General features: G+C 47.3%; 1 protein-coding gene across 2 annotated transcripts; it reads left to right on the top strand.

The window, feature by feature from the left end:
* Positions 1 to 7,306: 7,306 nt before the first annotated feature.
* SMOX (spermine oxidase) lies at positions 7,307 to 58,829 on the top strand. Of its 2 annotated transcripts, none has more exons than XM_027712646.2 (7): positions 7,307 to 7,424; positions 34,391 to 34,625; positions 38,734 to 38,960; positions 46,750 to 46,923; positions 49,806 to 50,505; positions 56,916 to 57,076; positions 58,359 to 58,829. In XM_027712646.2, the coding sequence occupies exons 2-7, from the start codon at positions 34,418 to 34,420 to the stop codon at positions 58,494 to 58,496; spliced, it is 1,608 nt and encodes a 535-aa protein (XP_027568447.1). In that variant the 5' UTR covers positions 7,307 to 7,424; positions 34,391 to 34,417; the 3' UTR covers positions 58,497 to 58,829. The 2 variants fall into 2 exon arrangements, with proteins under 2 accessions (XP_027568447.1, XP_027568446.1); XM_027712645.2 differs by lacking the exon at positions 7,307 to 7,424 and adding an exon at positions 32,701 to 32,834.
* The last annotated feature ends 2,119 nt before the right edge of the window (positions 58,830 to 60,948 follow it).

Below are 60,948 nucleotides of genomic sequence, written 5' to 3' on the forward strand. Positions count from 1 at the left end.
CAGCGGAGCTTCTCAGGATTATTCCCTGGCTTTTGTAGGTATCACCCCTCGGCCTTTAAGGGGAAACATCCAAACTAGCAACACATTGCCCGGAAGAGAGATATATTGTTTTTAGCACCGCTGTCACCTGGTCAGTGCTAGAGATCCAAAAGACTCGTAGGACTAGTTTGCATTTTCCCACTGTTCTCGCTGCCGTTCCTTGCGTTTTCCTCTGTTGCCTGCTGGGAGACAAGGCAGGAGCCGAGCTGCTGTCATCAGCAAAGCCTCCTCCCAGATTTCCTCATTCAGCCCTGTTCCTTTGTACCTGCCAAATATTCGTTTCCTGGATTCTTTGTGTTTGGAATAATTCAAGTGGTTGGGGTTTCATGTGAACTCTGATGAATTGGTGACAAACTGGGGGGAAAGGTTCATAACTGCTTTCCTAGGAAGGCAGGTCAGGTGAGATAGGTCTGGATCTCCTGGGAATAACTTGTGAAGGATGTGCTGGAGGTGTACAAAATAGTGATAAACTGCCAAGAATTCAGCTGTTCACTGCTTCGCCCAATACAGGAACATGAGGGCATCGAGGGCTGGAGCACCTCTCCTGTGATGAAAGGTTGAGAGAGCTGGGGTTGTTCAGCCTGGAGAAGACTCCAAGGAGAACTTAGAGCTCCTTCCAGTGCCTAAAGGGCTCCAAGAGAGCTGGAAAGGGACTTTGGACAAGAGGGAATGGCTTCCCACTGCCAGAGGGCAGAGTTAGATGGGATATTAGTAAGAAATTCTTGGCTGTGAGGGTGGTCAGGTCCTGGCACAGGTTGCCCAGAGAAGCTGTGGCTGCCCCTGGATCCCTGGAAGTGTCCAAGGCCAGGTTGGACAAGGCCTGGAGCAAGCTGGGCTAGTGGAAGGTGTCCCTGCTCATGGCAGGGGGTTGGAATGAGATGATCTTTAAGGTCCCTTCCAACCCAAACCATTCTGTGATTGTTCTGTTCCTTTCCAGCCCAATTTTTCAGTTTCTCTCTCTCTCTTTTTTTTGTTTTCCCTTTTTCCAAGGCATCTTCTTTGGAAGGTGGCTGCGGTACTGCCATCCTTCCTGGTGTTCCCTGGAGATGACTTTCTCCAGGATTTTTGAGCGACACACCAAGGCACAAGGGAAGAGGGAGTGTAGGAAAAGCCTGAAAAGCTGACACCAGGATCTTTGCACCAATAGCCCTGCTCACCTGACGATGCTGAGGCCAAAGGTCCGAGAAGGAGTTGTCTCCTGTGCACTTTCTCTTTCCAGTACAGCCAGACAACAGCCTTGGCTGTACCAGCTCAGGTTGTTCCCACCATATATCCCAGAGAGTCCTGCAGCACTTGCACAGCCCATGGAAGATACAGCAGTTATCCAAGCTCCTTGCTGAATGATCCCAATGCTGTTTACAGGGAGGCACTGGGAGATATCCTGGCTGTGGGACAGCATAGCCCCTGGTCAGCACACAGGCGTGTGTGTGAGATAGTGCTGCATTGATCCTGCTTTCCACCTGGTCTCCAGGGAAAGTATTTCCAATTTTCCTAGTCCAAATGAAGCCAAAAGGGTACTTTAGATACGAGAACTCACAGAAATGTAATCATGGGGGAGTTGTAAATTTAGCAGAGAGGAAGTTGTGGTAAGAATAAGTATTTGGGACTTTGCAGATACGAGCCATAAATACAAGCAGCAAATTTCAGGCATTCGGGGTGTATGTTTGCTACAACGATTTATTGAGGATTGTTATGGATCTTTCATACAAAGGTATTTTTTTTCCCAATTTTGTTGATTGGATACTTTTCTCAGCAGCTATATCCTTTCCAGGAATCCATGTAGGAAAGCCTTAAAGCCTGTAGCTCCCAGGATATCAGAAGAAATTACCATTTGAGCTTTATCATTCTGGAAATCACCTTCCTAGAAGGGAATATGTAAGAACAAACCTGAAAGGGGTAATTTCTCCTCCTCACCTGGGCTGGTTTTATTTCTAATCACAAAGGTGGGCTGGATCGTTGTTCTGTGTCTAGACTGTTTATCATCACAGGGAAATATTTATGATAGAGCTCCCTGTCCCTTGGACAGCTTGTCAAATGATGACTGAATAGCAAATGTCATTATTACTCATTCCCACGAACTGCAGCAGCTACACTGGGATGACTGGAAGGTCACAAAGGCTTTTTTAGCAAAGGGCAGGCTCTCTGAAGTGACTTTTGAAACTGCCTGTAGCCCGAATATACTTTCAAAGGGAAGCTCCTGGGCTTTCAGGTTCCCTTTGTAGTCTTGGTAAAACCTTTCATTGAGTTATTGTCAGGGGATTGTGAGGAAAAGGGGAAATACACTCACAAGAAGCAATACTGTTTGATCTTTGCCCTTCCCTGTTGTGTTTGTGATCCACAGTCTTGCTTCAGATAGAATTTCTAGAGGGATTTTGTATTTATGTCAGAATGTTTCTCCTGCGCCGGACGTGGTTTTGGTTTTTCTCCTGGGAATGTATGTTTTTGTTTGACTGTTCAAGTGTTCCTGAAGTGGGTGAATGAATCATGGAAATTCTGTATTATGGATGGATGGAAAGATAATAAAGCATTATATCTGGGCCCTCCACGGTCAGTTTACTTTGCCTGCTTTGCGGGTAACAGGGATTAGTCTTTCTCTAGTAAACAAACAGTGTAGAGGATGGAAAACTCAGCTGGGCTGTCTGGAGTTGTTGTAGTTATTTAACACAGGTATTTTCAGACGGTTCTTGGTGTCCTGCTTGGGGAAACGCAAGTGGCTTTGTCACTGTGTGTCACCCAGCCCAGAGCAGGAGCCCAAATCAGCACCCAGCTACCCTTACGATAAAGAATCCTGGCTTAGAAAATCAGAAAGCCCTGTTCTAAGCTACCTATTTTCTGTTTGCCTTTGAGAGTTATATTTTAACTTGACGAGGGTCCTGCTAGATTTTAGTGTGGGGTGGATCCCTCCAAGATTTGAGCACGTGCCAGAGGCCTTTTCACTGCAGACATGCTCTCAATGCACACGATGAATCTTGGCAAGAGTGGGCAACCTGTAAAGCACAACACAACCCCTGGCTTATATCAGGTGTCTTTGCACTGAGAGATTCCTGGCTTCAGGTTGATAACAGCATTTTTACCAATAGTTTTAAATCTGAGGATGAAAAACGCTGAGTGAGAATGGTAAGAGGCAAAGGCTTTTTACTCCAAAAGCCAGGAATACCATGTTTTGGAGCATGGAGGGGTACTGCATGCTGCCTGTTTTTTCTTTTCCAGGCAGATAGATCTTTATTTTCCTAAAAAACAGCTTATACCAGGCTTGTTCCTCATCTTGCCTGACAGTTCTAGGAACGGGGCATTATGTTGATCAATAGGAATCTAGAGAACAATCTCTTAATGGCTCTAAATCATTATTTTGCTTGTCAGGGAAAGAAAATAATCAATCCATCCAATAAACTTCCTTGGCCAGGCTTCAAACAGGCCCAAAAACAGAGGTACAGCTTCATAGAGTGTCCAGGTACCCTTCACTCCAATTGTGCCCACTTTGTGCTCTCCTGATTTGTTTGCTGGACTCCCTTCCCCACCTGAATGTGTGCGTTGAAGGACGTGAGACCTGAGCTATTTCTGTCCGTTCCTGAGAGATCTCTCCATGGTGCAAAAAACCCTCTCAGAAAGAGATCTTCCAGGCAATAATACACTTTTCTTTCTGCATTTTGATTATGTCTTGAGATTGCAGGTCTTGGCTATCGTTTCAGGTGTGTTGCACAAGGAGGTCTTTCTCTTCCCTAGTTTTTAGATTACTCTCTCTGGATGTTTATCATTCACTTTATATTTCACTCATAAACCTGTCCTTCATGTGTTCTTCCCAGGAAAGATGCTTTATTTTCCACGTGGTCTATTCACAGAAGACAAGTAAGAGTAAGTAAAATCAGCACAAAAAATGCTGATTTTAGGATTTCATCAAATTTCTTTGGAACTACTGTCTGAACATGACACCAACCTCAGCCATATCTGTCATTTCCTCTTCCTTAATGCATCAAACACTGTATTAAACACAGGCTTGCAATTCATTTTAGCTTTATTTTCCCCCAGGTTATTGCATTTCTGTGTACCCTCAAAATGCCTCATGAGCATGCCTGGGGCTTTGGGCTGGCTGGGCTCTGTTGCCAAATTTAAACTGGAGAAAGAGGGTAGAGCCCAGGGGACCCCAGCTACTCAGAGCTTTCTAGATATAGTTCAAATCCTTCAAATTGCAGCCAAGAGAGCTCAGAGCTGGTGCAGCCCTGCAGCACGGTTGTTTATTTGCTATGGAGGAAATAGAAGTGCCATTCAGTAGGAATTGGCTCACCAGCTTTCCCAGCTGCTGGATGACTAGCATCGCTCATGGGTCAGCTTCTATGTGGGAACAGGGAGCACCAGTCTGTTCTTTGGGGCTCCTCTTTGTCTACAAACAAACACGGCCTGGATTAGAGGCAGCCCTGGGGGCAGGTATTGCTCTGTGAGATGCTGAGGAAATCCTGGCTTCCCCACTGTTCCCTCCAGACAGGTATCTCCAAGCTGGACCATCAAACTGATCCCATTTCCTCATCATCTCGGACTCTGTCCGGTCTGGTGGGAAAGGCTGCTCTTTCCAGCCCAGGTAACCAACCTTGTTGCCAATTCCTCTCTTTGCAGATATAGCTGGTTAAAAGAGGGATATGATTCATTTCCCTGAAGTCCTTTAATTTGCAAAGCTCTGCTCCCATCTGTAGGCTCAGTGGACACCCAGTGCTGAGGCTGTGGGGCGTGTGTGAGAGGGCAGAGCAGTCTCAGAAACCACCTTTCAAACACAGGGTGTGGCCATGAGATGTTATAGAATCACAGAAGGGAGTTGGAAGGGACCTCCACGAGGATCATTAAGTCCAACTCCTGAGCCTGCACAGGACACCCCAAGAATCCCACCGTTTGCCTGAAAGCATTGTCCAAATGCTCCTTGAACTCTGGCAGGTTTAGGGCCATGACCACTGCCTTGGTGAGCCTGTTCCAGTGCCTGGCCCCCTCTGGGGGAAGAACCTTTTCCTAATATTCAACCTAAACCTCCCCTGAGGTTCCAGCCATTACCTTGGGTCCTGTCACTGGTCACACAGAGCTGAGATCAGTGCTGCCCCTCCCCTGCCCCTCGTGAGGAAGCTGCATACCCTGATGAGGTCTGACCTTAGTCTCCTCCACGCTGAACAAGCCAAATTATCTCAACCCCTCCTCGTGTGGCTTCCCCTCTAAACACTTTGCCATCTTCATGCCACTCCTTTGGATGCTCTCTAATAGCAGTGTATCCCTCTTATATTGTCTCTTGTCCTACACTGGCCGTCAAACACCACAGTGGCTTTGAGGGGCTTTGCAGGTATCGGTTCCAGCAGCGACAGCAGCAGTGAAGGGCAGTCAGGGAAGCGCAAGGCCTGGAAGAAAATGGCCTTCAAGCAACATATGTATGAAATGGAAAAGTTTGCACAGTTATTTAACATCTGAGGGAAGCTGGGAAACCCAAACCCATGTTATTCTTGCTGTTTTCTTCAGGTGTTTCGGCTGGCTCAGCAACCTCAGCCCAGCTGCGCAGGTGCAAAACCTCGGGCAGGCAGCTGGCCGTGTTTTATAAAGCCTTAAAATGCTTGAAGGCAGTTTGCAGACATGACTGATTTCTATCCAAGGTGCACTCTTTCCTCCAGACTTTCTCTCCAGGCATCCAAGAGCAATTTCAGCCGACGTTTGATGGGAAGGCTGCAGGATGTCTGTGTGTTCCAGCTCTGTGATGGATCCTCATCCCGTGTGTTACACATTGCTTGATTCTGGTCACAATTTTATTTTTTTTTTTTTAAAGAAGATATAACTTAATAAAACATGCTGTTTACAGGGCTGCTGCTTGGAGAGGAGACTTTTGCCCTGTAGCTGCACCAAAGGCATCAGACTCAGAATGAGCAGAGCTGTCTTCCCTCTGCTTTTAGGGTTCTAAATGCTGTCTCCCAGCTAGTGACAATGGAATAGGATTATTTTGGCTTTCCCCTCCCTTTGGGAGAGATCTCCATGGCAGAGGCTCTGTGCCTCTATTTAAGGGTATATATATCATATTTAGAACCACAGAATGGTTTGGGTTGTAAGGGATCTTAATTCCAACTCCCTGCCATGGGCAGGGTCACCTTCCACTAGACCAGGTTGCTCAGAGCCCTGTTCAACCTGGTCTTGAATACTTCCAGGGATGGTGCATCCAATATGTACCACATATTATATATATAATATATATTATACATATAGTGTATATATATTTACACTTGATGTGTTATTATATATATATTTAGTATATGTACATATGTGTACATATATACACATTATGTATACATTATGCATTATATGTATATATGTATTATAGTATCTATATAGTATATAGCGAGAGTTTGTATATGCATATATATATACACACTATATATATGAATTATAGTATCTCTATATTTACTAAATGTATTTTATATCTATATATACTATATAGACACTATATATATTGTATCAGCTGAGTGGTCTGCCTGAGGGCCACTGTGGGGTAGTGCTGGGACCCCCACTGCTGTACCCTACACCTGAAGGAGGAGGTAGGGGGTTTATTAACCCTGAGTCTCTGCAATGGGCTTTGGCTGAGACGTTCCTTGTTCTGAGGCTGCTGGCCCTGCAAGAGGGACATAACCCTCTTCGGGCTGAAAAAAGCTTAAAGCAACGCCTATTTTTGATTTTCTATAGCATTTTTCTTCTCTATATCACACTGCCTCGAGCAACTGCGTAAACACTGATAGGACTGAGTGGCAGAAGGGGAAAACGGACGCCGGGAGATAAGAAAACCTGACGGCGTTCGGAGAGGGTTGTGCTGGGCTGTGGTCTTCTGGTCCCCCGTGGGCTGGGCTGTAGTTTGTGAGATGGGCTCCGATGAGATTAATTTCATTGTCTGGACAGGAGTAGGGAAAAAACCTGCACATGAATTAAGCGCTTTTCCACGCCGGGTCCGTTCTGTGGTTTGCAGAACGCCTCGGAGCGGGGACACCACAGCAGCCTCGAAGCGCGGCGGCGACCGCAAAAGGAGAAAAAGACCCTTCGTGTTCAGGAAGAAAACCGGGTTTAACGCGCTCGTTTCATCGAATAGGTGTCCTTAACCTTGAAGTTTCGCGTTCCAGCCGCCCGGGCTGCCGGGCGGGGAGGAGGAAGCGGCCGAGGAGGAGGGGGAAGCGGCGGCGGAGGAGGCGGGGGCCGCTCGAGGCGGAGCCGGGGCGGGCCGCAGGGGAGGCGGCTGGAAAACAGGCCGGCGCTGGTTCTGGCCCCGCAGTGCCCGCAGCCGCCGCTCAGCAGCGCCGGGAGCCGCTAAGCCGCGGGAGGGCAGCGAGGCGAGAGCCGGGCGGGCGCCCAGACCCCGACAGTCCCCTCCGGCACCGCACAGAGAGGTACGAGCCGGGCGGGGGGCGGCGGCGGCGGCGGCCCCTGGTCCCCTCGGAGGGTCCCCTCGGAGGGTCCCCTCGGAGGGTCCCCTCGGCCCCCTCAGCGGCACCTGCGACGGGAGGGCCGGTGCCGCCTCGGCGGGGGCAGCTCGGCTCTGGCCCCGCGCGGGGCGCCCGGGGGGCCCGGGGAGAGAGCGGGGGGCTTTGTCTGAGGGGGCGGACCCGGGACCCGTCCCCGACACCCACCTGCCCACACCACTCCAGGGGCCGTTCCCTGCGCCCCATCCCACACACCCACCTGCCCCAACCGCTCCAAGGTCCGTTCCCCGTGCCCTGTCCCACACACCTGCCCGAGGTGCGTGGTTCCCTGTATCCCATCCCACACACCACCCTGACGGTCCAGCCCGGTGCCCCGTCCCACACTGAACCCTGAGGGAATATTCCTTGCACCCCATCCCACACAGCACCCCGAGGGGTCATTCCCTGTGCCCCATCCCACACACCGTCCTGAGGGGTCACTCCCTGTGCTTCATCCCACACACCATCCTGAGGGGTCATTCCCTGTGCCCCATCCCACACACCATCCTGAGGGGTCACTCCCTGTGCCTCATCCCACACACCATCCTGAGGGGTCACTCCCTGTGCCCCATCCCGCACACACCAAAACACCCCAGGAACGTGCCAACCCTCATTCCTCAGCCCCTCGACACCACAGCTCAGGTGCAGAGCAGGAGGCTGCAGGTGCGGTGTCATCCCTGCCCCTGTTTTTGGGGAGGGTGGGAGAATGGATCGCTGTTTCGACTCAGGGCAGAAAAGCCCATGGTTGTGTCGGGATTTTGGGGTGCTTTGCATCTCTTTTCCCCCCTCTGTGTTGATGTCAGCGTATCTCCGGCACGCGATGCGCGCCTCCGCATTCCCCGCCTTGGCATTCCAGGCGATGACACGAAGAGGAAAGGTTAAGTGGGGAAGTCACCGTGGTCGGGATGTAAATGACGAGCTGTGAAGGCTCGCTCGGTGTTTCTTGTTTACACAAAGCTGTTACAATACCGGGGGCTTGGCAGTTCGCACCGGTCTGGCGTTTTCAGTCAAATCCATTGACTTCTTCGGAATTGCTCCTCTTTGAGGTCACTGTGATAGATGAGGGGTTAGCCCTGAACTCGCGGCGGTGAAATGCACAAAGCCAATTGTCAGTTACCGAACCTGCCCTCAAAACAAAGCATTTCAGCAATTTACATCCTCACCCCGAGACGAGGAACTGCTCCGCTGGATCCTTGCTCTGATCACCCCAAAAAGTGCTGTGTGTGGTGTATGGACGCTCTGCCTCAAACCCGGTGCCGGGGCCAGCTGTATGTGCTGATATATCAGATGTAAACACAAGCTTTATGTAAAAGCGAAACCGTATGTATCAGCTAACATGCATCCACTGCACGATCCTGCACAAACAGAGTCGAGCCCAGAGCTCTGTCCTTAGCTCACCCTGTTGATCCACTTTTCCCGTAGCCTGTACGACGCAGCCCTATTCCCAGAGTTACCAGACAGGTTTAGTGGAGAACAAGAATTCAGCCCAGGAGCATTTCTGTGTTGTGCAAGAACGCTGTTATGTTCTCAGTCCTTTACAGATGTTGTTTTATTGACTTAGTGATAACATTTTGCTCTCCTAGGTCCTTTTCCCTTTCCAGACTGTTAGCCCAGCACTTACTAATCTTTTATGGCACTGCTGTGGAACAGATGTACCGTGTTTTGTAGGGAGTAGCAAGCTCCGTGGTTTCAGCTGGCTGTGCCTCTAAAAAAAGCCAGTGCTGCCTTTCCCCCGTGCCGCTGTTGTGGAGTGGGTAGCTGGACTAGGAAGCAGTTTTGGATGACTACTGAGCTGGCAAAGATCCAAAGGTCTTGTGTCTGACTCAGTGCCTGGATCCAAATCATTGTGTAGTTGCTCAAATGTTTACCTGGGCATCTTTGGGTTTGGAGGAGCATCCAGCTGCTATTTTGGCTGAGCTATGTGTGGGAATAGGCGCAGAGTTCTGGGGCTTTAAGTCCTGAAAATGCTGGCTGATGTTGTTAGCTGTGGTTGTTTTTCCTTCTTCATCCTTTGGCTCCATGGAGCAGCTGCTCTGGAGCTGTACAGCTTTGTGCCACGCTTCCCTGGAATGCTGGGGTGTGCGGCTGGAACCCCACAAACACACTGCACGTGTCCTGGGATCCATGAGGGATCCCCTGTCCTCATCTCTGCTGCTGCTGAAAGGACTCCTGGATGTCCCTCTCTGGTTTGCGCTGAAAGGGCTTTCTCCTGTTGTGTCTCTCCCACCAAAATGTGCTGTCATGAGTCAGCTGTGGTGTCTCTGAAACATGGGATGTAGGGATCGCACTTGACTCGGTGGGGCTGAAGGAGTTGAGGTGGAGTTTGGAAAGCTCAGTCAAATTGTTAACATTCCTCACAAACAGGGGACTCAGCAGCTTACGGGCTCCCCACAGCATCCTTTGGTCTAAGAGGTGTGATGGTGATTTTACTGACCTCCACCTTTGGCAAGTAGTGCAGTTTGGGTTTTTCACCATCTTCCATCCCTCAAATGCTGTTGGATTCCTGCCTGTGTCTGCCTCAGAAGGCTGGAGGAGTATTCCTGCATCCTGCTGCCTGCCTCCAAAGTGTATCTGCCTGTCTCTCAGTGCCACTTATATCACTTTGTATTTTCTGCTCCTGTCATCCCACGGAAAAGTAATCCCTTCTAATCAAATCTGAGGTTCTCCAGCTAAATTCCTGCTGGCCCAAATGAGTTCCCAAGGAGAATGGGGATGCTGACTTCTGAAGCATGTGGATTTACTTTGTGTGATTGGGTTATACAAAAAAGAGAGAGAAATTATTTTCTCTGTTCCTTTTACAAATGTTAAAGCACAGCCTGCTGTGTTTCACAAGTCTCACCGCTGTCTCCTTCTCTCTCAGTAATTGTAATTAACAGACCAGAAAATGGAAAAATGTAGAAATACCTTCTCCCAGTGGCCACAAACATTAGTCCTCTCCAGAAGTTAATGAAGTCAAGTCTATGGAAATTAAATAACTGATTTTTTAAGCTCTGTTGGTGAGCTAAAACATTATGTCAGAGGGATAAATAATAAATTAAAGGGGTATAAAGATTGCCTCTTGGAACTGATGTGGGTGAAGAATGGGTTTGAACTCTCCCTTCTCAAGAGGGAGTCTAAACCTTTGGCTTAAGGATGTGGCTTATGGATCTGTCCTGCTCTGCTTGGGTGCAAAAAATAATCTGTAGCACAGCAGTAACATGGGAGGGGGATGGTAACCCACCGTGGGAATAGGGAATAGAAGCACTGCCATAAAAGAAACCCAAATGCAACCAATTCATCCCATTACAGACTCCTGAGAAGCAAATGATTTAACAAATGGCATCTCGAAACCACCTTTGTGGTCTTTCCAGGCCACGTTATCGTCCTTGTTGTCTTGCTGTTGAGGGCACATGAAAATTTCCAGCCACCTTGCTGCTGTGTCCCGTTCCCATCGGCTCTGTGGATCTGTTGGCTTTGCTGTGCTCCCCGTGGAGGGCCTGTGGGTGTGTGCACTGGAGTTTATAGGAGTCGCCATGGAAATTAGTCTCAAATCTCTGCTTTTTATATATATATATATTATAATCTAATATTTCAGTGGTTTCTTTGTATTTTAAGAAAAGATTCCAGAAATACCACGGGTGGGAATATGAACTGCTCAGAAAGTAAAACTTGGTGGCTACTCCAGTTACCACCATGTGCATGGGTGGCACCTGAAGAGCACAGGGATGTGGAGCAACTCTTCCACGGGGGTGTGGCTCCATTCTGGAGAGTGGGTTTTCAAGAACCTTATTTCGAGGTCCTGTTTTTGTGTCTGTGTACAATTATAAACATAATTTTGGGGAGTCTGTGAGGTTCAGCTCCTCCCTGTACCTTGTGAAAGGACGTTGCAACCTGTAATAAAGCCTGTTGAGGTTAAACTCGACCACGTACAACTGACTTTTATTAAAGAGGAGACCGTCAGTCGGTGTTGCAGTGGGATTGCTGTACAGGATGTGTGCTCCTTAGGGAGTTCATGGCACTGTCCTTCTCTTCATCTGACCACATGTGGTGCCCATTGCATCACCAAAATACACAGTGTGTTCTTTATTTATTGCATGGGAAAAAAAGGCTTTGGATACTAGAGCCAGAACCCTGAGGGACCCCGGGCTAGGGGTTGGACTGTAGGTGAGTGTCTGAGAGAACTGGGGGTGTTCAGACTGGAGAAGAAAAGCCTCTGGGGACACCTTCCAGCATCTCCCAGGGCCTTAAGGGACTCCAAGAGAGCTGGAGAGGGATTTGGACCAGGGCTTGGAGTGGCAGGACAAGGGTAAATGGCTTCACACTGACAGAGGGAATGTTTAGATTGGGTATTGGGAAGAAGTTCTTTACTCAGAGGGTAGGGAGGCCCTGGCACAGGTTATCCAGAGACGCTGTGGCTGCCCCATCCCTGAAACTGTTCAAAATCAGGTTGGGTGAGGCTTGGAGCAACCTGATTTAGTGGAAGGTGTCCCTGCCCGTGGCAAAGGGTTTGAACAAGATGATCTTTAAGGTCCTTCCAACCCAAACCATCCTGTGATTGAACCAGCAGCTCTGAGCTGTGGATAACACACCACACAGGGTTTTTATAACAACATGTTTGCCATCTGAACCTGACAGCACTGTGACAGGGACGTTTGCTTTGGAGGATGTGCTCTGTATACTGGTGACCTTTTCCGGGGGAAGTCTTTAAATGCAGTAGGTTTTAAAGCAATGGTGGTGTTTGGTGAATTTTAATCATATCCTTGGTTTTAAGTGCAATTTTAGTGTTTTTTTTTTTTCTTTTTGTGGCGGCTGGAGTTTTTGTTTTGAGACATTTTGGGGCCAGGGCCATGACGTTGCAAGGCTGAGATGTGAGGGAAGGTGAGAGGTGCAGCAGGGAGAGATTTGGCACCGGGAAAGGCCTGGGTTGCTCTGAAGGTAGTGAGATGAGCTCATCAGCAGGAATGTAATGCAAGAAGGGTCAAAAAGCTCGTCCTTGCTGTTCATGCTGGAGTTTGATCCCTGAGCTGTCCCTGGGTAGGTCTCTGCTACCAGCCCATCCTTTAAGGATCGGTTAAACAAGGCAACTATTGTTACTGCTCTGGGATAACTCAAAATGATGGTGGCTGGAGTTTGCTGGGCCTGAGGGAAACACATTTTGCAGCCCAGGGGCAGCGATTTACACAGGGCTTTGGTTGTTGCATATTCCCTCTTCAGAGGGGTTTTCCACATCATGCTCTGAGACCGTGTTTATCCCACTTCCAAGAGGGAGAACTGGAGGCCACGGAGCAGATCAGTGGCAGAATGGAGGTTGCAGTGAGTGAGGAGAGTCTCAGCTGTGGGGAGCCCAGAGAGCTGCAATGACGTAAACACAGAGAATTTCAGCTCGTGGGGAATTTTTTGCTTTGGTCACATGCATTTCTTTTATGCAATAGGTCTTTAAAGGGCTGCAAAGTCTTTATAATGGTTTGAAAAGTTCATTTAATTCCACTTTTTCTTCATGTGTATATGTGTGCGTGTGTGTGTGTACCTGCTGAGTTCAAAGGCAGGAACTACCGTTTCAGAAGTAGGAAAATATTTGTTTTCCTGGCTGACGAAGTAGAGAACTAAGTGGATGTAGATAATTTTTGAAGAATGGATACTTAGTTATTCATTTCTTCATTCATTATTCTGCATAATGCCAGATTTTTCTTAAGTGTGTCCTCTAGATTGAGCTGAGTGGCCTGGAACAGCGTAGGTTTTGCTGGCATGCTTGGCATGACTGAAATATTGGACAGGATATAATGATGTTTGCACACTTTGAGGAGGAGAGAAAAAAAAAGGCATGTTGGTTTGGATCATTTCTTTTGTGAAGTCCCTGCTCAAGCTCCCTTGTAGCTGATATATCCAGAAAATGCCTTGTGCTAAATGAAACAGGTAGTCCTGGCCTATCCTTAAGCTGGAAATTGCATAGGAAAGGAAGAGTTTTGTTCTTTTTCTAAGAGTCAGTTCAGTTTAGTTCATTTTTCGGGACAGGTGGGGAATGGATCTTCTCCCAAGGCCCTCATACAGGTGTAATATGCAAGAGTTTCTGACATTCCTCTTGGATGGGCACTTAGTCTGAAGCTGAATTAAAAATTTTCCTCTCCCATGGGCATGCATGTTCCAGGATGTAGGTGTAACCTCCTGCTTTGATCTCCAATCTTCTTCTAACAGGATTTTCTTTTTTGGAATCTGACAGCGCTGTGATCCCAGAGGACTCTGCGGGGAGGACGTGTCTGGTAATCCTTTGGTTGAGCTCCTGAAGCTCACAGACCCTTTGGGACAGTCTGGGAAGGTGGAGGGAGCATTGTTGTGCAAGTCCCTGGTTCCAGGAGTGGAACTGCACAGAGATGTTTTCTCTGAGCTGTCCTGTCTCCGACTGCTCGTTTCCTCTCTTGCATAACTGTTTTCCAGCCCTGGCAGGGCACAGACTCTCGGGTGACTTACACAATTTTAAAACGCTACTTCTAGTAAAAGAGTTCACCCCATTCTTGTGCGTGTCCTGGTATGACTGTGGGTGACAGGTCTTGGTCAGGGAACCCACACACCTGGCAGTGGATTATTATTTATTTTTACGGGATTATTTTTCGGTTGGATCCAATCCTTGACCTGTCCCGTGACTGCTGCTGTCAGCACCACACAGACAGGGCTGTCCTTAAGGACAGTGCAAACTTGGATCTAAGGTTTCTGGAATTGCATAACTGTGCCCTCAGATGTGCTGGGGTGTGCTGACAAACACACACATGTGTGGGTATATCTGGGATGTGCTCCCAAACACACACACGTGTGGGGTTATATCTGGGATGTGCTCCCAAACACACATGTGTGGGGTTATATCTGGGATGTGCTCCCAAACACACACACATGTGTGGGTATATCTGGGATGTGCTCCCAAACACACACACATGTGTGGGTATATCTGGGATGTGCTCCCAAACACACACACGTGTGGGGTTATATCTGGGATGTGCTCCCAAACACACACACGTGTGGGGTTATATCTGGGATGTGCTCCCAAACACACACACGTGTGGGGTTATATCTGGGATGTGCTCCCAAACACACACACATGTGGGGTTATATCTGGGATGTGCTCCCAAACACACACACGTGTGGGGTTATATCTGGGATGTGCTCCCAAGCACACACATATGGGTATTTTTCCCTGGGACCACTTCTGTCATCTTCCTTATTGTGTTCTTCCATGGGCTGATGTGACTGAGAGCTTGGAGATTGACTTTGAATTTGCAAGAATATACCAGGAGGAGTTGGGGGGAGACTGGGGAGGCACGTGAGGAAGCAAAAATTCCCTAAAACCCCTTTGATAGGTCAAGCTTTAACGCTGAGGTAAAGGTTGGTACTTTGGAGGTTGCAGTTTACGCTCTGCTGTTTGGATGTTCTGATCCCACAGAACAGTTTGTGCTCTTCATTAAATGCTTGCAGGAGCACAGAGTCCTCCAAGCAGACTGAATTCAATGTCCCTTTCTTGTTGTGGGGAGCTCACACCATCTCTCCAGTGTTCCAGTGGCATCTGGTGTCTCTGTTTGGGCTTTGAGGAGGACTTGGCAAAGGGCTGAATGTGACTGTGGGCTTTAGGGTGAAGTGCTGGGTCATTTATCTTTTTGTGTCCGGATTCCCTTGGGGTGGGATCCAGGGCTGAAGATCTTACACATGAAAATAGTCCAGGGAGAAACAGAAGAAAGGTAAAAAAACAAACAAACAAACAAACAAAAAGAGCCGCTCTGACTGCAGAGTGAGATGGGAAGGAGGCAAATGGGAGGAAAAGTGTGGATTGTGCTCCTGTTAATAACTATCTCCATGCTGTGGGGTGGGAGAGGGGCTTTCTCATTGGGAAGGCTGTGCTGGGAAGCTCCTGTTCCCGTGCCTGTTCTGTGAGTCCAGCTCTGTGTTGTCTCTATTACTCCTCCAGGAACGGAGGAAGCAGGTACCATGTGGGAATGGGCAGCTGCTGCACATGGGATCTTATAGAGTTTCTCCAGTGTATGATACAAATATCAGGGAAGCTCCTGTGCTCTGGGGCTGCTATTGACATGTTCTGCTGTCATGTTTCTGTTACAAGCAAAGAGCAGCAGGGCCGGAAGGGACCTTAAGTTGTCTAATCTGACCTTCTGCCCCAAGACTGGGTCAGATCTATCTAAACTTTCCCAGCAGATGTTTGTCCAACGCAGTTGTTAAAAGCCTCCAGTGATGGACTTTCCCCGTCCTCCTGGGGTGATCCTTGAAAGTCCTGCATTGTTCTTGCCATTACCAAGATTTTCCTAGTTTCTGACTGATTTCTTGTGCTGCAGTTGGGGATTGCTGCCCTCTTGCCCTTTTGTTACTGTACAGAGTGAGCTGTTCCATCCTCTGGAGCAGCCTTTGGGAATCTCTGGATCATGTCTTTCTTGAGCTTCAGGGCCCAAAACTTGCCTGGACCTGCCTGTAGTGAGCCAGCAAACACCATTTTGTGACTCTCATGTGGACCTTGGGGTATGATGGATGCATTTTATTTTTGGACAGAGCACACATAAAGTGTTTTGTCACAAAAGGTTTCCTTATGGCTTCTTCTTTCTACCCACTGTAGAAACAGGGCACATGCTCTTCTTGCTCAAGTGCTTTTCCACAGGCATGTGTTATGGATTTCTGGCTGTTCCAGAGTAGTTCCTCCCTGTTGTAAAGTGAAGGTCCTTGCCAGCTGCTCGGACCAAGGCTTTGCCCACGATTAGCTCGATTGCAGCTCAGGCATTGTGCTTTCCTGCTCTGACCTCCCAGCTGGAGCTCAGGAGTGACCTTCTCTTCTCCCTCCCTGCAGTGGTTACTCTCCCTGCATCTGATCTTGTATCTCCTGTATCTTTGTTTCCATGAAGGACTCGGTTATTCGTGCATTTCTAAAGCTGGTAAAGCGTGGATGTGAAGATTATTCTGAGAGCACTCAGACATAAAACGTGACAGAAAACGCAGCAGATAAGCACTAGAAACATTATTTACTAAGGTAAACTGCTTCACTTTGTTGGGGGGGGGAAGAAGGAAAAACTTGTCTGTGTATATTGTTCCAGGCATTTTCTCTGGATCTATTAACACCTCTTATACCTTTCAGTGGGAGAGAGTAGGAAGTTTGTGTGAAAGGTGTGTCTGCACACCTTTGTCCTGAGACAACTGAGGAAGCTCTCACCAAAAAGGAGGCTGGTCTGGACAGGTCTGAAACATCTCTTGGCATCAGCTCCTGTTTATTGCGGTGGGAAGAGCAGGTAGGGAGGAGCAGTCTGGATTTTATTGTTTGAACTATCACTATGTATCTTCTTTGAATTCCTCACAGTTTTCTCCAGAGCTTCTGTACAACTTGCATAACGTGAGTCCCCAGTTTCTCTTGTTCTGTTTCCAGTGGCAGTGAAAGCTCTTAGTGTTTAATTCCTTACTCTTTTTTTCTCCCTCAGTTACAGATACTGGCAGCTTTAGTCATATGGAAGGTATTTTATTGACAGCTTTTGAGTCTAAAGTACTTGTTAGCACTGAACAGGTGTAGAGTGATGTAGACTACTGGGCAAATTCCCTTGGTCAGTGTTCCTTGATAAAGATTTCTTAGAACTGAAGATTAACTGAGGTGGAATAGGACATCTGGAGCTCCCTTGTCTGACCTCCTGCTCCAGACAGGGCCAGGATCAAAGGTAGGTTTTTTGTGAACGTTTCTGATCAAGTTTTGGGCCTTTTCCAGTCAAGTGTGGCAGGTTGATGCCATGCTTACTGCTCTTGTGGTGAGGAATATTGTCCTCTTGTCTGATCAGAATTTCCCCCACTGCCAGTCATGCCCGTTGTTTTGTTGCCTTTTGTTTCTACCATTTGAGTCTGGCTCCATCTGTAGCCCCCCCAGTTAGATAGTGGAAGGTGTAAGTTGGATCCCCCACTAATTTCCATTTCTTCTCCAAGTTTAACAAACCCTGTTCCCTCATTCTCTTCTCTTCCATCATGTTTTCCAGTCTGCTGGCTCCTGCCTTTTGAGCTCAGTGATCCAACCAAATTTTAACCAGAGAGTCACAGAATCACAGAGTGGTTTGAGTTGGAAGGGACCTTAAAAGACCATCCAGTTGCAACCCCCTGCCATGGGCAGGGACACCTTCCACTAGCCCAGGTTGCTCCAAGCCCCTGCCAGTCTGTCCTTGGACACTTCCAGGGACGAGGCAGCCACAACTTCTCTGGGCAACCTGTGCCAGGGCCTCACCACCCTCATAGAGAGGAATTTCTTCCCAATATCCAATCTGACCCTGCCCTCTGGCAGTTTAAAGCTGTGTGTTCCACCCATCCAATCCATATCTCCCCATTCGTGAGAACAAGTTAAGTGTCTCTAGGATGGTCACACTTTAAAAGATCTGCTAATGAGGGAGTTGCTTCAAAACAGTGAAAAATTTGTCTTCAAACTGACCTATGTGGAGCTTTTCAGTGGGGTGAGGGAGCTGGGAGAAGTGGGGTGAGAAGTAAAAGCACATGGGATTCTAAAAAGTAGTTTTTGGCCTCTTCTTCTGTGTTGATGAGCCCCTGGTCTTTTGTTCTTTCCATACACATTCATGGCCATTACCTTGGTTTTAAACAAAGATTAAAGCCAGAGGGTTAAACTCAGGAGAGTGAAACTCTGAATTTTCCTGCTGGATTTGGATGGAGGAGACTCCCCTCAGGCCGTGTCCTGCTTGCTTGCCTGAGCTAGTCTGTTCTTAGGAACATGTCTGGCTTAAATGGACCCAGCTAATCTCATACCTGGTGTTTTTTAATTTTGTTGTTCTCCACAGGATTCTCTCAGGTCTGCTTTCACAAAAAGCACAGCAGCTGCACACAGTGAGCACCCGAGGGCAAGACTTTTCAAGGCATAACTGAGTCTTTCTGTGGATCATACCCTGAGCTTTGCCTTTATTCAGCTGTGGGACACTGTTGAACCTCCCAATTTTACCTTGACCCTCTCAGAGTCTTTTCTGGAGTCTTGCTGAATAGGAAGTTGCTCCCCATTTTTGCATTTGTGCCTGTGACTTCTCTTGCTCAAGTATTTCCTCTTGTCATAACTAGACCAGCGCATCAAGATAATTTAGAAATTGAAATCTGTACACCACGGTGCTTGCAAACCCTCCCAGCTGAATCATCTGCTGGGTTTGTGGCCATACATTCCAGTCTGTCATCCAGACTGGTAATGAAAATATTGCACAGCCCTTGTGCCTGGCTGGACCCGCTTCCCAGTGCTCTCCCAGTTAGATAACAAACCCTTGATAATTACGCTCCGAGAACGGTGTTGTCATGCAGCCGTTTTATGGTGATTGCATCTGATTCACGTTTCCTTACCTGGACCTTACGGGGATATCATGTGTCAGAGCTAACAAAGAAGCATTTCTGAATGTCCTTATCACTTCTGGACGTTTTTCTCTGTTGCTCCATAGGTTTCTGAAGCTGGAAGGGACCATAGAGGTGATGGGATCTGCCCCTGTCCATACTGAAAGTTTAGGTGAGCAAGTCACAGCAGATTTATCAGGAGTTTCGTAACAGGATGGTTGCGATGTGACAGCTCCAGGAGATCAAGAGGAAACAAACGTGATGTGCTCATGGGTCCCAAACAAAATTAAACAATTACCTGAATCCAGTCTTCAGAGCAGCCTTTGAACCAATCCCAACCCTTTTTCTGCAAGGGCTGGAAAAATAAGGAACGTGTCTAATCCGTACCAGGTACCAGCCGGCAGTTATCGGTGCCTACGTGCTGCTACTCAGATCTCGTTAGCTGTCTAATTGGATAATAGGCAGTACACTTCACAACTACATAAGTTTATTAAGCTTAATCTGCTTTGGAGCAGGGAGGGGAAGATGTGCTCGGTGACAAATGGGCACAAGAAGATGCACAGTGGGGCAGTGGTGTAAGTACGGGGCCGTGTCCCCCTCACTTCAGTTCCAGCAACTTCCTGAGGCAGGGGCTCTGTATGTCTGCAAAATTTACAGTAATATTTGAGTCCCAGAGCAAAGAGTTGCAGCACTTTCAGACTTTGCCCATGTTGACCAGGCAGCTTCACTTTTAAAAGCACAGTTTTTCTAGTGGTTAAGTCCTTCTCAGAGGGGACTTTTGATAAAACGTGCAGGATCACTTTGTCCCTGTTGATAAATCCAATGTGTTATAGCAAAGAATATGCTTCTCTCTTTCTGTGTGTGTGGGACACCTGGACTTTGCAGCAAATTCCTGGCCCTAAAGCTTGTTTCCAGTACATGAAGCTGTGCAGTGGGCAGGATCAGAAAGCTTTCACAGGAGTTGGTATGACCAGTTCTATACATGGAGGGGAGGAACCTATTTGATTATTAAATACTCTTCCCTTTCTTCCCTGAGAAGATGAAATTACTGCAGTTACCCAGTTCTAAACTTTTGGAGTGGATTGACTCTTTTCAAAGGCATAACGAAAACAAAGCCAGACTTCTGTAGATGAGTGTTTTTATTTAAAGATGTGTGGATATGAGCACATTTGATGAGTTGTCACCACCTGTTGTATTCTCAGGAGAAAGTTCTACAAGGTGCAAAAGATCCATCTGCCAAGGGGATCTTTAGCTCAAGGTAATGGGAGAGTGACTGTGTGAACTGTGTCGTGTCCAGATGTTGGATGCCTTTGGGATGGATGCCCTTTGGATGGATGGAGGGTTTTAGCACAAAGCTCAAGCTGAGCCCAACTTTTGGCCCTGTATCTTGGGTGAGCTGCCTACAGCTTTTCAATTATTTCTTGCTTCACCTCATCTGAAAAGTACTTTCACCTTGTTTTGCTGTCCAGCATCTGCCTGTAGTTGGCAGGAAAGACAGGAGCAGGCCTCTTAATCCTCAAGTGTCTTAAGGAAATGTAAACTCTGCTAAGTGTGCTTATCACAGAGCAGCTCATTTACCAGCTGTGCAAAGTACCTTGTGGTTCATTTACATGAGATGTTTAGAGGATTCTCTGCTGCTTTCTGTCTTGACATCTGTGTTTGTGGTCAGTAAGGGTTAAGAGGGAGGCACTTGTATTGTGTTCCACTGTATTGTGAATTTAGAGCCTGTTGACTTTCCCCTGGAAAATCTTATTTAATAGGAAAACTCCTAAATCGCTTTTATTTTGGGTGGTGGGAAAAGATTTCAGGGCGTTTGGTCCATTTTGGTTTAGACAAACTCCCAAACCACCAATTTATTTTGGATGATCTAAAGAATATCAACTGAATACAGAAGAGTTTTTATAGTTATCCACACCTGAACTAAAAGCATGGTCAGCAGGGAAAAATCATATTTTTTCCAAAGGGTAGCTCACATCTCAGCATCCAGATTACCGGGACAAGCTCTGTGTCCTTGTTTTCCCTACGTAGTCCCACTGAGGCACTGATGGGGGGGAGCTGCAGGTAACTTTTTCCTTTCTGTTGCACGTACCTGGGTCACATTGCAATTGGAGGCATCCAGAAGGAATGAAGGAGAGTGGTCTGCTGCAGATGGTCCCAGAATGAGGTGATGGTTGCATGTTTTCTGTTGCAATATCCACTAATAATGCCTTTTATCTCCTGTCCCAATCTGCTGTGTAATGACATGGACTCCCATTCTCAATCCGTCATCAACTTCCAGTCAGGCTCGACTTCAACCCGTACTTATTAAAGGGTGAAGAATGCTCTGTCATGTGCAGTTGATAAGGGAATTCAGAAATAAAAGTGCATATTAAATTGTCAGTAGCCTTTTTTTTTTTTCCCCTTTAACTTTGACTGGAAAAAAATGATGGCATAGCTTGTTTTCCTCCTCCTACGTCGGCAATATCTGGGCATGCCCAGCTCTGGCAGGATTGCTTTTCAAAACCAAGGTAACCCTTAGGCTGGTCCCGTCTGGCTGCTGCCTGCTGCAGATCAAACCTACACCCAGAAATGCAGGAATCAAAAGCAGAACACCTGCTTGGTTGGTCATTAGTGTCTTCTTGACAGATTTTAAAACGTACTGTTTTCAGAAAAATGAGGAGTTGACAATTGCGCGCTGAGGATTCGTCCTGCCACTCTGGCTGGGCGTGGATGAGCTGTCCTTGTAGAGGGATCCACAGTAGGATGGTGTCACTGTAGGTCTTCATTAGGGTCTTTAAGCACTATTTTAAGTTTCCTGAGCTTAAGTCATAGAACATCTGACGCCTGGAGTCAAGGCCTTCCCTGTGACAGGCAGGCCTCTGGAGAGCTGTGCAAAGATCCTCGTGTCTCCCCAGAGCGGTGCCCTGTGTTTCAGAAAGGGACATTGTGAGTGAGGAGAACAAGTTTCGGATCACATGTCCCCCAGCAAGTACTGTTCTTTCGATAGGAAGACTTGTTGGAGAATGTTAATTGAGTCCCTTTTTAAATGAAGGAGGCTTTGCTTCCTTCCCAAGTTTTCAAAACAGATTTTCCAAATACAGTGCCTATGTTTCATTCAAGTGTAAATCCTTTCTCTTTAACCTGGAAGTTATCCCAGAAAAAAGCCTATCCATTCACTGCAGGACAGACCTTTGTGGTTGTAGTGGAGAAAAAAGCAGTGGATCAAATTGTCCAAACAGGAAGGGAATTAAGAAAAGCCTTTGCTCAGTGAGCAGAGCTCTCATTTCGGTTTAAATGGTTGTCCTACAAACTCCGCTTTACATCTCCATTGCTTTTGAAGCATCACACAATGATTGAAGTGTCTGCTAAATTTAGAAATGACAAATTTTCCCTGCCAACATGCCAGCCTATCTGTAGGGATTTCAGCATGTAGTTATGGGATGGATGCAAGCAGTGATTTGAAGTTTACTGGCTTGTTACCTCATCTGGCTTGCACATGGCTCAGTCCTGGTGGGGATCTAATACCTTACGCTGATTCCTTTTCATTTGAGGGCATTAGTGGAAATGCTTTTTTGGCACAGCCAGGTGCCTGTGCTGTTTTACATTCGGTGAAGCCGAGGCACTGGGAAGATCAAGCGTGGTGTGCCGAATAAAATGAGCTCCCACCTGAACACGTTGAAATTGTGCTAAATTTTTAGCAAGTTATGGGTAGGATTGTCATTCTTTTACCCCAGTCACATTGGAAGGCTGTGGAAGAAGAGATAAATCCCAAATGTCCCAGTTCCAAGATTCTGCTGTTTACCATATGACAAGTCTTCCTGCTCTGTGAAAAATCTCTTAGATCTAAAATCTGTCCTTTTTTTTCTCAGCCTGAGCTATTTAATTTTTCTCTCTCTGAGCAACGTTTTATCTCAATTCTGCGAAGCTGTTTGAGGCACAGTTTCATGAAGAGGATCAATACAAAGTAAACTTCCTTTTTTTCCATTAAAATGTCTTGATTGTCACAGGGAAGGATTGTTTTGAGTTCAGGTGTGTTGGGAGAAATGAAAGGCACCTTGCAGCAGTGATAATCCATCGTTGGAGTGCGTCCCATGGCACTCCAGGCTGCACTTGCCTGCAAGGCACTTACTAACCTCAAAGCACAAGAAGTCGATGGGAGGAGGTTTTCTGTTGGAATATCCAGACAAAATTTCATCCTCGGGCTTTGTTTTGAAGTTTGCAACAAGGTGGGAACAAAGCCCAAGGTGTCACTGTGGTGTTTTCATCTCCTTCCTCACCCACCCTTCTGTTTCTTGTCTTTGATTTCGTTTGACCTTTAAAGGTCCCCTGCAGCCCAAACTATTCTGTGATTCCATGATTCACGAGCTGTTTCTGCTCGCTGCTCCATGTCACACTTGGGAGGAAAATCACTCAGCAGGGTGAGTTGCTTCTGTTGCTTTACAGCAGGGATATATTCTTGTGTAAGAGGTTTTCCATAGCAGTGCCGATTTCCTTTGGATATCTCCAGGTTACCTGGATGCACACAATGTATAGGGAGGAGAAGGTCGATGCTTTTGTGTTAAAACATTTCTTGTTGCTGCATGCAAATCTGTGGGGAAAACTCCAGTCTTCTTCAAGGGAAGCTTCTGGTGGGTACAGACCTCAACCAGCCAGTCTGCCAGCCATAAGCCAGGCCTCCTCAGGATCCAAGGACATGCTTCCCAACCTGAATTCCCCTGCCTTGGGCTCTGGGCTGCTGTGTGAGCATGTTTGTGCAGACAGCAGGATGGAGAAGGCTGTGTATCTCAGCGTGCTGAGACGAGCCCTGGTTATATGTCTGCTGCCTTAAGGCTGGAACATGTGGTTTGCCTTCAACCACGAGCCCAGGAGAAGTCCCCTCCACGCAGCTGCACCTGGAGAGACATATTTTTCCTGGAGTCACGTCTGGTCTGTTCCAGGCTGAAGTCGATCCAGTTATTGTGGGAGTAAATCCATGTGGTGTTTGGCTTTTCTAATTTTGGCTCTCTTCCCGTGGTGTTTCTGTTGGATTTAGTGATTTTCCCTGTGGCTTGAATGGTGAAGAAGTGGTAACTGCTCGGGGATGGCTTGAAATCAAAGACTGAGTGTGGGTGTTGCTTTCAAAAAGAGAAGAAATGATGCTATTTCGAGAGCTGTGCTGCTATTTCAGGGCAGTTTGGTTGGTCTGGGTTCTGAGAAGTGGTGAGAAAAAATAATTGCTTTTGGGCTAGTGTGTCTCATATGGTGTGTCCTGAAATGATCCTCATGTACACATTGAGCTGGAACCAATACTGAGCCTCTCTGCATTGTAGATTTATTCAGTCTCCTCCTAGTACAGAGGATGGGAGGAGAAGAAAAGACTCCTGTTGGAACTTTGCTCCCAAGCTTGCTGCAACGAATTTAAAACCCCAAGCCACAGTGAATTCCCAAGTGTAATTTGGACACCAGTGTTTATTTGACTGAGACACGATTGTGTACTGAGTTGTGCAAACACGGGCATGTTTCCTATTTAATTAAGGCAGGTTTTATCAATTAATTTTCCCAAACAATTGGAGAGAGAAGGAGAGTGAAGAAGATAAGATCACACGGTTGTGCAGGCAGGATGGAATACAGCTCCTTTTGGCAGCTGGAATACGAGTTCTGCAGGAAGCTTGTTTGCAGCATTGTTCTATCCTTTATGTCAGTGTTTTTTAGTTTATAACCTCTTTTTTTTCCCTCTGTAGTTTACTGTCTCTCTCTCCTTCCCTTTACAGTCCTGAAACACCAAGCTTTGCTTTCAGCAGGAGCTCAGCAGTGGCAGATACTTCCCGATGCTCAGTGTGATTGAGGAGCTGAAAATAAGGGAAGATTCCCACTAGGAGGTCAACCAGAGCCTAGGAAGCTTGCAAAGACATGGGGAAAGGCAGGCCAGTTTGGGACTGGTTGTTGCTTGTCCTAGTTAGTTCAACAGCTCTGTTCCTGAGCTGTTAATCCTTTGTCCTGAGCTTGCTGTGCTGGTTTAGGTTCTGACCAGCTGACAGTGTGGATAGGTCTCTGGTGGTCAAAAGGATTTGGAAACCAGTGGCATTAGAGCTTTTGGCTAGATCACTGTTTCTATCCCCAGGGTTAAGATGAGGATATCCCATTCACTGCAGCAGGTTGAACACCACTCTGATGTCCCTGTTCTCTCCAGCTTCTCCCGATGCAGAAAAGGAGTGTTCTGGCAGTGAAAACTGTCTCTGTGATACAATAGAGGGATGTTGTGGGATGCCTTCTGTGTAGGTGGGACCTTTTACCTATCTGCAGCCTTCCAAAATCAAGGGGGTGCTGATGCTTCAGCTACAGCACATGCTTGTTCAGTCTGCAGGGGATTTGCAGAGCAGTGGAGTTCCTGGATTTCCTCTGTTGTCCAAGGAACATGCCCAAGCTGTGCTTTTTGTTGCTGCTGTGATAAGCTGCGTCCTGTGTAATAAATACTGTAGCCTCTGTCACACAAACACAGTGCTACAGTGTTCTGATCTTGCTGGCTGTGTAGGCAGGAGAAGCTCCATAGCCCCAGACTTCATTCTCAGCCCATTTCTCTGGGAGTCACTTGAGGATGATGACCTCCTCCAACAGGAGTGTCTGATGGTAGAGAAAATCTTCCAGTCCTTAATTTTATCCCCTCGCTGTAAATCAAGATGCTGAGCCACTGGCCAAGGGGTGTTCCAGAGGCTGCCAGAAGGGACCTTTGCAGAGTAGTTCCAGATGGCCTGCTCCCATCCCATCCCCTTGGAACTGGCAGGGCCTGCCATGTTCTCACCGTACCCTTCAGCCAGAGGAACACAATTATTTTAATTTATTTTCTTTTCTTTTCCCTCAGATGAGGAGGATTTGGAAAAACGCATAATGGTGCATTTTATCAGCGAGTTTTAAATGGTGTGATTCATCCCCCGTGTTCTTGGCGTGACATTCCTTGGTTTATTTTTTGGATATCCGTGCAGTTCTGTCAGTGCCAAGCACTGTATGGAGGTGCCCCGTGGCAGACAACCTGCTCTGCCCATATGTTCACTTTAAAGAAAACAACATCCAGCTCATAATAGGAAGTCTTTATACTGCATGCCAAGACGCTTGGGGCTTGTTAAATATATTCTACTTGTCAACAACTACCCAATTTAAGAAGTAGCCTTGGTGTGAATCAGCTTTGAACAAGTTCATTTGACTCGAGGGATATTTGCAGGCATTAAAACAAGTTGGATCACAGTGGTAAAAATGTGCAGTGGTTTCCTGATCAAAAGCACCAGCCAGTGACCCATTTTTTTTCTGTTTAAATCTCCTCCAAACGTTCAAAAGTACTGAGATTTTCACAGTTAGCAAATTTTTGGTGATTCTGGGGGATGGGGGAGGCTTAATAGGACAAGTGTTTCAGGGGTCCACTGGATGTGGGTGTGGGTGCTGGTGGCTCATTCCAGTGCTTCCCATCCCTCCTGGTCTTGAAGACCGACTTGTCCCAGATGCTGTTCCATCCGCATTTCCCTCTCTCCATGGACTGATTAGTCAAATCACTCAGGGATTTGGACACAATCTATGTCTTTTCTTGCAACACAGCTTCTGATAAGCTGCTCAGAAAATTGAGTGGCAAAGGAGGTGCCCAGTACCTCTGAGACAGCAGGAGGTCTTATCCTGGAACCTGTTCCACCATCTTTGCTGATTCAGACTTAATTATAAAATGTCAAATTTCATGGCTAAGGGTCTTTTCCAACCTGAATGGTTCTATGAGTTCTGTGGTTTGTTCTCTGTCTCCCCCCTGCATTTTTCCTGCATGATGATGGTGTGGAAAGAGGCAAAGGGGACGCCTGTCTTGGGTCATACTTGTGAAAAAATACCGTTTGTCAGAACTATTTGTTTTTGTTGTTGTTGAAGAACTTGAACATTTCTGTTTCCTTTTCCAGCAGTGTAAGACCATGCAGTGGTACCGTGGTGGGAGGCTGCATAAGATCTGATGGCCTCAACTTTAATATCCAGCAGCTTTGGGTTGCTTCTCATTAATAACTAGTGGAGTAGTTTACAGAGTCCATTATTTGTTGTGTGTGTATTGAAGAAGCACAACTTCTTCCCAGCTTGGGAAGAGGAGACAATTTAGTGTGGCCATTTCTCTGTCTCTCCTGAGATGAGGGGAGGTTATATTTCGGGAAGTGAGTGGGTAAATGAAGTTAAAGCTTTCAGGTAAATGAACAAAAACCCAGCTAAGGTCAACTTCTAAGGCTGAAGACCTGAGTCTGGACTGTATTTTTTAGTGCTGTGTTTCCCTCTGTCTCTTTTGCGATGTGTCCTGAGGAAGAAGAGCTCAGAGTCAACCTGAAGTTCTCTCCTGCCTTGAAAAAAGCAGGATTCTGAGGAGGTTTTGGGCAGGAGGCTGCAGGTTTGGTGTATGGGAAGAACGGGAAACATTTTGGCACGCTGCTGTCCAGGAGTACACGTGGGGTGTTATTAAAGCCTTTCCTTCCTTGATGTCTGATCCAACCCTGCAGTCCCTGTGTGTCAGTCATTGGGCTGGGTCAGTAATTTGTAACTGGGGCTGGTAGGTGCTAATGGAAGATCAGCATTTTCGGTGCCTGGAGGCACACTTGATGGCTTGGGCTTTTACCTGGGTTTATTTTAGTGGATTGTAGCTTTTGTCTTCAGTTCCAACTTCAGTTTCTCTCTCATAGCCACCCCTATAAATTCCAGAAGCTCTCTGGATATCAAATCACTTCATTTCAGCTCCTGCCTATGGAAATATAAGGGATTAATGAGTTGCTCACTGGCAGCAGAGTGCTGGCTTGTTTGTACCACCATGGTGAGAAAGATGAGCATGGTCATCTCTCTTTCCCCGGGGCTGGTGGGGACAGGGGAGGCACACAGGACAAATGGATTGTGGTGATGGTGTGGGGTGCAGTGGAGAGGGTGCTGCAGAGGTGATGGAGGTGCTCCACTCAAGACCTGCTTGGGACCAGGGAGAGTTGCCCACTCAGGCTCACGTGTCCCCCCCGCAGCACCTGCAAGGCTCCTCGCTCTGGTCAGGCATGATGGGGTGATGAGGAGCATGGGGATGGAGTCACACTGATGGGAAAAGCAGGGATTTTGCATCTGTCTTCCTTGTTTCAAGTACTGGAAAACACTGTGTTCAGGGAGGCCGTGCCGGTGATGGTCCTGGTTTGAGTAGGGTCTTTCAAGGGCTGCTTCTGACCAGCACTTGAGTTTCTGTGAGCTGTCAGAACAGGTCTCCTCTGCCCACCCCTGGCAGCTGCCTGCAGAAGGGGGCAGCAGCGCTGGTCTGGGGCTGAGTGACTGTTCCAGCTGCTCCATCCGCCTGGCAAACCTGTTCAGACTAAAACACTGACTCGGGTAAAGCCTGAGCTCGAGGGTGCCCATGAAGTGCCGCTCTCCAGGTAGTTTCAGCCCAGCAGTTGGAGGTGAGCTGCTGGCATGTGCAGGAGTAACATGAGATAACCGTGATCTCAGTGGTACTTGTGCCTGAGTGACACAGGTTTATGAGCTTGGGAAGGGCTCTGGTATGTATGTAGGAGGCTGAGGACTGTTATCCTGCTCCTGCAGCTCTCCAGGTAGTTGAGTAAACGAGGTGTGTCGGCTTCCGATGCCGTAAAGCTCCCGTTGCGCTGCAGTCGCAGCCTGGGCTGGTGTTTGCACAACCACTTACAAAGGCAGTTTGTAACAGCAGGCTGGGTTCACCTGGGGGTCTGACTGACGTGGGGGACTTGAGTTCAGTTTATAACACTCCTGCCTTGTCCTGAAAGGGTGTAAATGGTGATTCTGGAAAGGATTGTGAGTTTGACGTGGATGAAAAAAAGAGGGAGAAAGGAAAAAGAGACGTACCTTCCAGTTTGACATGTTTACAGCCTGGAGAGCTTGGAAAGAGCATCTTGAAATAACAGGCAGTAAGGATTAATGTGCTTGTGTCTGAGGAGGCTGATGAAAGGGGGAAAGAGGGAGAAGTTACAAAATGCCTGTTTGTTGTGCCAGGAGCTGTGGAGAACCACAGGAAACGGCGCTGGGAGGCACTGACAGGCAGTGCTGGGGCCAGCCCAGAAATCCCTTCCACTTCATTTTTGTATCTGTTCAGAGATATGATCTGTTCTGCCCTGACCTGTGCTTAGGGGACAGCCTGAGTCTGAAGCCTGGAAAGGTGTTAAGAGAGATAAAATTGCTCCAACTAGAATAATCTTTCCAAGCACTTCTCCCTCAGCTTAGGGAAAAAAGGTGCATTAGAGATGATAATTGAAAATTCTGTTACTGCAGTTGCTTAGGCAAAGGTTACTCATTACAACTGTGCACTTGCTCAGTACAAGTAGTGCTGGGCTGTGTAATGAGTTAATGGCCTAAAAACTGCAGTGTCTCTGCATCTGCTGAATAAGTCACCTTTCTGTTTCTGTTGTGGAGCTTTTGCAAATGGGTTTAGCTAACAGAGCTTTCAGATAACCACTTTTCCTTATGCAGCTGATGAAATAATAGAGATTATTGCACCTATTGGAAAAAGGCTTTTGAAACTCTGTATGAAAAAGTTTGCTGGTATTATTATTATTTTTTTTATTGCTTTCTGAGGCCCAGGAGATGGGCCTCCAGATGCTCTGGACTGGATGGTGATCACAAATTTCCATTCCTCAGGCATCTCTGGAAACCACCTGCATGTGTGTTCCATCTCTACAACACCCTGCTAATAATGCAAGGGCTCACAGACAGACAGTTCTGCATCGTGGTAGATCCCTGAGGTGCAAAGACCAGGAAATTTTGTCTTGCAACTCTGCCCTGGCCACATCCATGGAATGGGCAGGAGCATTCCCAGAACCACAGCCCTGTCTTCTGGTGGAACTGGAGTGTAAATGTCTGTGATAGATTGAATCCTGATTTGGAAGCTTCAAGCAATATCCTCTCTGTCTTTAGTGAAAAGGATTTCAGCAGCTGATTAGCGTCACTGTTAAAAATGAGATACTTTATTCTTGTTGTGATGATTTTTTTTCTAGCTTCTGCTCTCGGTTGCTCAGTCTCACTTTGTCTCTGCTTAGATTGAATGAAGCCTTTTGGTGTCAAGTATTCTGTGTTTGTAAACACTTTGAGGCTGTGATGACAAACCTGCATTACAAACACATGTGTGTACAGTGCCCCGTCATGTGCTGATAGGATCTTGAATAGCTGCACTTAAAATAATGAGAAAATAGTAGTGTGTTTATTTCTTGTGCTTCCATTTAGTCTTTCAGCTGAGTCTTGCTGGTTTTATCCGAGTTCCTTTCAAACACATGGAATATTGTTGCTTAGTTTTTCTGATTAAGGATGATGCTTAATTCCCATAGTTTCAAAACCTGGAGGGAATAAAGTGATTCTGCTGCATTTTTATGCTGGGGCTGCTCAGTCTGTGCAGTCAGCAGGGAATTTGTTTGTGTTGATGCTGCATTTCTCACCCTCCAGACTGGCTGTTACACTTGTTAATGTGAAGACTGTTGATATAACACCATATAAGAGCACTCAGGAAGGTTGGAGGTCTGTTTTAAATGGTCTGTAAGCTCCCTTTCAGCTTGTCCATCCTGAGATGGGAATGTCAGAGAGCAGCAGGATGGATTGCTCCTCCTCTCCACGACCTGAAAGGCTGAGGGCAGCAGATGCAAGTTGGACACCCAAAATAATGGGGTTTGTAGAATGCCAGGAGCTCACAGCTATGGCTCATGGGTATAAGACAACCTGAAGTCTGAAGAAAGGTCACTTTTTAAAGATTCACCAATCCTGATGGACCCCCAGCAAACAAACCCCAAAATCCCAACCAACCCCCAGCCAAGCCTTCAAGCACACAAGCCTTGTTTTCAGCCTTGCCCAAATCTTTGTCTCATCACAGCTACAACAGTACTACCACGGGAGCCTTTGGGTGAGCTAAGAATAGCAGATTTCCTTGAGAAATGCTTTTGTTTATTTGGGTTTTGTATTTTTAAGTAGTTGGAGCCTTGGTGACCTTTTTCTGAAGGGTCCTAGAAGAATAGCCTGCTCAGAGAGCATTGTTGTGATAAGGAGGGCAGTTGTGAACTGCCTTAATTCTCTGGCTTCTTCCTTGTGACCTGTGAGGTTTTACTGGCAAAATGAGGGAAAAAAAAACCTCGTGAAGTTGTCACACCTCTGAACTTTTCATAGCTGAGATCAGCAGAGATTAAAGGATGGGGAGCTCAGAGGATTGAAGGGTAAAAATGCCAGGAATGGAAACCCATGATTCTGGGTTGGTAGAATGATGCCCAGCTTAGAAAACATATTTTTGCAAAGATTTGTCTGCTGGGAAACAGCAGTTATGTTCAGGATTTATTTTATTTTTCAGGGAGGGGTTGGTTTCAGGGATTTTTTTTTAAAGGGTTTTATTTTTTGAATGAAGGAAATAGAAGGGGATCAGTGAAGGGGTAGTGGCACGTAGGGAGGCAGGGGCAGGATGGTGATAGTGAGGAAAGGGAACAGGTCTGGGAGTAGAAGTGATTTAAATATCCTGAGTGAAACACACATGAGATAAGAGGATCAAAGCTGTATATTTAAGACAAAAGAAAGATGTGTATTTGGATATTTTATTGTGGCCTGTTGGCTGATGGGCAGGAAGGCTGTAAGCAAGACAAAGCAGGGAAATTTGACTTTCAGTGACACTGTGCTTTAGTGCTACCCTTGCTCTTAGATGGACACAAAGTAAAATTACAGCCTGAAAGAGACTCACAGTACAACAGCCAACACACTTCCTACCCTGTGATTAAAAGAGAAAAAAAAAAAGGAGAAAGAAACAACTGTTTTTGGCAACTAAGAAAAAGTAAAAAGCCAAACTATCTTTGTGTCAGGGGACCTGGTGATATTCACTGGCTCGAGCCCTGACTGGTGGCTTGGCAAGTGCTGAAGGGAGAGCACTGAACACACTGAACTGTGTTTTATGTGCTTGTCTTAACTTGGGAGCCGAGAAAAGTGTATAATTGATACTGAAATAAAGTGCAGTGGGGATTCATGTATTTATATCACCTGTTCATTTCACAATGGAACGTGGATCCTGGTTGGAAAGCTCGAGCTTTTGCTAAATTTTAATTGCCTTCTCCTGCTGATCATACAGTAAAGGTTGTTTGCTGAGTAGGGGTGGTTTCCAAATCAGGGTTCTGTACACACAAAATACCCTGTTATTTTCTCATCTGTCTAGACAGGTCACCTAATCCAGTATTAAAATGCTGAAACGGGAGGGAAAACATTTTCTGGAAGCTTTCATGTGAAGAATTCACAGGAGCTCGCCAAAACTAGGATTAGGAAAGCTGTGCTTGAAGAACTGACCTGACCTGTTTCAGTTTCTATAGGATGTAGATGGCAGAAAAGATGTTTCCTTCTTGTGGCAGTTAAAATACGTGGATCAAAGTGTTATTTGGAGACTGAGTAGCGTTGTAGAATGTCTGTGGGAGTGAGTTCTCCCCCTCTGTTCTGCCCCGGTGAGACCCCCCCCCTGCAGAGCTTCCTCCAGCCCTGGGAACAACAGCACAGGGACGTGGAGCTGCTGGAGAGAGTCCAGAGGAGACCCCGGAGTTGCTGCCAGGACTGGAGCCCCTCTGCTCTGGAGCCAGGCTGGGAGAGCTGGGGGGGTTCCCCTGGAGAAGTCTCTGGGGAGACCTTCCAGCAATTATAGAAAAAAGAGAGTGACTTTTTACACAGGCAGACAGTGATAGGACAAGGAGGGAACAGTTTTAAACTAAAGAAGGAGGGGTTTAGATTGAATGTTGGGATGAAGGTCTTACCTGTGAGGGTGGGGAGGCCATGGCACAGGTTGCCCAGAGAAGCTGTGGCTGCTCCTGGATCCCTGGAAGTGTCCAAGGCCAGGTTGAATGGGGCTTGGAGCAACCTGGGCTAGTGGAAAGTGTCCCTGCCCATGGCAGTGGGGTGGAACAAGATGAGCTCTAAGGTCCCATCCAGTCAGGATTCTATGACTCTCCGTTCCGTTGGGCAGTGGCAGTTGGGACCTGCTGCAGTGGCAGTTGGAAGTGGTGCAGTGCCAGTTGGAACAAGCTCTGGTGGCAGAGCCAGAGTTTGCACACACTGTGCAGATCCCTCGTGCAGGTGAGTCCAGCTAAGGGTGGATTGAGCTGAAGCTGTTCCAGTTTAAAGATTTTTAAAACAGTTCTCAGATCCCCATTGGGGCCACCCTCCTTTTCATACCACTGCTTAAAACTACAGTCTGGTGTCAGCTCTCCTCAGAGAGTGGATGTTGCTTGGTCAACATACATAAATGCTCTAAGATCCTGGAGAAAAAGGGACTCTCCAAATGAAACTACTGTTACCTTGAACTTCGTTAGTACATGTGATCAGAAACTTCAATAGTGTCTTCAGTGCAAAGGTTCGACCCTTCTGGTGACGGAAGAGAGGAATAGTCAACACTTTGACACTGGCCAAGCGTTGGGTGAATTGAGGAGGAACTCAGAAGGGGTATCCAGCAGCTTGGCAAGAGGAAGAGGCAGAACACTGTCTCCTTGCATAGCTTGTATTCAGTAAGTGTTTGGGGAGGGAGGATGGTAAAGCTAGGAATTGTGTGTGTGTTTTATCCAAATCATTGGACACCAACAGATTCCAAGGACGATGAATCGTGGGCTGTGTGTTTATCCTTTGCAAGCTGAGACTGATGCCAGTGTGGGCCTGGTGGAGTTTGGGTCTCTGTACCCTGTTCCTTCACACTCCAGAGGGCAGGTGTGAACTGCCCAGAACCAGATGTCTACACACTGACATTTGTGTGTAAAGACATCCTGCACTGGTGATCCCTGATTAGGGACCCTTAGCCATGGACTCAGGCTGCTGAGTCCCACTTACTAAAATAAGGTAATGGGACCTGAGAACTAAGGATGGACACTGGTATAAAGATGACTTCTGGGAGTTTACAAAGGAAAATTGGGTCCTGCTCAGAGGAGCCGTTGGATGTATTGGGTAGGCGGAGGTAGAGTTGAACTGGTCGGGACTGGTGTGGGTTTGAACCTCTCTTCATCAAAGCCCAAGGCTGATCCTGATGTGGCAGGACAGCGTTGGCTCCAGAGGCTGCATCACGTGGCTGTGAATTTCTGAACTGGCCCTTGTTGGCTTTCATCAGTTGAAACGTTTTCCCGTCTGTCCCATTTCTGTAATGATTGGTTTGATATCCAGTCTCCGTGCTTGGAGCTAAACCCTCCTTACCTAGTGCCCTGGTTAGAGGATCTGAAGCTTATGCTTTGTGGTTGCCACAGTGGCACAGTGGAGCTTCATCACTGGGTCGTGGAGCTCGTCGGCACTGGGTACATCGTTCTTTTGTCTTTATTTTTCAAAGCCTTTACCACAAAATTGCCACTTTCAGAGGTTATATAAAAACATGGGAGTTTGAAAGTCCTTTGGAAATAGTCTACATCGTACAAGAGGGTGGAGATTTCTGCAGTTTCCAGTACTGGTCCTCCAGGCTAAAAAAGTTGTTGCATCCCAGTTTGACCTCAGTTATCCTTTCCGTGCATCCCATTTTGAAAGGCTGGGTCCAGTTCACAACTTTCTTTTCTCTTCTGCCCGGCTTCTCTATTTTCAGTTTTCTTTTTGCCTTCCCTGGGAATTTTTAACCGCGGAGGATAAGCGTTTGTAAGCGCTTGTTTGCTTTCTTCCCGTAGGTTCCTTAGAAAGAGAGCTTGGACGGCATGCAAAGTTGTGAAATATCTGCAGACAGCACGGATGATCCTCTTAGTAGTGGCCTACGGAGAAAGCGACAGCCTCGAATAGTCGTTATCGGTGCTGGGCTCGCGGGCCTGTCGGCAGCCAAGGCGCTCCTGGAAAGCGGCTTCACGGATGTAACTGTCCTTGAGGCGACCGACCGCATCGGGGGCCGCGTGCAGAGTGTGAAACTCGGTAAGAGGGGCCTTTCCCTGCTCTCCCGGCGGGGCTTTGTGTTGTCGTTGGGTTAATCCGACCTCGGGAACGGGATATGTGCACGTGCAGCGTTGGGTTGGGGTGTGGTGTTGTCGGGAACGTAAATCCCCGGGCTCCTTTCGGGGTGATCCCGTGCTGTCTCGTGCATCAGTCCCGACGCAGCGCTGCTCCAAACCCCGTGTTTCCGTGACATAAAGATCTGGATGATTTGTTTTCACTCTCGCAGGAACAGCTCTGTGATTAAGGAGCTGCACTGAGACAGTTTCCACCCAGGTTTTCCAGCCTGACTCTTGCCCAGGAGCAGCCAGTAAATCTCCAGGCTGGCAAATGTTTCTCAGGGCTTACAGCGCTTGCAAAGGGGAAGCTCTGAGCTGTTCTGCCTCACAAACAGCCCCATTCATTTCCCTTGAAGTAATTTACTGTGTAGGGCACTACCCACTGGGAATCAGGCTGCTGGAAAAACCTCTTCAATGCAGCTTTCCCACCTCTGCAGGTTCTTTTCTTGGTGTGTAATAGAGGTGCAGGCGCTGGGTATTTGAATCCCGTGTCAATTGGAAGGGCTCATAAAATCTCTAAATGCAAAACTCGTGGAACAAACGTTGTCCTTTGCAGCACAGGAGTCAGTGAAACTATCTAGGAGGACGTTACTTGTCTCTCCTCTGCAGGAGGGGAAAATCTCTTCGCTTTTACTGCATTTTCCTCCTGATTTCAACAAACCAGTTCTGTTTCTATCCCACTGTCTGAATTTATTACCTTTGGCCTCTTCCTGCCCTGTTTTCTTTTTATTTCTTAGGTGATTACATCACTTACTGTGTTTTACTCAATAAACTCTCCACAGTAAACCAACAGCAGCATCCCATGAACTTGCAGAAGGGAAATGAATGGAAAGGCAGTTGGACAAATCTAATCTCCAGGGTCTGAATAGGGCACTTCACATTCTGCTGAGACTTGGCATAGAGCTGAGGATGGGAAGTGTGTCCTTTACTCACAATCCGCTGTATTAAAAATATCCTGGATCGTGCCTGTGAGAGGAGGGAAGTGCCAAAGAGCTGAAATCTTCAGGGAGCAATAGATCATTCTGCCAGTACACCTGTGAAATAGTTTTGGTGTATTAGTTTTGAGATTGATTCTCTCACCTTCGGCCACCTTCACCAATAACTCACATCTTTACCTTTGCTGGGAATCCACCTCCTGTTCGTTAACACTTCTTAATTAATGCGAGACAAGAGCAGACATTACAATCTGGGGGAGGTCTCACAGTTTGCAGATAAAACTGTTATTTGCAAGGCAGAGACTGGAATCCAAAGTCTTGATCTTTTAACACCTTTCCTAAAACTGCAAATGGTCTTTTCTTACCTTCTGCAAACTCTCAAGGCTGCCCTGTGTGGGTGTGGGCTGCAGTTCTCTCCCGAGGTGGATCCGTGTTTTGACCCCCTGTGCTCTTGGCAGATTCATGTGCCTTTTAGCAAACGATTTTGGAGCCCTGTTGGGTGGTGAAGCAGCACATATTCAGAGCCTGCTTATTGCCTGGTAGGAGGGCACGGTCCTGGGCTGTGTTTTCTTCTTCTGTGCTGCCTGGAGCAGCAAGACTGCACCAAGGACGTGCAAGACCTGCTCATTTCTCAGAACTGGCTAAAGCTGCATAAACAACTGTTAAAGAAGTGGTTCTTCTGGGCCTTCAACATATGACCAGTTTGATCTGGCCTTTAAATGTTAAATGGCATTTAAATGTTAAACTTCTCTGGCCCCACCCCTGTCTGCACACTTGACTAAAGATCTGATTTAAATCTTTATCAGAGCTACTAATTAGGAAGAAATTCTTCCCTGTGAGGGTGGGGAGGCCCTGGCACAGGTTGCCCAGAGAAGCTGTGGCTGCCCCTGGATCCCTGGAAGTGTCCAAGGCCAGGTTGGATGGGGCTTGGAGCAACCTGGTCTAGTGGAAGGTGTCCCTGCCCATGGCAGAGAGGTGGAATTGGATGGTCTTTTAAGGTCCCTTCCAACCCAAACCGTTCTGTGATATGGTGGCACCTTCTCAGGGTTATATCCTAATCCTTCCACTCCCACTGAGCCACGCTGTGTCTTGTAGGGCATAGTATTTTCCCTCAAGTGCATGGAATATGTTGCTGTTCAGCACAGGGAAATAACCTGAATTTTCAGAGATTTGGTTCATCTTTTCTAGCACAGGTGAGGCAGAGGGTTTGTGTGTTTGTGGACTGTGTGTGTCTTGCACGTGATCTGTACCATCTGTATCCACTGCAGATATTTCACAACAGGATATCCAAGAAATAGTCAGGGCTGCGAAGGGAAATGTGGAAGTTGCTGTACGTATTCAGGAGGCTTCGTGCACAATCTCTGTATTCCTTTGGTTATTTTTGTTGTATTGGGTGCTTCATTCAAAGTAGATTAATACTGAACCTAAAATCCTTTAAGGCCCTGAAAGTAAATTGGCTGTCTCTGTTTAAAAGGATCTTATTTAATTTTACACTTTTAAATAATTCATCGTGTAACTTAACGCCCGGTAGCAACTGACTTATCTGCTTGGTAATGATGTGTTTGAGTATTGCAAGGCAAGAATTACTGCTTTTAATTTGCAGGTATTTGTTTCTATTGCACACAGCTACTGCAAACAGGAGAACTTGGGACACATCATCGTTGTTCCCCAGCACTAAGACAGCAGGACCTGCTGGCACATTGTTTTCTTTCAAAGACCAGGTGCATACAGAGGGTTGTTGTGCAGCAGAGAGCAAGCTCCTGCCACAAAGCAGGAGGCAGTTTTCCTTCTGCTGCTCTGGCATGGGATGACTGCAGGGGGATTGTGTTAACAGGGGGGCTGCCACATGCAATATTGATGAGCTCTGTACCTTTGGCTGCCAGTGCTCAGTCATTTCCACCTGGCTGGGTGCTCTGGACTTTGTGGCACCTTAAATATTCACAGGCTTGTGAGTTGATGCTGTGCTTTGGTGTAGAAATCCTGTGCTGTAATGCAGATTTTGAAGGGCAGACAGCCTGGTACTTAATGACAAGGTGGTTGCTTGAAAAATGAGATCCATGGAGCTTCCCTGGGAGGCAGAGTCTCAGCTGGAGAGCAGCATTCCTTGGGGCTTTCACCCATTAAGCTTGACTCCATTACAGCACAGTGCTGCAGTGTCTCTGTCTGAGCATATATTTACATGTTAAACGGCATATGATGACTGGTAACTGCACCAACCTTTCTCCATCAAGCAGGATCCTGTTAACTATCCCATTTAGTCAGGCATTCCCACGATGCTGGGAGAGGCTGCCCAGCTTTGTCAGACTTCAAAACAGCTTTGGACTCCAGAGAATCTGTCAAAATGTAGGGGGAGAACACACCCCAAGCTTATTTTTAGCACCTGCTTTCAGCTGCTGAGCTTCTGCCTGTGCTCTCAGCACAGTCCTGGCAGTGCTGGGTCAGGGGAGAGCCCTGGTGCAAACCCCAGTAGTTGTAAGGAAGGGGGAGAGTGGGGATGACCAGAATCTTTGTGTCCTGCAGGCCGAGAGTACAGGTGATGAAAACTAAATGAATCTGGTGTTTAACCTAATGGTGCATCTTTTTAAGGAGCCCGATATAAATCTTCAAAGGCATAAATAATAAAATGCAGCTTGTTTACTCATTTGGGGAATGGAAATACACGTTTCATTGCAGTTAATCTGAGGTGTATTTGTAAGTAATAAGCATTTTTAATCGCAGGAGGTTCAATATTCAGGCCAGTGTTACTATCCCAAGGCAGCCCAAATTTTCCTACTTCTCCCTGCTGGGAACAAGAACCAGGAACTGAGAAAGGTCTGAATTTCTCCTTAAGTACCAGAGGTGTGTCACTGTGGTGCATCTTCCTTGGAAACATCCCATCCTTGTAGCACTATCCAACCCTGTATCCCGAAGGACTGGTTTGAAGAACACTGTCATTGCCTGTGTCTGACAGAGAAAAATCACTTGTGATGTTCAAACACGTGTCATCCTTGGGCGATTCTGCCTCTGCTCATGAACATTTTAGTTCAGGTTGAGCGTGACAAGCTTTCAGGAAAACAGGCTTCAATAACCCATTTTCTTTGGCTTCCTCTCCCTCAGGGCATGCCACTTTTGAGCTGGGAGCTACGTGGATTCATGGTTCACATGGAAACCCAGTCTATCATTTAGCAGAAGACAATGGTTTGCTTGAGGAAACCACTGACGGCGAGAGGAGCGTTGGGCGGATCAGTCTCTACTCCAAGAATGGGGTGGCCTATCACCTCACCAACAACGGGCAGAGGATCCCGAAAGATGTGGTTGAAGAATTCAGTGATTTATACAACGAGGTTGGTGCTCAGCTGCTTTGGCGGGTTGTAGGTTTGCCTGAAACACTGAGGCCCCTTCACAGTTGTAACGATCCGGGACAAAGGTAGAAAAGCTTTAACTTCTTTGTAAAAAAAACCCCAAACCACTAAGTTTTTTTTTTTTATCTCATCTGCTTCACTGTACCCCGTTGTTTGTCCCTGACGTGGGATTAACTCGCTGTTGTGAGGAAGAACAATCTTTCCACGTTTGTCATCAGTTTAATCACTTCCAGCAACTGTTTCTGGGGAGATACAGTTGTTTGCTGGAGAAAGTTGCTACTTAATCAAAAGAGTAGAGGACGGATCAAATTACTGAACAAAGTAGACAAAACCTTAGCAACAACCAGCTAAATATTGTATCCCTATGACTTTTTATAAATACCATAATGTGCTGTGTAGAGTGCCAAAGTCAGTGTAGTATCATAAGAGTTGTAAGTTTTCTTGCATCAGAAGGAAAAGGGACATCTGTGTTGGGAGATTCAGACCAACGTGGACTTCACTTCAAGGTTCTTTTAAGTCTTTTCCTTGCCAAAGTTAATTATAATTATTCCCCACATTTTTTAATGTCACATGAAGTACATTTAGAGGGGTCTGTACAGACTGTCTGGCCCTCCAGGTAATGTGATCTCTCAGTGGGTTATATAAAATGGAGCAGAACATGAGGATTTTCATCAAGCTGTAGCCATGCCTAAAACCTTTGGATTTTCGTCTGACAGTGAACTTCAGTGTTTGACTCTTGGCTGAACACACACTAGATTCAGGTTTCTGTTGCATACTTTGTTTAAAAATATGTCTGTGAGCCTGTAAAGAATTATCAAGAATTGGGTGGGGAGCAGAAAAGGGGATTTTTTTTTTCTTTTTTTTTTTTTTTTTAATTTGGAAAGACTTTTGGCACTGTCCTTTGTCTCTGAACTGGAATGGTGATGGGATGGCACAAAGATCATTTCAGTTTTAGAGAGGAGTAGTAGGAATTTAAAAGAAACTTTGGTACAGAAAGGATTTAACAACCTGTGGACAACTTCCTGGGCAAATGCAGATGGAGGTAATTAATCTGAACATCTTTTCATATTACTGGGTTGAAAACAGAACCAGAGCCAAGCAGGAAAAAAAGACAGGTGAGATGTGTGTGGAGGAGGATGAACAGCAAGTAGGGCTAGAAAGAGAAGTGAAAATACTGCAGTGAGCAGCATTATTTATGTAAATGGAACAGTGCCAAACTGCAGGCAGGGCTCAGTGATCATCCTGTCTGGAAGATGATAGGAAAATCTCCAGCAAGGGGAGGGCAGACTCTGAAATGAGAAGAGAATACAAAGATGAGAGCTAGTCAGCTTTGAGATAAACCCAGTAAGATAAGGGCTATAACAAGGTACCAGTGTTTTAGAAATGATTAATTTGGTAAATCTACCCTTTCTTTTAAAGGGGAGAGAAAGGGGCAGCCAGTGACAGGAGAGAACAACACATTAAAAGTTAATCTTCTTTGCGAAACACCTAATTAGCTTATCATTGCCACAGGATATCTTTATCTCTAGCAGACAGAAAAGGCTTTCACATTTATGGCTTGTAAAAATGTCTACAGGCACTCACAGCCATAAAAAATATGCAAGGGACAGCTGAAGCCAAGCACAGGGCACCAGCCAACCCCTTAATTGCTCCTGCTGGGAGGTGCTTTCTCTGCCTTCCTCCAAAGCCTGCTGGAATTTCTTGCAGAGGCAGCTCAAGGTTTTGTTGAGCTGCTTGTCCCAACCTCTCTGGGGTGCCAGGTTGGATGATCTGTAGTGATTTAAGACAGCTGGCTGTGGTTTCTGCCCTGTGCTGTGTAGGAAAAGTGGGAATTAAGGCGAGCAATGTGATCTCCTGAAAATCTCCAGTTAAAATGACTGTAGGAAATACAAGTGCCCTGGAGGGTGGGCAGCCAGGAGCATGTGCAGGAGGTGTGTGGCTTTGGGGACCTTTTCCTCTGACATAAAGTGCAGAGAGTGTTTCACACATGCTGAGTCTGGCTGGGGCATTTCTGGTTTGTGTTTTGTTGAGTCCCCCATTCTCTCAAAGTTTTCATTGTTATTTTCATTAGAGTCCGTTCCATCATTTCTTATTTCATCTTGGCTGGCCAGAACTCTGTTGCTTTAACTGATGAAATGGGTGCTGGGGAGGAACAGCAGGAATTTGATCTTCAGTTCTGCATCTTTGCTGTTTTGAGGAGGCAGGTTTTTTTGAGTGGTTTTGTTAAAACATCTTGAAGTTGTCCAGGATAAAAAGCCATCTGACAGATCACTGAGTCCTGAGGTCAGGCTCCTCCCTTGCCTCATAGGAGCTTCCAGACCCTTCTCAGGTTACTATTAGCAATCCCACCATCAAGTCATCTCATCCCTTTAGAAGAGGCTGAGATAGCAAAGTCTGTGGCTCGAAAAGAAGGAAACCCCCATAAAACAACCAGCAACCCCCTTGAGGGATGCAAAGCCTAATCGGGGTTGAAGTGGAAAATGTATTCCCAAATGGACAGGGCCAGATTTGTCCCCATTCCAAAGGCCTGCCCTCCCTGCACAGCCGGCTCACTCCCCACACACTCGCACACTGCCCAGCTTTCCCTGCAGCTGCTGCTGGGGCTCCAGCATGTGCTTCCAGCTCTGCTCCTCCATCTGGATCTCTCTAGCCCCACTTATCTTGTCGCCTGGACACCGGATTCTGGGGAATACAGAGTGCAGGGGGTCTCCCTTCCAGTGTTTCACTGGTGCATGTGGAGTCTCTGAAGCTCAGTTCTAGCAAGGCGAGGTCTCTGTGTGCTGAGTTTTCCTGGAGTGAAAGGCAAAGCACCCCTGTACCTCCAGAGCTTTGCCTCACTAATTCATTTGGAAAGTCCTTAGGCTTTTTCCAGGCACTTGTCCAATCTTTTTTGGCTGGCTTCTTCTACTTCAATACAAGTTTTGCTTCTTTTTTGTTTGCAGTAGCCTGAATTTTTAATAGCTGTAGGGATGTCTCACAGAAGCCTTTATTTGGTTACGAGGAAGCCAAGCAATCAAACTGAAAACTGCTCAGCTCTTCATTTCTGTAGCAAAAAGTTCCCTCTGAGGGGCTGTTACCCTACACTGAAGTCAGTCAGAATCTGTCATGAGCTTGTGACCAAGGTGACTTGAATCCCCTTAGGAGAGCACTGCAAACTGAGCAGTGCCTCCAAGGAAGGTCTCCAGTCCTGCAGAGCATCCACCTGGATTTACAACCGTGCTTTGCCAAGGGAAGCACCATGAGATAGGGCAGGAGAGCTCTCCAACCACTGTTGTTTAAACACTGTCCTTCTTCGACCATGTGCTGTGTGGGGCTGGCAGTTCTCAGGGTCACTGTCACTGCATTTGGTCAGTCTCCAGAAGGAAAGGGACACCAGCACAGGGAGGATCCCCAGGCTGTGATGCCCTTGCCATGTATTCATAATCTTCCCACCTTCCTCTCCATTCCTTCTGGGATAACCGGGGGAATTCTGGAGCTGGGGGAGGATTTTGGCCTGTTCCAGCTTATGCCACATCTTCATGACCTTCAGGAAAGTGTCAGGAGTGCGGCCTTTGAGGGCGATGTCTGCAGCTTCAGGGTCTATGTATAACTCCTGACAAAATGTGAGCAGGGACAATTGATCTCAGAGTTGCTCTTCTGTCCGTGCTAAGTCCTCACTTCCCTCTCCAAAGAGGTATTTAAAGCCAACTCCCAGGTATTAGTGAAGGCTGGGAGGGAGGTGGTGAGCTGGACAGCTTAAGTGCAGGTGAAAAATCACACAGTCCATCGACCAGCCTGATTTAGAAAAAGTGCCTATTTTTACTTCAGCTTTTCAGTAGGGATTTGGTCCCTCAAGACCTGCTTCCCAGGAACCCTCCCTTTAACAATCAGCTAATTAACAGCCTTGTTATCTGTCAGCTTTCCCCTGTGTTCTGCAACAGCTTCTGGGGGAGGGATGCAGCCAAAGAATGACAGCGTTTTCCACCCTCCTCGCCCCCACCCCATGCTGGGCTTCCTGCCATCCCCAATTAAGCTCCAGTGCCTTGCCTTGCAGTTATCGTGGAAAGCAGGACCAAAGGGCCACCGAGAGTCACCGTTCCCTCCCTGCCTCTATTGCACTGACAGATGTCTGGCCTGGAAACAGCCCGGACCTGTCTCCGTCGGGGTTTTTCACTGCCCGGGGATTAAATCACTGCAGTTTTTAAGCCAAGTGAGAAAAAGACAATGCTGTGGATCGTCACCGGCGCTGACAGGAAGGAGTGTGGATTGGGATGTGCTTTCCTGGCCTCCTTCAGCACGGAGAAGCTTCTTTATTTAGATTTGTTCTTCCTAAGAAACTGCCTTTTCCTGTGGTGGAGGAGCACGTATGTAGGGAACACGTGGAGGTAGAAGCTGGTAGGTGACAGAGGGGACATCCCTGCTGGAATCCACGTTCTCTGCACAGACCCTGCTTGTGGGATGCCCCAGAGCTGGTCAGAAAGAAGACAGAAGATGTAAGCTGAAGTGAAGCTGTTTTAGGATTATGGACAGTTAATTCACTCCTTTTAATTTCTGACCTTCAGCCCTTTCTGTCTTTCAGCGCCAGGCTGAGGGAGTTGGAGTTATTCAGCCTGGAGAACAGAAAGCTCCAGGGAGACCTTAGAGCCCCTTCCAGTGCTTTGAGGGACTCCAAGAGAGCTGGAGAGGGACTTTGGACAAGTGCATGGAGCGACAAGACAAGGAGTGATGGCTTTAAAGAGGGTTGAATTAGATTACATATTAGGAATTCTTCAGTGTGAGGGTGGTGAGACCCTGGCACAGTTTGCCCAGAGAAGCTGTAGCTGCCCCATCCCTGGGAGTGTTCAAGGACAGGTTGGATGGGACTTGGAGCAACCTGGGCTAGTGGAAGTTGTCCCTGCCCATGGCAGGGGGTGGAACTAGGTGATCTTTAGGATCCCCTCCAACCCAAACCATTCCATGATTCTGTGAATTCCCTACAGGATTGTATGTAAACCCTCAGAAATCAGGGAAGGAGATCTGCTGAGAATAAAGGGTTGTTTGAGGTGTTCTGTGTCTTTTGCTTCTGCTGCTGTTTTTCAGACAGGCTTCTAGGGTCTGGCCAAACCCAGAGGAGCTTGAGAGTGAGAAGTGATTACTTCACTGTGCTGAGAGGAGTTTGCCAGTGGTAGGAGCTGGGAGTTAATGCAGTCTGGTCTTTGTTTTTGCTACTTGCTTATATCCAGGTGTGTGATAATTGAAAATGGAGAGGAGTCTGGACTGTGTGTGGTGTAGCTCCCCCCTTGCTGCTGGGCGTGGTGCTCTGGGTTTGGATGTGTGGATATTTTGTCATCACCAGGATCTTTCAGGTCATTCTTGATGCTGCCTTTCACCAGGATCTTGGAGAGAAAGCTGCCATGAACTCTCTCATGAACCCTGCTGTCATCACATCATGCCAAAATGATTGAAGGAGGATGGGTTTTCAAATCCTAAAGTGCCTGTTCCCAGTGACTTCAGTGGTGGTCCCATAGGAATGATGATGCTTTCTGTTACTGTCAGCAGTTTCTCACCTGGGTAAAGAAAGCCTAGGGAATTCCAATTCCAGACAGCACAATTCTGCTCCTTCTTCATTGGGAATCTACCTTAAATGAGGGCTTCTATTGAACCTTTTCCATAGTTTCTTATACAGGATGTGTTTGCTGCACGTGTACATCGAAGAATACATTTTGAGCATCTTTTTGATTCTTTTTTTTCTGACAGTTCATCTCTTAATGCAGGACTTGCTGTTATTTCTCCTTGTGCTTCTTGCTTATGACAGCTTTGCCTTCCGTTCTTCATCAAATGGTTCAGCACCCCCAAGAATCACAGAATATCCTGAGCTGGAGGTGACCCACAAGGATCATCAACTCCAGCTTCTGGCCCTGCCCAGGACAACACCAAAAATCACACCATGTGTCTGAGGGCATTGTCCAAACACTTCTTGAACTTGAAAAGCAAGGAAATAATGGGGATTCTGAGAAAAAATAAGAAATCTTGATGGTGATTAAACTCACCTGCTCTCTGATCAATGGGATGGCACACACAGGAAAGACTTCACTTGATGGTTCCAGCATGGAGAATTGGGCCTTTCTGCCCTTTTCTCTATGGGGTAGAGAAGAATATAGTGGTTAACAGAAACATACCCAGGCTCACTCCTCCTGTTGGCCAAGTGGTAGCTGGGTTTTAGCACAGCTTTGCTTGTCCTGTGCCTGTGTTATCTGCTTACAGAGCGCAATCAGCTTATGAAAGCTGAGCTGGTTGTGCTGACGCAAGGTCTGTGCAGCTCCGACCTGCTGGAAGTGGTTGGGGCCTCAGAAATCAGTGAACCTGGGAACCATGGGGTGTTGAAACTGCCAAAGAGCTTTTGGCACCGGGGAACAGAGAAGGCACTATTTCCTTTGCTGGAAGCCTTTGTTTCATGTCGGGCGTTGGGCTCCACCTTTCTTGTCTGGGAGTCTCCTTGGAAGGGCTGTGTCCCAACCAGTGTCTGCATTTCTTTTCTGTCTTCACCAGTTCCACTCACTTTTCTTGTAATTATTCTCTGGTTTTGTAGTTTATTTCCGCCTTTTTTTTTCACTCTTTCACTTATTTTCTTCTTCAGTTTCTTCCTCATCTCTTACTTGCCCTTATCAACTCGTCTTCCTCCATTCCCTCACAGACCTGCTCTTTCTCACTCCTACCACTGCTGTGCATTTTTCCTCACCACCTCCCTTTCCTCATCATCCCTCTATTTCGCCTCCTCAAATTCGCTTTATTCCTAAAACCCAAGAGGAAAATCAGGCTCCTGGGGAGAATCAGAGTGGAAAGAACCTAAAACACGGTGGATTAGCCCTATCAGCAGGGAATGGGAAGCTCTGGGAGCCTTTGAAGGCAAGGCTTCCACAGTTCTGCCAGCTTCCTGCCAGATGTTTACTGTTGGGTTCAACTTCTCAGCACGTCCAAATAATCTGTCTCCAAAAAAGGTGTAATCAAGCCATCTTTGGCAGGAAAAACTCGCCAAGCAGGGATGTCATCTCTCCTAGTAAGAGCACTGTGCACCCTGTGGCGTGATGTAAATGGACACATTCTGGACAAACAACTTGTTAATGGGATGAGTTGCACTTCTGAGAGGCATCTTTTGAAAGCTTTCCTGTGTTGAAAGATTCCTTGGAGTTTTTCCATGGAAATGAAGGGCCGTGACACAACTGCAGGCTCTTCTGGCAACATTAGGCAGAAGTACAGGTTACTCCAGGCAGCCACAAGCAGAGGGCTGAGGTGGATGGTGTTTTCTTGCTTTTTGAGTGGAAAACTGGGGTTAAAAAATTGTCAGGAATATCTTCTTCAAAGAAGAATAATTTGTTGCTATGGGTTTTTCCTTGTGAGTCTTCCTCAGGCTGGCTCCTGGTGGGGGGCTCTAGAGGTGTCACTGTTTTCCACGGATCTATACCTGTCTTGTGCTCAACAAATTAAACATGTGCACACAGAATTCCCTTGCTGTGCTGGTGGATTCCTGTTTTTCATGGAAAAATAGAAAAATAACTATGGAACTGAGTTCCCCCACTCTGGTGGATTCCCTCTGAATAACGGAGAAGGTGGAAGGGCTGGTGCCAGGTTAGAGCAGCCTGGGATTGCACCTGAGACACGGAGATGGGAGAAGATGTGAGGAAGCCCTTGGGTTCTGCTGGCAGGAGAAGGCGATCTGACTGCGCTGGGTTGGGATGGAGGATAAAGCGTCCTGCTCGGGGCATGGGTTCTACTGGGAATCGTGTTGTCCATCCTTCTGTCCTGTCTCTGGCAGGTCTATAACCTGACTCAGGAGTTCTTCCAACGAGGTAAACCAGTCAATGCCGAGAGCCAGAACAGTGTGGGCGTCTTCACGCGGGACGTTGTGCGCAAACGCGTCAAGGCCGACCCGGATGACACGGAGGCCGTCAAGAGGCTGAAACTGGCCATGATCCAGCAGTACCTGAAGGTATGTGTGCATGCCACTGGGGTTATTTTTTTGGTTTTAACTACGATCAGACAAATCCTGAACCTCGGGACCTGGCAGAGCCTTGCCCAGCACTGGGGAATTGCTTTCTTGTGTTTGTATTGACAGCTTTTCCTCCTGAGGCAGATCCGGAGACAATGGGCTGAAAGAAACAATGCCTTTACTCCCTTTTTTTCACCTTAAACTCCAAGCTTTCTAATTAGAAGTGGCTTTCTTAGGCCCTGTTAAACTTTCTGATGTGATTTAATGCTTTTTTACCACCTGAAGGTACTTTATTGTCAGGGTCTTTTAGCAGTGTCTTGTCTTGTGCCTTACACATGATTGTGCTTGAGTGTTTTTTACCTCTGTCCATATCTCAGAGACCAGAAGAAATGTAATCTTGATACTAGTAATTTGCTGGAGAAGTCCCCAGAAAGCATTTTGAAGGTAAAGCAATAAAATCCAAGGTAGACTGTATAAACTCATGTCCTAATCATCTTTCCTTATGGCTTTCCTAGTTCTTTTTAGCTCCTTGATACTTTGGCTAAAAGACTTCTCTGTGGGATGAGGACTTAATGCTGCCTCAGGCAGCACTCCATAAATACAGTGTAACAACCATTTCTATTTCAATTAGAATGACCTAAAATCTCCTGAAATGAGGCAGGGGAGGCAGGCAGCACTTTGTCATGTGGGGAAGTGTACAGAGTTCACCATTTACAGTGGGAACCCAAAGGAAAGAGAAGTAAAGATGTAAAGAGTCTCACAGGAGGTTTGTGATAAAGCTGAAGTTTGAACCCTGGTGTCCTGAGCCTGATATCTCAGTGTCCCAACCCAAAAACTTGTGTCACAGGGTGTCTCCACAGTTGCCACGTGAAGTTATTTATTGTGTTATCCATGCAAGATCATCCATGCAGAGAAGGGTTAGTCATCTGATACAGCTCTTGTTTGCCTGGTGGTTTCTTCTGTGGTTGCTACAGGTTGCCAGAGACTTTTCTGCAAGTCTTGCAAATCCCTTCTCATGTGTAAATACCTGAGAACAACAAAGCTTCTCATACTTAAGACTATCAGATGAGAAAGTGGGGATTAACCGGTCTCAGGCAAAGTATAGTCTTGGTAGTTGCTTGTTTTTCCCTCTGGCGTTTTGGCTTCATGGTTGAAAGACTCAAACAGCCATCCCTGTTTAACTTCACAACGTGGAGTGTCCTGTTGGGGCATCCAGGCAGGATGAGCATCCTGTTGTGTGCCCTGGGGTGCAGGTTTGTGTTGTGGGTCAGCAGAACTGACCCTGGGGGTGCATTGGGAAGTTCTCACTCAGCCAGCAGATGGGGTGGAACCACAGCACATTCTGAGGATGGGTCTTCACTCAGTCTCCACAGGAGTCATTGAGCAATGACCAGGATGGGAAAACCACCTGTTTGTCCCTGCAGTCACAGGAGCAGCCTGTGAACTACTTGGTATGACCTTGACTCGTTTGCTTGACACCTTATCCCAGCACAGAGATTCTGCCCTGCACCAGGACGCTCCACAGGGAGAGGGTCTAGGCTCATCAGGCTTCTAAACATAGTCATTAAAGTCTGGAAAGGCCTGGAAAATGGGTCAAAGGGTGAGGCAAGGAATTGTAATGTTCCTTTTGCCTAAAATGCTTAAAGAATTATAGTGTGTGAGTGATCGTGACTCCGGTGAAGATTTTAAGATCATTGTGTCCCGTGCATCAGGATTATCATTACAAGCTTATCACAAGACAGCCCAAACATCCTGCCTTTGTTCCAGGGATTGTTGGAAGCTACGGCTATGCCTAATACTCCTACACACATTAACCAACAGGTTAATGAATCTAAAGCTTTGGTAATCACATCAAGGGAATCAAACACACGTGTCTTACATCTTGGCATTTCCCTTTCCCGTCTCCTTCGGTTCCTTCTGTGCTGGGTGCTCTCACCTCCAGCAGATTGTTAGTTTGCTGATTGCTGACTGTTTGACAGCACGCTGAAAGCTGCAGACAGCAGAAGGAGCTGCCAAAAGATTTTCATGGCTCCTTATGGGAACATCTATTAACATTGGAACGAGCATCTGATTAACGCAGCTCCAGCTTCTGCTGTAGGAGCACCAAGAGGCCGATCCCTGGCCAGTGGAGTGGGTTTTAAAGGATAGAAAAGAGTCAGAACTGTAACCCACAATCGTCCAGAAGCAAAGACATCACGGAAGCACAGAATCCCAGCATGGTTTGGGTTGGAAGGGACCTCAAAGAACATTTAGTTACAACCTCCCTGCCATGGGCAGAAATGGCTTCCACCAGACCAGGTTATTCCATGCCCTGTCCAACCTGGCCTTGAACACTTCCAGGGATGGGGCAGCCACAGCTTCTCTGCACAGCCTGTGCCAGGGCCTCCCCACCCTCACAGTCGAGAATTTCTTCCTAATATCTAATTCAACCCTCTTTCAGCTTAAAGCCATCACTCCTTGTCCTGTCCCTCCGTGCCCGTGTCCGAAGTCCCTCTCCAGTCTCTCTTTAGGCACTGGAAGGTGATTTAAGGTCTCCCCAAAGTCTTCTCTTCTCCAGGCTGAACGCTCCCAACTCTCTCAACCTGTCTCCAGAGCAGAGGGGCTCTAACCTTCTGGTCTCTGACCTCTGGATGATGCAACTGTTGCAGTGCAACCCAAGCTCGTTACCATGACAAAATGGTTTCTCTGGTTGCAAGGAAGGCTAAGGATTGATTGTTGTCAGATCCTGTGGCCAAGCACTTCTTTACTAGCAAAAATAATGTGGTTTCAGAGTGCCATTCAGGACTCCCATCCTGTGCAGCTCCTCTGTGCCCTTGAAATGTTGTGCTGTGGCAAAAGGAGTTGCTCTGTGGCAATGTTGCTTTTGTGTTGCTTTCCCTTAGGTAGAGAGTTGTGAGAGCAGCTCCCACAGCATGGATGAAGTCTCGCTGAGTGAATTTGGGGAATGGACCGAGATCCCCGGGGCTCATCACGTCATTCCTTGTGGTTTCATTAAAATTGTGGAGATTTTGGCCCGCTCCATTCCCAAGTCTGTCATTCAGCTCCGCAAGCCGGTCAAGTGCATCCACTGGAACCAGTCGGTCAGCAAGGAGATTGAGAGGGTGGCTGACCACAACAGTGACCTCCCTGAGGAGAACAAGAGCTCTGATGTCTTCGTGGAGTGCGAGGACTGTGAGTTCATCCCAGCTGACCACGTCATCGTGACCGTGTCGCTGGGAGTCTTGAAGAAACGCCACGAGAGCCTGTTCCACCCCCGCCTGCCCGAGGACAAGGTGATGGCCATTGAGAAACTCGGGATCAATACGACTGACAAGATTTTCCTGGAGTTCGAAGAGCCTTTCTGGAGCTCTGAATGCAACAGCATCCAGTTTGTCTGGGAGGATGAGGCAGAGAGCGAGAGCTTGACTTACCCCGAGGAGCTGTGGTACAAGAAGATCTGCAGCTTTGACGTGCTGTACCCACCGGAGAGGTACGGCCACGTCCTCAGTGGCTGGATCTGTGGAGAAGAGGCTTTGATTATGGAGAAGTGTGATGATGAAACTGTGGCAGAAACCTGCACCGAAATGCTACGTAAATTTACAGGTCAGCCGTGCTCTGGTGGGAGAGGGAGCGTGGGGCTGGGGTGTTGGATAACCACGAGGAAGGAAATGCTTTAAAGTCATTTTTAGTTCTTTGGCATTTTATGTCCCTTTGAACGTGCGTGTGCTCCCTGCACAGCTCCTGCTTGGGTGTGCCTGAGAGCTATTTATATACAGGGGGGCTGATAACCAGCTCAGGAAGTGGTGGGCAGAAGTGCTTGAGGATTCCACATCCTCTGCTTTATTTAATCACAAATAACTCTTCACACAAATAACTCTCCAGCAGCTGAAGCTGTCAGACTCGGTACCTCTGAGGACTGGTCTCAGCTGTGGAAAACAGCAGGGCTCTTTCAGAAGTTGAACGAGTTTAGATCAGCTGAGATGTGGTTGAATCACATCCCTGACTTCCATTCAATATCAGCTCTGTGGAAATCTCATCAGCCTAAATTTCATACAATCCATTGATCCTGAGAGCTCCCCTTTTCTGGGTGCATCACTTAAACCTTCCTGGACTTCACAGATTTCGTGTTTATTGAACACACATCACATTAAGGGCAGCAGTTGGAGTTATTGTTATGCTGAGAAAATCCAAGATGAAATCACTAAAACCAGTAATACTGCAGAGGTCTTAGAGATCCTCTGATGGCTGAAAGAAATAGAGATGGACTTATTAGCAGCTTTGAAATAAGGATTTTGAATTTATACATGATTACAAGAGCAGCATCCTCCACAGTTAGATGTGGTTTGTGCTCTTCAGGAGGTGTGTCCTGTGATTAAATGATTTATATTTTTCTGCCAGCTTGTGTTAGCCAAATCTGAACACCCAGTGGGTTTCCAGCCTTACCACTTTCCGTGGACCTCCAACTAACTGGAGAAATGTGCTTCCACAAGTGTAGCTTTCCCCTGTCCTTACAGACCATTTGCTACCAACAGTATGGAGATCTAGAAAATCATAGAATTACAGAATGTGCTGAGTTGGAAGGGACCCATCAGGATCATCCAGCCCAACTCCTGGCCCTGCACAGGACACCCCAAGAATCCCCCTATGTCCTGAGTGTTGTCCAAATGCTCCTTGAGCTCTGTCAGCCTTGGTGCTGTGACCATTGCCCTGGGGAGCCTGTTCAGTGCCCAAACACCCTCTGGGGGAAGAACCTTTTTCCTGAAAGGGCCCTGGAATCTGAGGACTGTCTGCATAACTGGCCACTGCCAAAAGAGGTTTTAGATTTTACCACTCTCTCCAGAAATCCTGAGTGTGGATTCAGAACCTCTAATGCAATGCCCAGACCTGCCCCCTTGTTTCAGCTCGTGCCTCCTGAGCTGTTTGTGTTCGGGGTGTTGGGTGTCCCTGCGCTCCGTGTCACGTCAGTTCCTACGTACCTTTCTTCCCTCTGACCTCAGCAGGCCACTGCAGCTCTAGGCAGGCATAGCAGGAGGCTCTTCTTTCTCAGGCCAAGTTGTTCCAGTGCTGACGTCTCCCAGAGTGTACAAACAACCCTGTTTGTTGCAGCGTTTCAAATTTTATTTTATTTTTTTTTTTTTTTTACAAAACACCTCAATTCATCAGTGGGAATTTGGCTCTCGGGGTCTTTCTCAGTTTGGCACATGGGAATATTCTCTCCTTCTTCTCTCTGGGCTCGTTCAGTGTTATTGTTTGCGTGTGTTGGATGTTCCTCTCTTCCTCCCAGGATGGAAATATGTTGGCTCTGGGTCCTTGGGTATGTGCTGCAGTTGCTGTTCCAGCTGATGCTGCACCTGGTCACTGTCCATCAGACTCCTCAGCAGGGTGAGCTCTGTCTCAGCCCCCTGCTAATCCCGGGATATTTATCCCTGGAGAATTTCAGACTGAATTTACCGGGCCTTGCCCTACACGGAGCATTTTGTGCATCAGCTGAGAGGTGGCCTTGCTGCTGTTCAAAACAGAAGAAGACCTGTTGTTGGAGCACCCATTACACAGCATGAGCTGTTCCACTTTCTGCCCCAGAAAAACTTGTTAGTTCGTAGAAAACCTTTTCACAGATCTTGCAGGACAGCCTGGCTGAGGGAGCTGGGTTTGTCCTGTTGCCCTTGTTCCCATTTTCCCTAGCAGGTTCACAGAAGGAGCAGTACCTCAGGGCTGATCTGGGCCAGGTGCCAGGCTGGCTGAAATAACAGAAGTGTGCTCAGCTCTCCGTGCACCTCCTGCCTTCTCCACTGATCTGTTCCATTGGGAGTGGGAGAGGGAGCTGGACCAGCAGCCTGCTGTCTGTGATGCACCTGTAGTCACTTCTGAACACGGCTGGACTCCTCTGGTCCAACTCACACCACCAAACTCAGCTTTTAAACCTTTCCCACCACTCAAGTTCACATAAGTCAGTTAACCAAGTTAGGAAACTAGTCCTACCAGGATCCTAAGCTCAGTGGAAAGCCTGGGTCTTCCATAAGGCAGCTCAGATCTTCCACACCTCACTTGGTGCTCTGTGACATCTTCTGAAGCAGCTTTTCTCTGCTGAGTATAGAGGGAGCCTTATATTCAGTAATGAAAGTAGACAGTTTGAGCCTTTTAACGTTCACTTTGCCTTTTGTGCCTTTCATGTCCTGGGTATGAAATCCCCCATACTCTTACTTCTTATTCTTCTAAGAAAGAATTGATGCATTACCAGGTGGGTTCCCATCTTCTGCTGTGTTTTCACAGTCTGTTGCCCATGGTGGCCTTTCCTTTGGCTTCAGAGTTTGTTATGCCAGTCCTAAGTTAAATCTGTTCTTTTAGACTCACACTGAGAATCCCTCTCTGTGAATTGACCTTAAATTTCACTCGCAGGCTGCAGATTATCTGGCTTTGCTGTGAAAAGCCCTGAGGATTGTTCTGACCTAAGAACCATCGACAATTATTGCTTTTCACAACTGGATCTGATTAAATGGAATACCTCAGAGCAATTAGGAGTCTTGCTCTGCTGTCTTTGTTGGCTGAGCTCCAAGAGTTAGAAGCCAGAGGCAGTAGCTGCAGGCCTCGATCACTGGAGCCTGTCAGGCTGTGGATGGAGATGCCCTGAGTTGTCCTCTCTGAGCTCCAGCTATTTATCTAGAGGGGAACAGATCTCTTTTAGGTTCTGCTTCACATCTCCCAGCCCCATGACCGTGTCTGGGGTACCACGATGTCTCTCTGGTGGTTGTAGTCCCTACTGTGTGAGTAGTACCACAGATCTCCCTTGATGGGATCTTAGATCCCTGCTCTCAGGGGTGTCTTAATCTGGATCTGTGAGTTGATTTTAATAAATCTCTGTAGTCACACCTCCCAGGAGCTGAATAAAAATGGGATTGTGTGAGGCATCTGGATTTGTCTTCCACAGCTGCACAAGTGGAAATCTGTGGCAGAAAAGTGTGTGCCCTCCTACTTCAGTGAAGGCCAAGATCCCTTTTTTAGCCATTTTATCTCTCTTTGGACAGTGAAAACTGAGAAGTTTCCACATCTGTGTTGTTACTTTTATCTGTAGGCAAAGGCATGTACGTGTTTACTCTATTTAAGAGCAGATTAAGTCCAATTAAATATGTTCCCTGAAGGAGTGTGGCTCCCAGTCTCTGTAGTTTTTGTCTTGCAAACAATGGTTCAGGATCAGAGCTCATGTTACATGTTTCAACCAAAATCCTCCTCTATTCCTGCAGCAGAAGTGCACGTCTCCTGATCTTGCTCTTAGAAGCAGTTGTTGACATTAAAAGGTGCAGAAATGCAGAATGCAGGGGTATAGTGGTTGCACAGTGGGCTCATGAGTCTTGCTAACATGGTTTGATGTCCTGGAGAACCTGGAAGGAGCTCATGAGAGCTGGTGCCTCTGCAGCACAGCCGGGGAGGGAGACTGGCTTCGGTTTTGGGAGCTGGTACAGCTGTGTTTTGATGTGCCCAGGCTCCTTCCCCTCCTCCACACTGACAGCTGGCTCAGACATCCCTCCCTGAAGTTCTGCCACCTGCCTGAGGCCACACACTTCACGTGTCTGTGCTGCAGTCTCCCTTGAGATGGAGTTGCTACGTGAGGAGCAATTCCCTGTGGGAAGGCTGGTGTTTGCCTGTGTGAGGTCATCCCTGGGAAACACTGCAAAAGGACAAAGCTGGTGCTTTTGCCAGTCTGAGGATTGCTCTGTTCAACATGAAGGCCAGCAACTGCTGGGTTTGTGTCACTGGGCTGGTGGCCCTACAAGCCCTTTTGTGAACAAATTTCAGCCGTTTCACAGACCTGTGGCCTTACCTGCAGGCTGACAAACCCTCATCTCATGAGGGTGCTCCTCATGTTAATCATGGTTTTATCAACATCTTGTTGACTCTTCTGGGTACCTGGACATGGAAACACACACCAGCTACAGAAGAGGCACCCCCAGCCCTCTGCAGAGACTCCTTTGATTTGAAAATCTATCATTGCTTGTTGTTGTGCACTGCAGGGTGATGGGTGGCCCTGCTTGGGGATCTGTTGTCTGACGGCTTCCATGGTGTGCTCTCCTGGGCTTTCCCACAACCCTCAAAAATAAAACACCATAATTTGTTTCCTTGACACATCTGAGAGCTCCCTGTTCTCAGACTCCCTTGGGCTTTCCACTTCCAGGCATTCCTGCTTTGAAGAGTCTTGGAGGAGCATATTTTAGAGTCTTTGTTATGCGAAGCTGTTGCTCCTGAAACAACATTGGTTTGTAGGATGTGTTTTGTTTGTGGCCTGTATTTATTTGCTAGTCTGGGACATATTTTGATCTGGGGGCTGGTGGTTAGAAAGTGTTCACAGTGTACTCTGGGCAGGCCATCCAAGGGCTTCTGCTCTGTTCCAGCCCTGTGCTCCATAACTCCGGTTGACACACAATATTCCTGCAAGCAGCAGCTGAACCAGGGAAGTAACCTGCTCCTGATTTCAAGGAATTGAAGGCACAGCTAAATAACAGTTTAGTAGAACTAAATAACGTAGGACCTAACTAGTCTTTACAGTTGGATGTCTCCCTCTTTAAGCTGTGATGAAGAAAGTGGGGGAATTTGGGTTGTCTCAGAGCAGGCTGAACCTGTTGAGTTGTCACAGAGTCAGAGTCTGAAGCAGGCACAGGATCTGTGTGAGATGCAGACGTCTCCAAACCCTTCCTTCCTGTGACAGTCTCTTACAATCACAGAATGGTTTATGTTGGAAAAGCCCTTAAAGACCATTAAGTCCAACTGTTCCCCCAGAACTGCCAAGGGCAGCACTAACCCATGTCCCCAGGTGCCACCTCCACATGGCTTTTAAATCCCTCCAGAGATGGGGACTCCACCACTGCCTCAAAGTTGCCTCAAGGGCGGATCTTGGCTCCCGCAGAGAGAATTTCTCTTCATTGGAATTCTTCATGTCTCATCTCCCCATTCCTTTCCTGCCAAGCCAGATATAATCATGGGACTCCAACAGAATGGGTGACACTGAGATGGCCCCAAACCAACCTAGCAAGGGGGTCTCCCTATTTATACCTGACTCTCTCTACTTGTACCTGGGGCTCTTCTGCCACCAGCTGGTGCTCGGCTGCCTTGGCTGCAGTCCTGGATCCCGTGTGCTGCTGTGCTCTTTGGGATGGGAACAGTGGCTGATGATCACTGTTGCACTCCAGTGCCCCTCATCTAGAGGTCCTGAAAATCCTACAGCAATCTAGAAATCATCCTACTTCCAGCCTCAAAAGTCTTCTTTCCATGCTGTGTGTGTGTTCCGCAAAATGGGTCTGTTGGAATTTAAGTTTATTTGGGGGGGGGGGCAACTGGGTTGCAGTTGGAATGAGTAATGCAGGTTTTAAGAACTTTCTGACAGGTTTTTCTGTGCCCCCACATAATGAAGATTTGCCTTCTAGCATCCTTACCCACTTCTCTTTGGAGGTACATCTCTCTCTCAAGACCACCTAAAAACCCAGTTCAGACTAGGCACCCGGTTAAATACCTAAAATTTGGTGAGATCAATCATGTGCTTCATCACAAGCAATCTCCCCACCACAAATGAGAGCAGGAGATGCTCTGTATTTTCAGCTAGACCATGTCCAGGGTTCCCCAGTCTCTCAGGAATGTAGACATTTTAATGATCTTTCCCAAAACGAACCACAGAATCATTTAGGTTTGAAAAGACCTCCACAGTCATCGAGTCCAACCTTTGACCAACCATCACCTTGTCAGCCAAACTACAGCACTGAGTGTCATGTCCAGTCGATTCTTGAACACCTTCAGGGATGGGGACTCCACCACCTCCCTGGAAAACGGAAGAGCTGAGATTAAAAGGGATGATGTTTCTGTTATACAGATAGTTAGAACTCAGTAAGAGAAGAGAGATCTGGTTTGGGGGCTCCTCCCTGTAACCTGCCTGTTAGGATGGATGTCCAATAAATCAGACTGAATTTATCAGACCACACCTTGCACCCTTGGACACCGCCTTACTTTCTCTCTTCCGCTTTCGCCCCCAGGGAATCCAAACATTCCGAAACCTCGCCGGATCCTGCGGTCCTCCTGGGGCAGCAACCCCCACTTCCGTGGATCCTACTCCTACACCCAGGTTGGGTCTAGTGGGGCCGACGTGGAGAAACTCGCTAAACCACTGCCTTACGCCGAGAGCTCCAAAACTCCTGTAAGTGTGGCCCAAACTGGGGCCGTGGCAGCAAAACTGATGTGATTTTTACTGGGTAGTGAGTTTTCTGGGAGGGAGGTTGAAAAACACAGTCCCTGGCTGGGCTTTCCGGTAGCGTGCGTTCCTGTTTTTTAAGTTGTACATACCCCCTTTGAACGAATGGCGTCTGTGGGATTTTATCCCTTTAACGTTTGGAATGCCGGCATTCCCGCCTTCTCTCCCTGAGTTTATCAAGAGCTGCTCATCCATGTGGCTTTTGGAATTGTGATCTCTGCGTTTTATGGCCATTAGCCTTATTGTCCAGTTCAGAATGCCTTAAAAAAGCACGTGTTAACCTGTTTTAAAGCTTGTTCTTAAACACATGCCCCTGCTGGTGTCTTAGGTCTGAATGTGTCAGAGGTGCATATTAGGAAATCTCTCTTGTGTTGGCAGTGCAGGCTGAGGGAGGCCCAGTCCTTGGCAGGGGAGGATGGATTTTCTCCTCAGACAGTGCCTTTGCTTTCTGAATATAGCAAGGAGCACACATGGAGATGGTTACCACAGCTCAGCTGACGAGCAGGAACACATTTAGCCAAATTCACCCCATCATTCAGGGTTACGTGTCCAAATCCAAAGACAAAGGCTGATGGAAATGCAGCCTTCCGAGCAGTTGCCCAGTCTGTTCCCTGCACCACAGCAGATATAATTTTATTCAGCGCAGAAATCTACTTAAAAAAAAGCAGCAGGAGCTTTAGGAATCTTTCTGTGTAGTTCCCAGGGAAGAGAGGTACCTGAAACTCCTGCCTCGGAGCTGAGTTGGAATTGTAGCAAGTGTTGGTGTAAGAGATACAACACTGTGTCTCACCCTCTGGGTTTTGAGACGTGACTGTTTTTTCCTTCTGAAGTTGCTGCCCAGAGGAAAAATTACCTTAATGCCTAAAAGGCTGAGGTATAATTTAGGGGAGCAAAGGGAGGAGATGGTATGGAAAAGGTGCAGGTTTGATTAAGGTTCCTGGAGCTGGGACCTGTCCTTGTGGAACACCGTGTTGGAATTTGGAGTGCCAACATTCCAAAACAGATGTCAACCCATGGGGATGCCCCATCCCAGGTTGGAGCAACCTGCTCTAATGGAAGGTGTCCCTGCCCATGGCAGGGGGTGAGGAACGAGATGAGCTTTAATGTCCTTCCCAACCCAAACCACGATTCCACGTGGGAGGGCACAGGGAGGTTTGTCTCCTTTTAGCCTCACATCTGCTTTCCAGTGAGTTCTGCTGAGCTGTGCCACTTTTCCCGTCCTCTGCAGCCGATGCAGGTGATGTTTTCGGGGGAGGCCACTCACAGGAAGTATTATTCCACGACCCACGGTGCTGTGCTGTCTGGGCAGAGAGAGGCTGCTCGTCTCATTGAGATGTACCAGGACCTCCTGCAGTGCCGGACCTGAAAGAGCCCTGCCGGTGACCACCACACCTCCCAGACCCTCCTGCAGGTGTGTGGAGGGGCTCTTTTTTAATTCAGTTCACAGTAGAACAGCCTTTATCTTTTCTATTAAAAAATAAAAACCCCTAATTGTTAAAAATGTTAGTCATCAATAGCTTCATTTCCATGTGCTGTATTGTTAACAGGGGAAGGGTGCTCCTTTGGTCTGGTAAACCGTTTCTTTGTCATTTTAATTCTAATTTCACTTTTGGTGCCTATCATATGTTTTTTTTTCTCTGTTTCTCTTTCTGTATTGTAAGTGCCTTCTATACTAAAATAAATGTTGTAATAAAAAGACTGAGTGCTGTGGTGTTTCCTGGATGCTTCATTTGGTAACTTTAAAATCTTTTATTCAATGTTACAAAAGCAGGGGTTTTCTCTCTTCCTACAGATTTTGGTGTAGGATAATCTTGAGATAGATGTGGATACTCAATGTACTGATTGATCTCAACTAATCATGCAAAGAATTGCACTGTAAAGGCACAGCTTATTTGCCTTGTCCAGATTAACACAGGGACCACTCTGTGTCACATATTTAACTCTGTCACCTCTCTGTGGGCATTTGTGCTTCAGGAAATCTGCTGATAATTCCATGGGGGAATTTGCCTTTCTTCTGTCCCTCCATGCCTTGTCCCCAGTCCCTCTCCAGCTCTCCTGGAGCCCCTTCAGGCCCTGCCAGGGGCTCTCAGCTCTCCCTGGAGCCTTCTCTTCTCCAGGGGAACCCCCCCAGCTCTCCCAGCCTGGCTCCAGAGCAGAGGGGCTCCAGCCCTGGGAGCATCTCTGGGGCCTCCTCTGGACTCTCTCCAGCAGCTCCACATCCTTGTGCTGTTGTTCCCAGGGCTGGAGGCAGCTCTGCAGGGGGGTCTCACCTGAGACAGGGGCAGAGGGGCAGAATCCCCCCCTGCCCTGCTGCCCATGCTGGGGGATAGCTCAGGGCATGGGAGATTCTGGAATACGAGTGCACATTCTCTGAGAGGCGATGGCACCCCAGAACTCAGACACACAGTGTCACCATGTCCTTTCCTTTGTGTTCAGCTTGGCCCAGCTGTGTGTAAATATCTCGGTTCATCAGCAAGATTCATTGTTTTGGGCAGAGAGGCCAGTGCTGCTGAACCACAAGGAGGCCAAACAGCAGTGCCAAGGATGAGGAATGTCTGACCAGGTTTGTTCAGGAGCCTGCCAGCTCCTCCTGGTGGGATCAGGACAGCAGCTCTGACAGTGATGCCTCTCGTGGTGACTGAGTAGAACTGCTTGGAAATACATTCAAAAGCGATTAAAAATGTCCACAAGCAAAACTGGTGAAAGAGGGGGGGTTATCAAGAAAAATCTTTGAAAATGAACTTGGGGTGAATGGATAAAGATGCTGCAACAAGCCTGTCCTGATGTGGACCATGTAAACCTTTGGGAAGGCATCCAGGATCAAACCTTCCTTAGGCTGAAAACAGGTTAGAAAGACATCACATAAATGGTGTTTGTGGGGAAGAATCTCTCAGAACTGGGGTTTTCCTGTTCCAGCAATACGGTCCAGACCAAAGAGGTCCAGTTAGGGCAGAGCTGACAGGACTGGTCAGTGTGGTCACAGCCCCAACCCTGCCAGGTTTGAACAACACTGTCAGACACCTGGAGGGATTCTTGGGGTTGTCCTGCGCAGGGCCAGAGTGGGACTTGATGTTGTTGTGACCTCATGAAAGTTGCCATCTGGAATGAGAAAAGCCTTTTTTTTTTTTTTTTTTTTTTTTTAAATTCCTTAGAGAGAGAGAAATCCTGCTCTTCTTCAAAGTCCAGCACACACAGTGCAACCATCAGCACAGTTTAAAAACGTCTAAACAGTTTCCAAAAATAAAAAGAAAAAAAGTTTTCAGGATGAAGGCTTGGGGTGTGCAGCTGCTGCCTTATCTCCCCGCATTCCGTTTCTCCATCTGTCTGGCTGCTGGCCAGGGTGCCGTGTGAGGAGTGAGGGATGTGCCTGGTTTGGCATCTGCTGCCCCACGTGAAGCGTGTGTACGCTCTGTGTGTGTGTGGGGTGGGAGTCATGCTGATAAACGAGTTACAGAGAGGAGGAGAAGGGGCAGAGAAGAGAGGGAAGAATCCCTCTCCAGTGGATGAGTCAGCGCATCCCAAGATAGATGTCTGCAGAGGAGGCACCAACTTTGACTGACTCCAGGCTCAGCTGAGCTGTGCTGATTCCCTGCTGTAGTGTGGAGGTGGGATGCCTTCTTGGCTGCTGGAAAGCTGGAAAGGACGGTGATATGTTGAATTTATGATGTTTTTCTCCCATTTTATCTCAGAAGCAACCCCCCTTTTTGTGATGAGGGTGAGTTGGAAGAGAGTTGGGCTGTGGGAGGAGAGCACAGCACACTTGAAGAGAACAAAAGAGAAAAAATCTGTCCTGGTTCAGTCACTCAGAGCTCAACTTC

Source organism: Pipra filicauda, unplaced genomic scaffold (genome assembly GCF_003945595.2).
Source record: "Pipra filicauda isolate LSUMZ 115617 unplaced genomic scaffold, ASM394559v2 scaffold422_size665910_pilon, whole genome shotgun sequence".
Lineage (NCBI taxonomy): Eukaryota > Metazoa > Chordata > Aves > Passeriformes > Pipridae > Pipra > Pipra filicauda.

Excerpts from the sequence above, each read along its gene's own strand:
- SMOX (XM_027712646.2), top strand. The coding sequence starts at position 34,418 with ATGCAAAGTTGTGAAATATCTGCAGACAGCACGGATGATCCTCTTAGT. Across the intron at positions 34,626-38,733 it reads CGTGCAGAGTGTGAAACTCG|GGCATGCCACTTTTGAGCTG; the intron begins GTAAGAGGGGCC and ends CCTCTCCCTCAG. Across the intron at positions 46,924-49,805 it reads TGATCCAGCAGTACCTGAAG|GTAGAGAGTTGTGAGAGCAG; the intron begins GTATGTGTGCAT and ends GCTTTCCCTTAG.